The sequence below is a fragment of the Pyxicephalus adspersus genome, chromosome 12, assembly GCF_032062135.1.
Source record: "Pyxicephalus adspersus chromosome 12, UCB_Pads_2.0, whole genome shotgun sequence".
In the NCBI taxonomy this organism is placed as follows: Eukaryota; Metazoa; Chordata; class Amphibia; order Anura; family Pyxicephalidae; genus Pyxicephalus; species Pyxicephalus adspersus.
In genome coordinates, this window is record NC_092869.1 from 9,995,046 (window position 1) to 10,067,134 (window position 72,089).

A 72,089-nucleotide genomic window follows, 5' to 3' on the forward strand; every position below is an offset into this window, starting at 1 on the left:
ATGGTTCATATTTAGTTTGTTTAATCCACAGTTTCCAGAGGTACAATATTTCAAAAAATGTCTGTATGCATTAGTATTTCATTATATCACAGCCAAAGAAAAGCTTGTAGGGGCAGTGTTAGGATTTGGAATTGCTTCATTTAGTAGGGTTTAGGTTCAGCATTGTTATGTGCCCAAAACTTGTCAACTGAGCACCTGAATATAGCGAATGACCAAGTTTTTCTTCTCTGATGGCACAGGCATATTCCAAGCTGGCAATGCCAGGATTCATTGGGTTCATATTTGTGCTAGAGGGGTCATGGGACATCACACATGGATTGGTCCAGACCTTAACCCCCATTGATAATCTTTAGAATAATGATTTAAACCCTTAATATTATTTTACATTCAGTGGGTTCCACACAACTACACTTTCTTTTATTATAATTTGTTATATTTTATCAGTAGGTTACTGATGATTTTAGCATTACAAAATATAATGGTGGTAATAATAACAGTAACACAGTCTTGCTGTTCTTTCATTATGATAACTGTACTCCATAAGGACAACTGCTGAAATATTTTTTTTTTTTAACCCATGTTTTAGTGTCCCTTTGGATTTATGAGCAATACAGTGTATGGTAATGCACATATGAACATATAGTAAAGTGAATTACAATATGCATGTAAAGGAAGGTCAGGGGTTATATATAAGTCCCTTATGTGCTGAAGGGAGAGAGCAGAGAAAGTAAAATAAGAAGAGAGAGAAGAAAGCAAGATAAGAAAGAGAGGAAAATGGAAAGAGGAGAGGGAGAAGTGTCTGGGCAACAGGTAATAAAACATTGATCAACACCAATATAGAAAACTTTGAACTACATTTGAAAAAGCAAAAATAGAACTTTTTACATGACATTAAAAAACTTTATCTAGTTCGGTTAAAGTAGCCATGGATATTAGCTGAAACAGATGAGACTCATGTCTTTGATCACCCAACAATTGCCAGGTTGGTGCTTCAATAAGTATCAATGCCATAGGCTCAGCATGGCTGCCGGCCCATTGGTATTTTTAGAAGAAGAGGCTAGCAATTTAATTTTCCCATAGTCATAACAATTTAGTTTATTATTAGTAAATGTCAATACACATGTCATTTGGTCTGCCTACAGCTACAGCCCAAAATGTGCCAGTGATCCTACATAGTAATGAGCAACACATATTGGAGTAAATATTGAAAACTTAATGACTTTGTAAAAGAGTCTAGTGTCCCTGAAGATAACAGAATATTTGGAACTTTATGAAGAATGAAACTTTTTAAACAAAATCAAAGTTTTCTTTTAATTACCTAAATATCTATTTTGGACTATTATAGTTTAGTACAGATGTCCTTTAAATGATCACCCACCCTGTCCCTCCTCAGTTTAAGAGACAGTTGCCCTTTACTGCACTCATTTCTTTGGAGAAAGTATTCATTCATTTCTATGGGGCCACCTATTATGCATCCTAGTGGTGAATGGCATTTCCATATGGATAAAGTTTCATTTGCACGTGCATAAATAGGATGCCAGGCGACATCTTTTTGTGTGGCAAAGATATTTGGGAGGTGAGGAGAAATACAAATCTTCAGGGGGTATATAGGGGGCATATTTTACGTGATTCATGTTTTTTTAGTAAAGTTACTCTTTAAATTTAAAGGAATGTAATGAAGAATATGTCATGGATTTCAACATTCCGATACAACCTGAATTTTACAAATTGTAGAACAAACCACATATTATTCTCCATAGTATTTAGAGATCTCAATGTTATTTTATTACATCACCATGCTGCCGAGGAATAGGTTAAGTGTTAGATATCAAACAAGGCACACACATAAATGTCACCTGAAGATACTGAAGCCCATTTTGAAAAGCACAAGGAGCAGGCTTTTGTGGGGCTTGTTTTTGCATATTGTCACATAAAATGTGTTATCTTGCTAGCTTCAAAACCTTTTTTTCCTCTTTACATTACCATCTGTTGCAGGAATCTAAACTTTGAAAACAAATTTAATTGATAGAGCAAAGCACTGTGGGAAAGTTTTGGCTCTGTGCCGACATCTAGAATGGCAGCAGAGAAGTTATGGCTCAAGCGATAAACCCAAATATTTTCTGAGCCAGCCATTTTGAAACGGTTTATTTGTGCAAGAAAATAAGCATAACAGATCCATTGCAGGAGCACAGACGTTAAAAGAAGCCTGAGGATAGAAATAATGGAATTATGCCGGTGTTATTTTAGGGGGGCAAGTTTTGATTCTTAAATACTGATTCTCTATTTACTTATTATAAGAAAACATTAAACAAGTGCAAGATGGTATTTCAAAAAGCAATATGGTGATGACTCCCAACTGTTAGCAAAGGACAAAGGTGCACATGGGCAGGGTAATATACAAAAATTAGATAGGGGGAATCCAGCACACTTAGATACATTATCAAAAAATGTGGAAACCATATTAAGACACCCAATGCTGTACTTTTTGAGTTTAAATCTATGGGCCCGATTTATCAAAGTTTTTCAAGATTGGAGAAAACAGACTATCATGGGAGAATCTGGATGATCCAGCAGGCCTGGAATTGATTTCTTAAAAAAATAATTTTCTGTTAAAAAATGCTGTTATTTGGCAAAGACTAGACTGAATAGCTTCCGGGTATGCAGGATAGTCTCCAATGGTGGCACATGTGACAAGGTGACAATGCTGGAGAATTATCGGAAAATATTGGCAGACCATTGCCATCCTATGTCAGAAATTTTCATAGCAGGATCATCGGACATTTCAACAAAAATATAAATTTATATATTTCTAGAATCATTTTTAAACTCTTTTAATCTGTAGTTTTTGTTGAAATGTCTGGTGATCCTGCTATGAAAACTTCTGACATAGGATGGCAATGGTCTGCCAATATTTTCCGATTATTCTCCCGCATTGTCACCTTGTCACATGTGCCACCATTGGAGACTATAATTGGCAACGTTGACACATTTTATTTGGGCACAGTCCTCCGTTGTCACAATCAAAAGTGCCCTGGTCAATGATGTGGCGGTAACACTTATGCAAGTAAAAGTAGACAGCAATAAAGGCTAGAGAAGATCAGCAGCTTTGAAACATAAAAAGAAAATAAAAGAACAATCATCTTTTATAATAAAGGTGTCTTAAACTCATTGTCACCTAGTTAGGTTTTAGAACCAGACCTTACAAATGTGTAGTAATAAAAACCCATCAAATCCCAACACCTATTTAGTTAGACCATCACCCATTATTGGTTTCCATCAACTGTAGCAAAGGATGTGTATAGGAAAAAGTAATATTGCACTACAATGGCATTTCCACCTTTCATTTCCAATTAAACAGATAATTCCATGCATATGGATGTTACTGAAATGTGTTAAAACAACCTCAAGGGCACAATGGTTTAGACACAATGAAGAGTTCAACCCTCAGAGGAATGTCTATCTGTAGAAATCCCCACACACTTGTTTTCAGTAGCCCCAAGCAGTGAATGAATTGGTAAGATGGACAGAGGGAGAGGCTCGGTGAACAGCTTTTAATCTCAGAATGTAATCTTCCTCAAGGTGTTGATTCTCAAGTGCTTTTCCTATCATATACTTCATCTGAGTGCTTTTTTCACACCTGGGGTGGAAAGGAATCATCTTACCCTGTGACTTTACTTGAGGTTTGTTTGTGCTAGAAGATAAGGCATTAACTCTTTGACAGCAAAGGAAGAGTTATTTGCTGATAGTAATCAATTAAAGCATTTCTAAGCAATACAGGTAAGTTTCAAGTGATGCATAGGATTATCCCACACCTCCTGACTGCTTCAACCTGCTTGTAAATTCATTGTTGTGATAGACAAGTTTAGCTAAGCTGCACTCAGTGTCAGACATCAATAGAAATGTAAATGTAGTACACAAGTACACCTACAAAGCCATAACAAATAAATTATATAAAGCTTTATTTTGTACTTCGTGTCTATGTTCCTAACAGTTTTTTGAGACTTGAAAAACTAAAATGTGCCCACAGGGTTCTAAGGTCCACAGAAGAAGACTTAAAGCTGCATACACACCTGCAATTATTGTCGTTGGAAAGGATCTTTCACGATCCTTTCCAATGACAAAAGACTGAAAGATGCATGAACGAGTGCTGTACATACAGAACCGTTCTGCTCATTGGAGAGGGAAGGGGGAGAACGACGATGCGGCACCCTGCTGCATGCTCTCCCCCTTCCCTTGCATTAGGATCGTTCGTCCAGGACGATCATTCAGAAGGTGGACGTTGAGCGCTGTACACGCGCCAGATTCTCGCTTGATATCGGCCCTGAGCCGATTATTTGGCGAGAATCATTGGACGTGTGTACGTAGCTTTAGACTGAGTTAAAATAAGTATTAAAAGCCACCTTGTGGCATGTAAAAAAGACAAATCTTTTTTCATCTAGATAGAGGGGTGAGGGTTTAGAACCCCTGTCTGGTTAGTATTGACATAGTGTGCCCTCCAGGACAGCCTTTCTCAACTTTTTTTTTATCATGGATGATTCCTTGGGAAGAATGCCCCTTACATTGCTGGCCAGTGTTGTCCTTACAAAAAGCCAAAATATTGGTGTCACTTAAACTGACCTGAGAGGCACAATTGGCTCAATTTTTAAATAACCCCTAGCAACCTCTTGAGGAACACTAGTTAAGAAACACTGATCTAGGAGGATTCTGTGTCTTTACTTGTTCTAGTACCCCAATAAAAAGCTTATGGGTTTAAATAATAACTTTAGTCATGACTTATCTTATTAGCAAATAATATCAGATCCCCAAATAATGGAACTGATAGAAACTTGAAAGTGATTCCTTAGAAACGTGCTGCTCATACCTAATGCTGGAGTAATCACATGATGTATATTTTTGGTGAAATTTTTGTATCTGTATATTTGACCACTTTACAAGATCCATTCTTCTTTTTTTACTCTAAAGCCTACTGGGTCCTGGGCAATAAAAAATAAAAAAAATTTATGAAACTATATTTCCCAATAGCCAAAAATAATGAAAATCCAATTTCTGTGCACTGATTGGTTTTTCAAACCCAGGTATGGCCTGATTTGTAGCAATGGCATCAATATTGTTCGGCAACTAGCTTTAGAAATACAAGAAATGTGACGAAGGTTATCTATAAACACTGGAGGATTGACAAAAGTGCAGACACAATCTGACCACCATAAAATAGAACTTGTCTCCTAAAACAGCAAATGATTTACAAGCTAAAAGGTTGTCATTGATAAACATAAAAATATTACAAATATTAACATATGTTTGATGTTGATATGTATACAGGTTGACATTCAAAAAATCCGTCCATCAATAATCTGGTTCCTTCAGATTTTCGGCATAGATTTCGGAGCGCATTTTCAAATTTACAATGTTTTCTGGAGGTGCCGTTTATGTTTTGATGGCGCTGTACTCCAGAATCAGCTGTTGGGTCTTGCTTGCATGTGCTTTCCTGGTCTTTCCTTTAATTTATTTGCTGCTGTATAGTCCCATTATGGATTCAGCTACCATATAAAGGACTGTACAGGTAGTCATTCAATATATACAGCATATATTACCGTAATAAATCTGGCACTCCTCAGGTCCGGAGGTTGCCGGATTTTCGAATGCCAACCTGTATATACGTATTATATATATGCTCTGTCTTGTGGTTACCATATACTACTTTTGCATGTGTTGGTTAAAAACTCTAGTCTACTGGATTACAAAATAATTTATTTTTTTGATGCAACATTACCTTCTAAAAAAGAAGCAAACTAGATCTGGCCCTTCCCCTTAATAGAAAGTGACGCTATTGCAGAAGTCTAAAGACTGCACTGCATTCTGGGGCTGGTGCCATGATCATTCTCTCATCCTCCATGCTTTCATCATAGACATAAAGCCTTGGATCACAGTAATCACTCCAGCATCAATATGGCAATCAGAAGCATGTGATGCTGACTTTGGGCAAGAAGAACTCCCAGAAGAAGGTGAGTGACTTGGCTTAAACTGATTAAGGTCTCTGGGTCATATGTTGGTGAAAGAGCACGGCTGATTACAAAGAGGCAATCAGGTTCATCAAGTAAATATATATTGTTTAGATTTTTTCGCACTGGCCAACTGGGGATTATGCTGCTGGGAACTTTAGTTCATCTTTAGCCTAAATTCTGTATTTGCTCTCCTAGCTGGGCAAAAGCTTTTCTTACATTTTCTATGATTTACAGATTTCCCTCAATATTGATTTCTTCTGCCTGTGTGGAAAGGACAATAACTAAAATAGAGGAAGGTGATAAATATATATAGCTACCATTCCATCAAAGAAGGATTTCCACTTGGGCCCTGCTCTGAAAGGGTATTTTGTAATGTCTGGACCCTACCAATCAAAAATTTTTGGTCTAGGGCCCTGCCATTTCCAGAGTTAGGATGCACGTTGTTGATGTTCCGTAAAATCTCCCTTGTTTGCCTACAGGTTACATTCAATGAAAAAGGGTGACGGCAAGGAAAAAGCATAAGGTTACATCTTCTGTGCTAAAGAGTTTTTGGGGAAAGCAGGGAAGGAGCTGCTCCTAAACAATAAGGCCATTACAATGGCATTAAGCTAAGAACACAAGAAGTATTCTATACTCATGAAATAAACGTACCCATTGTTTGGAATAATCAAGGGCTCACAAGAAGCAAAACGTGAAAAATAAATATGTACCTAGAAAAATCGATAGTGGGCATTTGGAGATGCTAGCCAGCAACCCCACCGTAGGATGGGAAGTACTACACACACAAAACTTCATGATATATCGATGCATATTCATATTTGAAAAAAAATATTTTTCACTCTTCCTAATTCACAATTACACAGTTTCTGAAAAGCTGTTCTGTTATTGTAGTACATATAAATCAGCATTTCACAATCTTTTTAACATGTGGGAAACCATGAAATAACTTTCAGGGATTGGGGAACCCCTGCTAATATTAATATATCCACAGCTCACAGTAGATTGGTGTGATGAGTGGGAATTATTATTATCTATTAATATTATATCCTACATTGCTGGCCAGTAATAAGAGCATCACCCTTACAGATGTTACAGATCCAAACTGATCATGGCCCAAACTGATCAAGGAACCCCTAGCAATCTCTTGGGGAACCCTAAAGTCCCACGGAACCCTGATTGGGAAACACTGCTATAGATCAAAAGGTTAGGCTGTCTGCAGTATAGCACAGCCAACACACAGAAAATGCAATACAATAGTGGAAATATAGTTAAACAAGCATGTAAAAAGCATGTCAATTTGGTTAACAAAACAACCAAATGAAGAAATGTTTAACCACCACTATGAGATTCTTGATGAATGTTGATATGTTTTATAAATAATATGTAAGTGCATAGAAATTGTATTTCCACCCCAATAAGTTAAAAAAAAAAATCTGCTGTTTGATGTTTAAGAATGTCTGTATGCTTAATTTCTCTTCCAGCCCTGATTGAGTTGCATTGTCCTTCAGCTCAAGTTTCTGTCCACCATGTATAAACTTGATGAAGTGATTACTGGCAAGGGCGTCTTCTGAGTGGCGAGTGTGCATTGTTTGTTATTTTTTACACTTTGTCACATAAGAGTTTTAGAGGCTCAAGCAATACACATTGCTTATGTACACACAAAGCATTCCCGCTACTACTGCTTTCCTAATCTTTATGTCAAAGATCATTTAGCATCTTAAATTACATCTTCCAAGCACTTAGAAAGGCTTTAAGTGACCACTTCACCATCATAAACATTTTAACCGCTGTCAATCAGAGCTCTCGGCTTGCACTTTTCTCTTGTTTATTTTTCTTTTTAATTATGTACAGAAACAGACAAATAGCCACTTCACCAAAATGTGTCTGGGGGGATTCCCAAAGTGCCATGTGCATCATTGGAAAGAGAAAAAAGATTGAAATAAACAACAAAACAACATTTCTCCTGCTAGCAAGCCCTAAGTCATCTACACTCTTCTACGGTCCTACAATACTAAGAATGTTTGCAATTCTTAATCACGTGTTATCAGCCGATTGGCGAAAATAATTTAAACATACAGTGCACAATAATATAGTACTTGACAGGGTCCAATTAGAAATGAAAGTGCATGTTCAGCCAATACAACACTGTTGTATGGAGCAGGGAAAGGTTAAGACCCTATCAGGTCATTTTTTTTTTGTTATCTGCACCCCACTAGAGAATTTTCTTGTTCTTTAAATACAATACAACAGAAACAATTGGAAATCTAAATAAACTAAACAAAATTTTCATCCCAGGGATTTGCAAAGCAGTAATTCTAACTTTACTGGCCACGTGCTTTGTTTATTCCATGTTATACGCTACTAAAGTTTCACTGGAACATGTAGAGGGATGGTATACCAATGATGTCATAACTCCTTATTTATATTCCTCCAAATATTGTCTTCCAAACTTTTACAGTGAAGTAATGAATGGGATGGCCTCTATCATCCATGGTATGTCCTAGTGCAGGGGTCGGCAAAAATTTTGCACTACTAGGCCATTTCAGGAGGTCAAGAAGGCACATTAGGCCAGAAGAAACAAGGTGTCCAAGGAAAGGTTTTTTCCAACCCAGGGAGCGGCCTCAGTCTTCCGCTCATCCGTGGTGTAGTCACTGTCTGTGTGCGCGTGCTTGGCATCGAAATGCCCCTTGAGATTTGACTGCTTGAAAGTGCTTTTGGTGTTGTTGCACACTAAACACAGGGCTTTGTTGTCATGTTGGACGAAGAGTAATTTGTCAGTCCATTCGGGGTTGAAGACATGGCGTTCAAGATCAACCTTCAGGAGACTGGTAGCTGCGTGTTGTTTCCGCTCTTTAGGCATAGTAATTGGGGTTATTGTGCGTGAACTCGATGATATCAATGATATTGCGGAAACTTGCGATAACACGACAATTCAGTTAGGCCAGATCCAACAAAAATTAATAACCAGGTAGGCGTTAGGTGGGACTGGAATACTGGCTAGGCCATATCCGGCCTAACTATCTTATCAATCATGGATCTGCCAAGCCCCATAATGCTTCAGAAAAAAGAAAATAACGACAAAAGACAGGGGTTCATTTGGCAAAGAAAAATATTTTTTAATGTATTCGTTTAACCAACATCAAAAGGTACAAATCACATCAAAAATCAATTTTCAAAATCAAAAATCAAAATCACAGAAACACCAAACAGGTGATTTAAAACATATTTAGCCTAAGGCATCCCTAAGCCTCTATAGGTGGAGAAGTGCCTTACTTACTAGACAATCAGTTGTCTGACTAAGAGTTGCAACAGGTATAAGAAAAGGCTCAGTAGTCTCTATCCCGACGCGTTAGGGTAAGCGGTTTAACTCGAGGACTATGTCTCTATGAACCTGGCACCTTTTTGAAGGAGAAATCCTGTTTGGGCCTCTGCATACATTTTTGTTATACTTTGTCATCACTACAGCATCTTCTTACTTACTTTGCTCTGACTCTCTATATATATCCCCTAAAGAAGTCTTCTGACGAAACGTGTCAGGATAGAGACTGACATTCACCAAACATTCTCTAGTGTTCGTTCAATGGCAATGATTGATTTAGTGTTTTATACATAAGTATCGTGGAAACATTAAAATGAAACCAAAACTAATAAAAAAAGAAAAACACTAAACAAAAAATAAACGCATAAAAAGGGTGTAATGCAAAAAGTGCTTATTGAAATACATAAAATGTAGAAGAGTTCCAGATTCAATAATTTTCCACCAAATAAATTTAGACATAATGGGGATGATTTATTAAAACTCTCTAAGGCACTTTCATCAGTGAAGCTGGGTGATCCAGCAAACTTGGAATGGATTTCTTCAAAGTAATTTGCTATTTGCTAGAATAATTTTTTTAAATCCTGGACCAGATTCATTCCAGGTTCGCTGGATCAACAAGTTTGACTGATAAAGGTGTAAATCTTCTCCAGCCTTGGAGAGCTTTCATAAACTCATGTGCTCATTGTTCCCTCTGATCCTAGAAAAAGACTGAGGAACTGTTTTCTCCTGGCTGCAGCAGACTGATGACAGCATCTCAGCTTAGCTATAGTTACTGGACTAGAGTTTAGGGACTGCATTTTTATGGTGAGGTTTGTTCATACATGGCTTCCAGTGACCGTAAAGTCACTCGCACCACAAGTTGCAGGTTCGAAAGCAGTACTGAACTACCCAATGCCACCCCCATTCATTATCTATTGTGCTGCCATGAGTAGATACTACATGTAGCTTCTCTCCAGAGGCAGCAATTCAGTGGCGTGAAGAAGGAGTAACTACAACCTCACCACCACTCTAAACATAACTTACCAATGCAGCATTTTGGAAACATCGTACTATTGCTGCATATTGTGATAAGTCAGGAATTTATTCATACATATTTAAAAATTTACTGGAAGATGCACTTAAAATAAAACCCCATACAATTAAGAATACTGGATTTTTAGGTGTTGACAAACCATACACTGTCATATGACTTGAATTATGTTTAATTATTTTTGGTAATTTTTTTTTACACTATTTACTTTTTGCGGTAGATGTCGTAGTTATTTTTGTTTACTGAGCAGTTACACTTTACTTTGTTTTGGTTTCTATAATTTATGACAAGAGTAAAAACAGTCCAGCTACAGACTGCACTATTTGCATTTTAGACTTCGATTCAGGTTTCAGGGATCTTGGAAACTGGGCAGTATAAAATAACACGCTGTCAACTGAAAGTGTAATATCTGCCTGCACATAGCAGAAATAATGAGAACAGAAAGAGAATGGAAGGAGACAGGAGTGTCCTAGTCAAAATAAAGAAGACCATTTACTTGAGAAATACAAAATACTTTAGTTCCACTATAATACATGCAGGACAAATACTTTATATCTGATGCTGATCCTAAAGGTTAAGGTGTTCCTACACCGAAATAGGGATATGGCTTTAGGTATAATCAAATTATCCAATTTATGGTGACTGGGATACACTATTATCTTGTGCACACGGAGTTCTACAATAGATCCATATGAAGTTGTACAATAGATTCAAAAACTACATTGATTACATTTTAATACATACATATAATACTGGTTTGGTTGGTATTTGTTACATATTGCCACTTGGCCAATGCTGAGAAATGAAGCTCCCTTCCTTTGTCAAAGCCAAAATGGATCAGGTCCATTTTTTATTGTATGGTTGACTTGAGACCAAAAGAAATTTATGTTTCCACAAAAACAAGTTTTTAATACAATTAGCATTTCTAGTATACTGTAATGTTGAGCAGTATAAGCATGATTACAAGAGATCTCCTAGCAGACATTTGATTGGATAAGCTAAAAAAAATTAGTTTTTAGTTCAATATTGTGAAGCCTTTAGAAGCCACAGAATGTAAACCACAAGAAGATCTTTCAATAGTTGCAATGTTTGTACAACCAAAAGCCCACACATTATTATTTGATGGTGGTCATTATTTACCTTTGTAAGTGTCTCAACAAGTATTTATTTGGTTGAGATGAGAATATATTTACGGCCAAAAACCTTGGCTCCTGCAGGATATCAAGCATGATCGGCAGGTGCCCGTATTTATGGGAAAGAAAAGCCCGGGTCTGGTTGTGGCATGGCAGGGAAATAGAAAGCATAAACAGTGAATTCCTCAGCTTGCCTGGAGACTGGAGGTCATTAACAGGCCACTAGAGCAGGTTGGAGTTACAGTCAATTGAGACGCGGAAATATCCTAAATGGCTCTAATGCAGCAACTAAGTGCTTCTTAAATTCCAGAACTTTTACTAGAGCAAAGTGAATCTGCAATGGTATCTGTGTATGCTATGTGCTTTAATATGGGTGGAGGGAGATAGGGAGGGGGTGTACTGACAACAAACACTGCTTGAGTAGTTTGCATTATAAGGCTAACAGCATGAAACTAATTTGTCATATTATGAAAGGGAAATGTAGGCAGAAATGTTGTATAAAAACAACAGAGGGGATATACCAACGGGGCACTTGTCTATATGTACAAGCAAATATGCAGCAACTTCCTACCATTTTATTATACATTTACTATGTACTATATTTGATGCATTCAAATAACCTTCAAATGTTAGCCACCAAGCTGTCTATGATCTATATTACTCTTAGTCATTGACCTGGAAAATGCAAGCAGGGAAGTCAAACTATCTGCATAGTTTGCTCAAGTCAAAGACTCAGAAACTCTTTAAACCATTGGATTAGCATGGCAGACAGATGGAGGATGGCAATGATAGCTTTAGTGACGATTGGATTCTGTTAAAGTGTAACAGAAAAAGAAATCGCAGTCAAGAAGACGGTTTTATTCAGAAAAGACATACCATGTTCAGATTTTTTACTTGCCTGTTTACAAACATCTTAAGAACACATTGAGACGGGTATGGACAGCTTTGGGTAAATTATTGGCATGCCTTATTGCTGGGATCAATGAACGAACGTGTTCTCCCAATTGATAGGTGCGGATAAATGGGATTTTACCAGCATATAAAAAACTCTTTTATTCCCCCTTCCATTCCCTATTTCCCCCTTATCTTCGCTAGATATTCCTATACACGCCCCTCCTCCCTATTGACAATGTTTTATATTTGACAGTTGATATTTGGGTTTTGTATCTTTTTACAGAAGATGGGGAGGTTACCCCTTTTGTATGTTCCCTTTATCCTGGGCTTTGTTATTGTATTGTTTTGTATGTTCTTATGATGTTAAAAAACTAATAAAACTGATTGAAAGAAAAAACTCTTTTATTGGTACATCATATTAAAAAGTAAAGTAGGAGACATTGATTTTTGCAGTGTCCCAGATTGGGAACCACTGTGTCCCTATATTACAATATACAGACACACATCCACTTTTTCATAAAAAGTATCAACATAAATACATAGTTGAAACAATATAGCAAATCCCACAAGAAGTACCAATGTATCATCAACACGTTTCGTGGTATAAAAGCAGTTCTTCAGGATGAAGCTTAATGAGACTAATAAATATATTGATACAGCATAAAATCAAATTCTAGTATCACATTCCAAGCAGGTTCACACAGGAAAGGAGCACAGAAGAGCTTTGAGTGCCAATAAACGGAGCAGTAACCAAATGGTGAGACCAGAAGCCAGGAAGAGTTCAAGTCTGCCTAGGATAGATGTAACAATCCTCCATTGTTACATCATAGAAGCAGCCCGACGTGTTCTCCCAACAAATGCACACTGCCCACCTCCATTTTCGACTGATGATGATCATCGGGTGTTCTCTCTCCCACTACGATCAGGCACTTTTTTTCTTCCAACTGACCACATTAACTTATTGATCACAGAAAAGCATTTTAGTTCCCAACCATCATCCACACTAGGCATTTTCTCCCAATCCACCAGTCTCTTTAATTCTCCTGATTATCAAAACTGGGCATTTTTTTCTTTTTTTTCTTTGAACCGCAGGTCATCTCCTACAGACCACAAGTACTTTTTTTTACTCAAAACTGATTGGCCAACAAAGTAAGGGGCTCCATAATACATTATCCTTACTGCTGCATGCGGTACACTACTTTATGCATTGTTGATATGCTTTTGCTGAATGCTACCCTCTATGTTTCGTGTAGCCTGACCCCTCCACACTATATATTATGTTTAGTATTACATAACCTCGAAGTGTAGAATTTTTTAGCAATTGGTCTTTACTATGTAGTGTGGGATTATTGGAGGTTGTGGTAGGCTCACTGTGTGTATGTTTTTCTTGGATTTTTTAGGTTCTTGGATTATTTTGTGGAAGTGGACAGCAGGCACTTTTTAAGCATACTATTTATTCAGCCATAGCCATTTTGGCTTGCCAAGCCACATCTTCTTCCCACTTAGATATCCCTCTTTCCAAAGTTCCAAAGTCGGGAGGTATGAAACAGGTATGTTTGGGAGTTGGGAGGTGTGGGCATTGAAAAATTACCTAACAGCAGGTCTGCAATGGCTCAGTCATCTCTAGCATTAAAGCAATGTTCCTTTACCTTGCACTGTGGTAAAAATAAAGGAACGTGGCCTACAGGTTTGTGGCTCCACCTGATGCTATAAGTCTGTTCAGTAACACTTTTCCACCTTTAGAGGATGAAAGAGACTTTAAACAACAGGAAAAATTGATTCTGGCTTTGCAGGTTAGAGCCGTGGACTGAATTAGGCTATTCCAAGAGCTACACCTAAACAACAGCCACTGCCCATTATACTTGTGGATTCAGCCAACCTTTGCCAAATGGCAAGAAAACAAATCTAAGCCTACTTTAAATGTCAGCCTTTTGTACTCATGGTTTATATTTCAAAGTACACATAATCAGGATTTTCCAAAGAAGGCAAAGCAAAACCGGCTATCTAGGATTTGATGTCAACGGAAAGGAACCTAGTTGCTGCCCAGATAAAGAAAAAGGCTAAATAAAAACTCAGTGGCTACAAATCTGTCACTCAGCACCAAGTGAACTTTTAGAAACTTCCATACTCTAGTAAATGCAGTTTGGTGATAGCTACCGGCTCACACGGGACAGTTTACTAGAAAGAAGATACCCCACTCTGCATCATGTGTCTGTACAAGAATAGTGGAGAACGTCTGCAGGCAGAGGATTCACTGGACTGTTTGACAACATTACACAAAGCCTTCTTTGATCCTTCATTACCTGGAACATCATCTCTGTGTGTCTTGTTTTGGCATGGGCTGCTAGATTATAGCATACAAAGACTAGGTGTGTGTGCTGTCCTCGCCTTCCCATAGAAAAAAGTATTTCATGCAAAGCCCTATTAACCTTTATATTCTGCTTTGCAGAGATTCAAGAAGAATTTTTGGAGAAATGTCAAATATGAGACTAATTTTATGTTATATATTGAAGCTACATTTTATTCAGTGCATGGAGACCTAAAAATGGACTCATAATTATAATAATGATCAATATAAATAAAATAAAAAAAAATTTTAATAGCGACCTCTAACTATAATATACCGGTCAACTAAAAATATCTGTTCCTTTCATGCTATTTGGTTGCTTTAGCCTAAAGGATCTGACTGAACTAAAGACTATCATTTGTTTTTCAGGCTGTACCTAGTCCATGACAGGTTTGTTCATTGTCAATTTCCACATTAGGAAAATAAAATACATATATAGTGGATTGGAGAAGGTTTAGAAGTAGGCGTTTACAAGGAAATGGTTATGAGCCAAAGTCTCCTTAATAGAGGTCACTGGCAAGAATATGAAAATTTAAATCTTTCTTATTTTCTCCAAAACAAAAAAAAATGCTTTATTATTGCTATTGCAAGTCTAAAATATTAAAAATGCTCAGGTTTTCTTATGGTTTTAAATGTTTGAAATGTGAACGTAAAGATCTAAACAAGATCATGATCTTTGGCTTGTATGTATGACAGGTACACTTTTAGGTACAGCATTAATACACCATAAAATACGTAAATGGTTTTCTCACTGTGTAGATCTTGTAACCATTACTGCTTTTTCACATTAGCTTTTTTTTTTTTTACTATACATGAAATTCCCCCCAAATTCTCACCACTTAGGGCTGCATTTAGTCATGTTACAGAATTTGGGATGTGTGATAAGGGTGAGATGTGAAAATTACACAAAAGGTATGGAATGTTAAGGGTGTGATTATGCCAAAGTGCCATAAAATACAGCAGTATTTTTGGATAATTCACACAAATTAAAGGTATCATTTAATGTCAGTACAAAATCTTGCGTAGTAGTTACGTTATCCTTGAAGCTTCTTGGTCTATAAGCAGAGATCTAGGAAGCCGGCTCAGAGCACTTTAATATAATGAACCTAGATTGGTTCTTGTGACACTAACTACCCACTATGGACTTACTATAAAGCAAAAGTAGCCAAGAGAATGTACTAGATGAAAGATACACAAGATAGCTACAGGTCAAGCACAAGGATGGTTCTCCAAGTGTACCTTGTGCTTGGTCACATGGTATTCATTCGTGGTTCCGTCTGCTTTATGGTTTATTAAAAGGTAGGCTGATTGAAGATGATGGACAGTGTTCACTAGAGGAAGCATTTTTCACAGGAGCTCTTAGGTCAATTGCAAAGCCAAAAACTCCAAACGACTCAGCTCTATAGACCAGGGTGAACCTGGGTAATCCAGCAAATTTATAAAATCATTTCCTATTATTTGTCAATTTTTTTCAAACCTTGAATAAATCCATTCAAGGTTTGCTGTATCACCCATGTTCACCAAGATAGTCTATTTTCTTCAGTCTTGAAAAGCTTGGATTAATCAGGTCCCATCCATGTCTCTGAATAACAAAAGATTTACAAAAGTTTTTTCAACCGTAATTTTTGTACTGTTCTTTAATATATAATAATATTAAGGAGCCACCTACCAGAAGCTTTTCTCCAAATATAGGCACTATTGTCAATGGGCAATATAATATTGGCAATTTGTTAATGACATTTCTGCACACATTATTGGGTCACTAAATTTGAGTTGCAACCCGACCCAGGCTTGGTGTTTTAAAGAGAATCTGTATTGGTTGGGTTTTTCTTGAAACAGAATTCTCAAAGTGGTGGATGTCCATGTTTATGGTGTTACCAGCCTATACGTCTGGTGTGTGTAATATATTGGGACATTTTTCTTAAAGGAAATTACAATTTTTTATAATCTGACTTGTTTGATGTGTGAAAAGATGCAAACTGGACATGTTAAAAATATATATTTTATTTCCCATACCAAGTGTCTTAATATAAACTGCACATTTTTACCCTTAGCCATAAGAGATAAAAAATACATAACTGCCCCTTGGCCTGATCAGACGGGAAAAAGTTTAACCAGAGTTATCAATGCTTCCATTACTCACTGCCAAACATACCAAGAATCTACAGCCAAAGTACTTTTTTTTAACAAGTATCATCTTCAACCCCATTACTCTCTTTAAAGACCATAAGGTCACGCAAAGGAGTCACCTAATACTCATTTTTTTCTGCCCGAAAAGGGAGACTAGTAGACAAATTTCTGACCTAATGTCTAAATTACAACAGCCCAAACATAAATGGAAAGTCAAGCCCTCCAGCAATTTAAAATCCTAACTAGATTCGATCTAAATGGAGTTCTCATAAATAAATTGAAAAGTAATTGCTGTGGACTAAATACACTTTTATGCACAAAGGAATAAGGCTTAACAATGGCCAATAAATGTAGAACTTAAATTGAACAAAACTAAACTCTACACCCCTGACAGTACAATTCTGGATGACTTAAAGGAAATACCATTTATTTGTTGCTTCTGTATACTTCAAATAAGAAACATTTATTTCACATTTGTTGACAACCTTTCGTGAAATTTTTACTTCTCAACTTCAAGTAGGCGATTCAGTAACCAACATAAACGCTATTATTTCGAAAAACAAATGATCCATCTTTTATTTTTAAAAATCCATCACTGAGTTCAGTAAAGTAACTAGGGTGAGATAATGACATCAGTCTGCTGCAGGAGGAATTATTTCCTTAAAGTGCAACTCAAATGAGAATCTAAAATATAGTTGTTTGGATTATTCAGAGCCGCGAAAACAGCGCTAATGTGTTTTAAACACCAAAAAGCACTATTGTCAAAGCTCTTTAGCCTCCTACTGCGGATGCTCCCATATTACACTGCATTCTGGGCACTGTAGTAATTACCTACAATATGATCTCCTTCCTTTTTTGTTTCTTTTTAAGTCCCAAAGTCCTGCAATAGCTCTCCATATATTTTGACGTCATCAGAACAATGGTGAGAAGAAAGACCTAAAATGTCCCTATACATCCAAAGATAAACAAAGCAGATAATGGCATTGAGGACTACATGGAAAGGTGATACTTACCCATAATGTTACACATACAGTAAACATTACTTAGCATGCATGAACAAAGTTTTAACAAATGTATCTGATACTAGAACCACCTTTATATATTTTAGGAGACGTGGAAGTAGTTCTTCTTGGGGTTCTTGAACTGTCATCCAATACCAATACACTCTTTTCTAAGTTTCACCCCTAATAAAACCAAACTCCCATTACCCTCTTAAGCTGTTTCTTCCTAAAATGTAGACAATATATAACAGATTCAGGATAACCTCCCCTTGCTTTCTTTTCATATTACTAGCATCCAGCCATTTGTTTCCATGATCTTTGAAGGGCTAAACTACATGGGTGATTTAAATCTTTCACTACTTTTTAACAGCTTCTGGTGGTCCCGTCATTATTCTACACGGGAGATTTTTAGTACTATTGTGCTGTTATAATTATTAATGATTAATTGCTGGCAAAATAACTTCTGTGGAAATCGAACACATGATTGGCACAATGTAGGGCCATGTGATTAATACTACATTCTAGCTGTGCAGATTACGCCATAGGGATTCATTTGTTCTCTTTGTTACTTCAACCATAAACCTCTCCCCCTTCATGGAGAACAAAAGCCTATTGTTTTTAATAAATTGACTGTGCCTTAAGAAACCATACACCTACACTAATTTTAGTATTGTATAGTGCCATCTCTTTAAGCGTCTTCTATACCATCATATATGATCAAGTAAAAAGTTGACCTTCTCCCATCCAATCACTGGGACTGCCTACAAGGAGATAGCACATATACACAAAAAATATGTATTTACATGTTAGGGGCCTTTCACAATCCCAATGTGAAAACCACACGGTTGGCAAGGTCAACTGCTATCGTGCTCCCGGGAGTGGCACTCAGATTTGCATGTGCCTATGGCTGCGGTGCAAATCTTCTAATAATTGCACAGTCAAAATCAATTTGTTCCATTGGGGAACCATGCATATCAAAATGGTTCCCAACCTCACTCCTTCACTTGGCAGAGGTTCAAACCACGATTAAGCCTGTGCCAAAATGCTGTGGCTCACTGGAGGTCTGAATTGGCAGTGAGGAGGGGACACATGGCAATATGATCTGTGTGATATTGGAAATATTGAGGACATTGGCTCTTTACCTTGTAATTATTTTTTATATAACGTTTAATTATATTTGCTACCTACCTATAAACCACATATGTAGGGCCCCCCTTATCTACCATCATGTTTCACAGGACTAAAGTTGAATATCAATTGTATCTTCTGTGTGTAATGAATTTATTTCTATCAACAAAGTCTCTATAGAGAACAGAATCCCCAAAAGAACAGTTAACATTAAAGATTGCCCAAAGAACCAAAGCAATGAAGAGATCCTCACAGTACCCTCTAACTGTAACAGGGTTAATGTGAGGGCAGCTGGAACCCTGCTGCAAATTCCAAAACAGAGGAACTTCACAAGCCCAAACCTTAAATATTACACCAAAGCAATCACACTGTCACTGGCAGCCTCTTATTACAAGAGCTCGGAGCTCGGTAATAGCAGGTAACAGCGTTGGAGCTCTTTCCACGGAGAATGTGAGAGGGGAGGGAAGAGGGGGAACAGAGGAAGACCAGGCATCATTTTTTCCCTCTCCTAAGAAATCCATTATATCACATTAAAAACATTTTATCTTGTTAGCAATTTTCCATGGTGCTTTACAGGGTGACCGCTTGGCATCAGAATCTAGGTAATAAGATATAAAAGTCTCCTTTTTAGATGGCTTTGAATATAATTTTAAGGCACTGTGAAACCAATACAGGAGTTTTAGACAGCGTTAGGGAACTTTATTTTTTTTTTTTCTGAGAAAGACATTTCATAAAAGTAACAGCAGAACGTACAGTGGCCTCAAGGAAAAAAATTGTATTTGTTGACAGGAGAAACAGCAGTATAGAAATAGCACAGGATTCCTCGTTTCGCTTGCGTTCTTCAGACATTTTTTTATCCACATGGATTCGTCTGCAAAAATTTCATATACCGAGGTTGATGCAGGGTAAAGACTGCACCTTTGGCCCTCTAGGTTTAGTTAGACTGTATTATTGGGCCTACAGGAAAAGGGTATTTGCCAAAACCTTAATAATTGTCTTGGGGAGCAGAATGGCTTCAGGAGAAATTCTGTTATTGAACACAGCAAACATGGAGCTTGTACTAGAATTTGGGGAACTTCTTACTCTTTCTCTGCTTGTGGCAAAGTTAATAGCTTCCTCCTGAACAAAAGCCATCAATGGAAATTGTGATGAACTTAACTTCTTTAAAATTTCTCCAAAAAGTCCACAATTTTCAAAGCTTGCTGTAAACCCAAAGTAAAGCTGCGTACACACTTGCAATTTTTGTTGTTGGAAAGGATCTTTCACGATCCTTTCCAACGACAAGGGACTGCACGATGCATGAACGATGCTGTACATACAGCACCGTTCATGCTCTATGGAGAGGGGAGGGGGAGAGCGACGGAGCGGCACCCTGCTGCGCGCTCTCCCCCTTCCCTTTCATTAGGATCGGTCGTCGTCCATCGTCCGTGGATCCGGCAGGTCGGTCGTTCGGACGATGGACGACACCGGCTGTACACACGGCAGATTTTCGCCCGATATTTGGCCGATGCCGATTATCGGGCGATAAAAATCTGCCGTGTATACGTAGCTTAAGACTACGGTAAGACTAATAAGCAAGCTATTGGAAATCCAGGCACTGTCTTGGGGTATGTATCAATGCTCCCCATATCAGTTCAAACACACACTGACAATTTGAAATTCTGTTATTGAACACAGCAAACATGGAGATTGTACTAGAATTTGGCAAACTTCTTACTCTTTCTCTGCTTGTGGCAAAGGCAATAGCTTCCTCTTGCTCAAAAGCCATCATTGGAAATTGCGATGAACCTAACTTCTCCAAAATTTCTCCAAAAAGTCCACAATTTTCAAAGCTTGCTGTAAACCCAAAGTAAGACTACGGTAGGACTAATAAGCAAACTATTGGAAATCCAGGCACTGTCTTGGGGTATGTATCAATGCTCCCCATATCAGTTCAAACACACACTGACAATTTGAAACGAGAAATTCCGGCTTCAAAAGCCTCTTATGTAGTACCAATAATGCTAGACTTGGGTGCAGATGAGTTGAGTCCGGACCTCCTTCTAGTTGTAACAGGACACAATGATGTTTCCCAGGCAGTGACACCAGTACTGGGGTTATTATTACTGCCAACGACACCAGTCTTGGGGTTTATCATTGCAGGTACTGACACCCACATTAGAATTTAATGGTTTCACTGACACCAGTCTTCAAGGGTTACTATTCCAGTCATCACCTAATGGTTCTCCTTTAAGGTAGGCTCAGACAAAATGTAAGTACTCCATGTATATACTGTGTGTGGTCATTCAAGCAGCCTCCATGACATATATTTTATTAGTGGATTTAGGTAAATTCAAAAACCTTTAATAAACTCCTAGTTTGGCTCTGCATTTCTATATAGATTATAAATAATGTACATTTTTTTACCAAGCTCCCTCATAGTAAGTCATGCCAATTTTTTACTGTTTTACTGTATGCAACACTTAATGGGGGGACCAACAGTCTCAAGTTCTCTTGTCGGCCCCTGGTTCCCTGACTTTTGCCCTTGTATGGTGTGTATACATTGGAACTGCTGGCGGGTTTTTTTTTTTTTTTTGTATGGATGGAGACTGTATAGAGCCAGCAATATGAAGGGATTCTAATCTTCATATAAGCTTTAATATTATTTATCAAGATCTGGCATTTAATCAGAGCATAGAGAAGGGAGTCTATGGTTCCATTAGTTGGCCTACAGAAATTCTTAAAACTGACCATCCTACATGGATATTGTGAAAAGTACATGCAGGCAGAATTCCATAAAGATGTAAAGCAAAATCTTAGGTTTCTATAATTGGCAAAATACATTTTGGGGCTACACAGACACTTTTATGAAGATGACCAAACATAAGGATATGAAATGATGAAACATATAAACACATACGTTTTTTCATATAAAGTAGTACACATAAGTAGTTTCATATAAACACAGAAGTAACCAATCACAACCTAGGTCCAATGATCTAGTTATCACAGGTGTGAGAAAATACCTACTCCTTGTTACCAAAGCAAAACCTGGTAAGAAAGTAACCTGAAAGTCCTGAAACAGAAAATCAGAAAATGTTTATGTCAGGGTAGCGCCACCAGTAATATGGATGCCTTATGCTGTTGTTCCTCCAAAAGCATAGCAATGGTGTGCAGCCGGACATTGTAATGTCAAGCAGCAAGGAGCAAAATAGTACTAATCATAGAAGGAGAGAGCAACTGGAAACCCAGGGCCAATGGAAAACAGAGCGCAAAAAATGGCAAAAAGAGGTGGAGGAGTCAAAGAGGGGGAAAATCAAGCATAGCTGAGCAATGGGAAAGCATTTGTAAAGTAAGGGACTGTATAAAGGAGATAAAAATGTAAAGAAAATAAAGTAAGAAAACAAAAAAAAAACAGTGAAATTGATAAGAAACAAAAAATGCATGACAGTCAGACCAGACAAAAGAAAGAAAAGAAATAGGAACCATGATGAAGATAAACAATGAGGAGAGAAAGAACAAAGAGGAAACAATGAAAAGAGTGGATAAGACTGAAAATGTGGAAAAAGCATAGAAATAGTAATAAACATAGGTTAGGTTAAAAATAGTCCTAAACATAGGTTAGTCTAGTGTTTCCCTGACATAGGTTAGGAATGACTAAAAATAGAAAAAATGCAGTAGCATGAAGGGTAACAGCAGGAAATGTCTCTAAATAAGCACAAGAAGTAAAAATAGTAAAATAAAAGGGAAAGGAAAGAAAAAAATAGGGTGGAAACTGAAAGGGGAAATAGGTAGCAAATACCTGGTGAATGATGATGTACAAAAGACGTCACACAAATGATGAAAAAAAATACAAGGACTCCAGGTGATATACGAATCCTAACTTGTATTTATTTTATGCATCCCTTTATAAAGTCCTTATTCATCTCACTAGCTGTCCATCAAAGAGGCTCACAATCTAATGTCCCTATCATTGTTATATGTCAATAATACCATTAGGTCCAATTTTTTTGGGAGGTGAAAGAAAAGTGGAATGCCCACAGGCAACCCATGCAAACACAGGAAGAACATACAAACACAATGCAATTAGTGTGCTGGCCGAGAATTGAACCCGAGACCATAGTGCTGCAAAAGCCAAAGAGATACATCCATATAAAAATTTTGTTCAAAAATCTAAAAACAAATCACAGCATCAATAAACATCATGAGGGACAATCTAGGTCACATAAATGCAGGATAAAAAGACTAATGGGTGTGAAGGAAACATGATAAAGAAAAAGTGGGATGACAGCGTTCACCATAAAGATCCAGTAAAGCTATGTACACACGTCCAATGCTTCTCGTCCAATAATCGGTTTAGAGCCGATATCGGATGAAAATCTGGCGTGTGTACAGCGCCCGTTGTCCATCATCCGAACGATCATCCTGGTGGATCCACGGACGATGAACGACGAACGATCGTAATAGAAGTAAAGGGGAGATCGCGCAGCAAGTTGCCCCTCCCTCGTTCTCCCCCTCCCCTCTCCATAGAGCAGAACGGTGCTGTATGCGCTGCACTCCTTCATGCACCGTGCAGTCCTTAGTCATTGGAAAGGATTGTGAAAGATCCTTTCCAATGACAATTATTGCATGTGTGTACCCAGCTTAAGCCTTTGGTCGTTACAAAGGGTCTATCACTCAGTGGAGCTTGGCAATGTGGTCAATCACCATACCATGTAAGTTGTTCATCTAATGATGACACTCTATGAAATGGATAATCACAGGTTTGTTACGGTTAATGGGTTTACTGGCAGTGAGATTTCCATTGCTATATACTTTGGGGGTGCACCTACTTTAGCCCACAAAAAAAAAACATTTTTTTCATAGAAGGTTCTTTACCTCCCAAGCAGAATGTTTCATACTAAACTTGCTTCCAGTGCTAGGGTGGGAACACTGTTCGTCTATAGATACAGTGCAATGAGTGAGCAAAGTCTGAAGGATCATATAAGAAAACTTGGGAAGCCACAACAAATACAGAATGGTAAATTGCAATACTGGATATTTAGTCTTTATTGTTGGGCTTAGAGTTAATGTTTTCCACCCTTTTATTATTGAATATTTGCAAACCTACACTAGAATTGCCTCCAAGTTGAACACACATTCAGAACAAGCAATACAATTTGAACTGCAGATTCCAATGCATGTTGACATGATACTTAGAACAGTAGCAAGTATTTTATGAACCGAAATGCCTTTCCTAATAGTTCAATTAACACGCGTGGCTACATATTAGAATGTGACCTCCTCGGGCTATAGAGGACAGAAGGATGATTAGTTATCTCCCTCAAAGGGAAAACAACACAAACACAGCCAATTGAGCTCAAAATACTTGTATTCACTTGTCATTACAAATTTCCTTTAAACAAACCACTGGAAACAACATTAAAATGAGATTTCTCATGGGTTAGAAATATGATATTATATTCATAGTATCCAGTAATGCTCTGGCCAACGTGGAGACCATGCACACTCACTATTGTAAGAGTGAACATTATCTCCAAATAGAATGTTTAGGGCTCATTTTTCAAGATACTTTCCTGCCACTTTTGAACTTGAGAGACAATATAGAATAGATGTCGCCTCTGGGCTTAAATTTGACAGGGGGAAGGTGAAGCCTCTTGAAGATACTTAAAAGGCTAGTGGTTGCCTGCCATTGCTGCATCAGGTTTCAAGCACCAAGATATATTCACAGACAGACCATCCTAAGGCATGTTTCATTCAAAATACTTGGGTGGGTTTGGAGCTGCCCGTAGCCCTGTGATTTGTCATCTAAACCAAGCCTGAGTAGTTAGTAGGTTGAGAAGCTAAAGAATCCTTAGTAGCTAACACAAAAAGACGCCTTGCCACTCTAGTAAAGCTATCAATGCATGGCCGTGTTGACTGGCTGGAGGGACAGGTTCCCTCTACAGCTACTTGTTTTGCAAGGGCCCTGAGGGGATGGGTTGAAGATCACAAGGGGTATCACTCATCAGACTTGCCGGGTCTCGAGTGACACAGTACTGGCAGTGCAATTAATCTGATATGACAAGTGACAATCTGTTATGTTTTGTGTCGAATGCAAACATACAAATGTTTGCAATGAGCTTAGGGGCTGAATATGACAGCTCACATCATTTTTATTACCTTTTCCAATGCCACGCACTTCATTAACTACATAGGAACAGGAGGGGGTTGAAGAACAGATATCTGTAACCAACTCACGTACATAAAATCACGCAAAAGAGAAAAAAAAAGTTAAAAAATATATAAATATAATTTTTTATTCAGTAAGATGATCTGAGAAGTGGCACGGGCAGATGTGAATCACAGAACTGTGGATAGGTAATATTTATTTGCCTTATTTTTATTGCATGAGGCCATGACTATTCACATCAGTTTGTTTATCTAAAGTCTTTTTCTCATAAAAACAAAATTAGGGTACGGTACTTGGGCACAAGTTATGAACCTGTATTTAGACATCCTGATATCCTTATCAGAATACCAATAGCAGAGAATGATGGTAACTTTATTTTTCTTTTACAAACTCCTCCCTTTGTTTTGTGATTTTATTAGTAAAATTCCTGCTAGAATAAAAATTCCCAGCACTTCTGGTGATATAAATATAAATAACCTGCTCCATAGCCCCAACTGTCCCAGGACTAACTGCCCCAGGACTATCCCGGTTCCACAACCAAAAGCACCAGCAAATTCATGATGAGTCTGTGTGGGGCTACTTTGGTGTTCCTACAACCCTTTAACATATTAGAGATGGGAATCCAATGCTAAAGAAATGCTAACAATGTTTCACAGGGTCTAATACTGGGCCCCATATCTTGAAACAGAAGGTTCTTCTTGTTCAGCCTATTGCATTACACCTAATTATTTTTTTGATACAGGAATTTTGTTTTATAGTGGCAAAAGTTCTAAGGAGGCTTCTTAGAACCTTGAAATCAGATATATGTCTATTTGATATAGCTGCATGTAACACTTCCACGAAGGTGGTCAGTTTGTACAGAGGTCCCTTCTAGTATTATGGCCTAAGAAATTCACAAAAGGTCATGTCAAAATTCTCTTCAAGGTCTCACCCTTAAGCTTCTCCCCACTGGAGCCAAGTCCTTAACCACTAGGATTTAGCACATCCCCTGAACAGTCCAGTCTGCAAACCACCCCCTCTCTAGTCTGACCAGCCCCAGGGGTCAACCTGCCCTTACTCCCGTAGCTTCATTAATCTATGGCAAGGTTTGTTCTTATCACAATTATTTCCTGTTTAACAAAATGAGGCAAAACCCATTGGGTCTGATTTATTAAAGCTCTCCAAGACTGGAAAAGATAAAAGGTGATACTGAGTGATCCATTAAACCTGGACAACCTAAGATCAACCATGATAGTCCATATTATCTAGGGATGGAGAGTTTTAACAAATCAGACCCATTGACTTTTTGTTAACCAATGTGAAGAAATGCATTTATTAGTTTCCATACATTTGGTTTGGCATTCCTTCATATCTCCTTAACACCCATAGCTTGAAGGTCATTGTATGTATTGGATCTACCGAACCAAAGACACTATACTCCATAAACAACCAATCAAGTATTACCAGATTCAACCAAGGAGTTAGCATTTCTCACTCTTACCATCCAAATTTTTATTGGTGTTAATGACAAAACACGAAACGTGCATCAGTGCACCATAAAAATGCACGCCAATGGATATTGATAAAGGCAGTAAAAAATAGACACAGAAAGGTGTACATTCATCCTTATTGCCAACTCGTGGAACTTTCTATTTTACCTTTCTGAAAAGACCCGCAATTTAATGCTTGCTATTTTTTGTGGTTGGCCAGTGTTGTCTGTAGCGATCTTCTGCTACCCATGGTGATCAGCCTTAGCAGCAATAGTCATGCTGTCTATTTGTCACCCTTCGCTGCACATAATGGCATGCATTTTTACCATTCACCGCTCATTTAAAATTACCTTAAAGATGCCTAAATTTACGTCACACTGTTGTCATTAACTGTGCTAAAATTACTGTATTGGATAGAGCTGCACAGGAATGTCAGCCAAACGCTTCATTTGCATTACATCTACAGAGCACTAATTTGTAGTTTGTGCTTAAGTAAATAAGAAACTACAACCTGAAAAGCTTCAGTATTTGGACACATTCCAAGGGTGAAAGGGGTCATTACCCCATCACAAAGTCATTTTATAAGGGTGTGTTTGGGATGCATTCTTAAATTTCCTTTGCTCAAGGCCTGAGAAAAGACAGACAATAGACCACAAAGCTGGATGAAATATCACGTTGTACACTGTCTTTGTTCCTGTGGAAATGTTCTTTAGCATTAGCTTCCTAAATTCCAACAGTAATGCTGTATTCCTTCATGGGTATAACCTTGTGGTTTTCTGAAATTTAGATCTTTGTGATTCATTTTTTGTTAATGACAAAACGATCCTATTTTTTAACATGAAAGCCAGTTCTTTTAGAGGTTTTTATATACATTAGTTTAGGTTCTTATACCATTGTATACAGTTCCAGAAATATGTTTGCTGTAAGTGTTTTCTTACCAAATTTGCACCTTAGAAACATCACCGAATATTGAATTGACACAACCCAAGGCCCTGTGAACAAACATGCCCTAAATCATTATCTGGGCACAAAACACGTTAATTTGTTTCTGCCTTACATGTTTTCTAATTTGTTTAAAGTGTATCTAACCTGAAAATAAGATTTTTTTTTATATATCAGCTTCTAAGAAAAAATGGCTGCATTTTTTTAACCTTCCCCCTTTTATTTGTATTGGTAATACTTCAAAAACACACTTCCTGTCTCTGGTTGTCTACACTTATTTATTTTATTAAATCTATGGAGGAAGCTAAAGTTGACACCAAGGCTGACCTTTTATCTCTTTAGAGAAAGGGAGGCAGGGATTAGTAGTTTAGTAGTTATGGGAAATAACAATGATATGGAGCCACCACATCAGGTAGTATTGCAGTATTTTGCCATCTGCTATGACCTTGTAAATCTGGCCAAAAAATAAAATACAAAAAGTATTCTGAACATGGTTTGGGTATTGATCGCTCCCAGAATTCTCTTTCCTGGTTTATACAGTAAAACTGGATCATTGCTATTCACAGAAGTTTGTATAGCCAATGGAAACATTTCAAGCATCTCCTGCATGATAACAGGAAGGTATAGTGTGTGGGAAAGGTGTAGCAAATATGATGCCACCTACATTCTATCATTATTCATATGTCAATATCAAGTTGGTCAGATCAAAGTCTTATATCTATACTGGCAACCATTGCAAAAAGCACATTTATACAAGAACAGGAAATCATCTTAGAAAGGATTCCTGTAAAAAAAAAACTTTTTTGAAATTGTTTGTGCAGTTTTGAAATATACATTTGTAAGCCTTAATTGCTGAAACATGGTTCATTCAACTTTCATAATTTCCACTGTAATGGAGTTACATTCCTAAAAATGATTACATAAAGACAAAAGAAAATTGACATCAGTTAGACATTACATATACTTATATGCAAGCCCCAGGAGGCTAGTGAAACAGGTCAGAAACCCTATGAGATGTCATAAATCTGCGGAATTCGATCTCTATTTGTTTAAAAATTCATACTGGGTAATTTTGCCGGGTTTACAGATTGTGAAATCTTGTACCATGGTAATGTAAAAAAAACACATGTGAAAGATGTTTCTGCTAGGCATGAACAAATTCTTACATATCCTAAGACCATTTGGTTGGGTGGGGGCACACTGGACTAATGTTCCTAGATGTATGGTAAAAACAAATGACTTTTACAGAGCTCTGGCTTTATATTCAGAACAAATGCAAATTTCTAGGACTTGTTTTATAAAAGGTCAGATATCAGATTGTATCTCCAGCTCCAGTATCTAGTATCTCTAGTAATCCAAACTTCAACTTTGTACCAAATTTTAGGTAGAGTCAAATACAGTAGTGGCTCAATTGTTGATGTATGTTCACTTTTTGATCCTATGTAAACAGCCCTTGGTTAACATATGAATTCATTAAAATCTATCTCCTGTGTAAAGGTTGTAATGATCTATTTATTGGCTCAAACCAATATGGTCCTCTAGTCTCACTGCAGATTAAAACAAGATTCCAATAATGACTGGTAGCCAGAGACCATCTGATCTATGCAACGTTCTTTTTAATATATTTTATTTAGAAAAATCAGTTATTTTGCTAAAAAGTTGGTTTTCCACCTTTACCAAGGCCAGCCAAAGGTTTGGGTACTTTATGCTAACTAAAGAAAGTCTATAGCAGCATTTTTCCTGTATTTTCCTGTATTTTCATGTATTTTCATGGTATATTGGGCCAGAGACAACCAGAAGAAAGGCAGTAGTGGTATCCACTTTAGATTTGTTTAACCCACTAGGATTTACTAAAATGCAGAAAACCACAAAAAAGTAGATAACCATACTGATACTGTCCCTGGTGGGATTAAAATCATTGACTACAGGTAGTCCCCGTGTTAAGGACATCCGACATACGGACGCCTCCTAGATACAAATGAGGTTTCCCTGCTTTTTCCTGTGTAGGATGGAGGCTTGAAGGGGGCGGTTTGCATGACTTGCAGAAGAAATCTTTTGCTAAATACAGATGAGGTTGTGGGTGATCCTAAGAGTGAAGCTGATCTGTAACATTTTGTAACTCGTTAATGAACAAGACAAACTCTGCAGTTGTTTCTTTTTGCATATCAAAGTACAGCTTGCTCCAGAAGTTAATGAATGTCTAGGCTCCATAAAGTTTTTTTTCTGCTTTGTTTGTGATTAACTCACAGTGAAGATTTTATACAGTAACTGACACCATGCTGCCTAATATTATTGAGACAAACATCTGTCCTAATTGCATTTATAAAAATAATGTACCTGTTCCGACTTACATACAAATTCAACTTAGGTACAAACCTACAGTGCTCATCTTGTATGTAACCCGGGGACTACCTGTAAAGCCAGGCAAGTAGCATTCAGAAGATAGATTTAAAATAGATTTCCCTACAAAAAAAAAGAATTTTCGCTAATAAATGTTGTGCCCAATCCTACCAGCAACATCTACCCATACCAAATAAAAAAATCACCTAAACATCAATCAGTTAAATAATGCTATCATTCTTTTTCAGTTCCTGTAAGTCTTTCCTACCATGGAAAGCTTGAAATAATAACATAACAAATCATTAGCTGCCTAATATACTTATTTAAGGGTATGTTTGCTTTCATTAATGGAAATGCAACAGATACATTTTCCCTGGTAATTTAATTAGATGCTTATGTTATTCTTTAACCCACATACATCTGCACTAAATGCTGTGCTCTCGGATTGACTACACACGTGGGAGCACTTTCATTAAGTTTAAATGCCTCCCTTTTTTTTTTTTGTTAAAGTACATGAAATCTTGAAGAAGTAAATATGAATGTGAGAGTCATAACTGGAAAAATCTCTTACGAAATAAAGCTTTATTCATATTGTGTTTATTGAGTTTAATGAAGCTCCACATTAATGACCCTTAGGAATCCTACTTGTAGGATGACCAATATATGCATTGCTATCAAAAACTTTATAGTATTTGGTTTCACAAAATAATGAAAAATTTGCAAATATTTTTCGATATGTTAAGAAATATTTGAGGTGGGGTTTGAATTTCCAACCTCTGTGATCCAAGGGATGTATAGGTACAGTGTTCTTTTTTCTTTTTTTTTCTAATCAGAACTAACTATACAACTGGTTTTAATAGGGACTTTGACAGGGGTGTAGTAATAAAAAAAGAAGAGGGGCACGGTAACAGTGAAGGCTATTAGTGATGAGCGCACAGGGGGAGCTTATACGGGGTCCCGAAGAAAGTTAGGGCGCTGCGTGCCCATCCAACTTTTGAGTGTGGTACTGAAATAAAACACATTGTTTTGCAGCACTGAAGTTCTGAAATTTAGCATACCATGAACATCTTTTGCATGTTCATTTCCATTGTTTGTTGTTTACCCCACAATCCAAAAAACATTCTGGTAGGTTAAAGAAAATCTCACCAAACCGTTTCCCCTCACCCCTTCCTTATCTCCCTTTTCCCTCTCCAATTTTTTTCTTCTCTTCCAGGCCTCCTTCCTGGCCTCCACACCCTTTGCTCCTTTTTCTTTTCTAAACCCCCATTTCCCTTCATTCTTTTATTCTGTTCCCTTCTCTAAAGGAAAATGTTGCTTAAAACTTTTTCAGAAAAAATCAAATTACACAGGATTTCATAACTGCACATGTTAGGATGTTATAATAATTGTATAATAATATAGCTGGAAAGTTGTTCATTTACCTATCATTTGTCCTTATATCATTTACATGCATTTAAGAAGTAATATTTGTAGTTAATTGAGTAGACTTTAATTGAAATGACCAAAATAGTGTGTTCCTAAGTTCCTAAGCCAAAGTACCTAAATAGAGTCTGTTTTTTACATGATATAGTTAGCTACTTATACAGTCAGCTGTATTATCAATATACATTTACATATACACATACTTATCAGCATGTGATCCCATTTCTGATTTAGGTAGTGGCCAATCAGAAGCTGGGAACGGATATGCTAAATCTGCCAGGAAACTCCACAGATGGGTGGTCTAAAAAACAAAAAAAGGGAGAAAAAAAAACTAATTTATAAAGCTTTCCAAGAGTAGATAAACTATTTTGGGAGAACCTGGGTTATCCAGTAAACTTTTGTGGCTCCTGGTTGCCCCTATGTGTTCCAGGGAGCAGTTTTACAGTCAACAACAGTGTTGGTGATCCAAGAACCCTGGACAAGAGACATGGATGGGACCTGATTTATCAAAACCCTCCAAGACTGAAGAAGATAGACGAAGATAGGGTAAATATGGGTGATCTATCAACCCTGGAATGGATTTGGTCCACGATTAAAAACATTTGCCAAATAATAGGAAATTATTTTAGGAAATCCATTCTAGGTTTGCTGGATCACCAAGGTTCTCCCATGAAAGCCTATCTTCTCCAGTCTTGGAGGGCTTAATTAAATCAGGCCCATATTGTTTAGAGACTTCTACTTGATCAGTTAAAAATACTAACTAGTCTTCTTAATGTTGCCGTTCTTTATGGTTAACGCTGAAATAGTTTTTTCCCCTTTTTCCATGTTCACGGCATTAGCACTGCTTTTGCAGGCTTTTTTAAGCATTTGCCATTATTTTCATGAACATGCCTTGACAAGGAAACATAGAAAAACAAACATCTGACCATTCTGGGTCTTTCCTTTGCAACTTGTTTTTAATAAATGGGGCCCAACAATACATACTTGGGCCCTACTGTTTCAAACCAAATTAAATAATAGAGATCTATTAAGAAAAACATTTTGAGGTTCCAAAACATTTGAATCTAACACTAAAGCTCATGTTGTAAAAAAAAAAAATACCCTAATAAAGATTTGTAATATTTTTTTTTCCACCCAGCTGTATTTGCCATATCCACCACAAAACAATACCCAAATTAACTGACCCTTATTTTCCATGATGCTTGTTACAAAACAATTGTCAGATCTGCTTGCTAAATCCTTGGGGTATATTGTATTTTAGATGACAAATGACCGGGTTCCTATTTGCAGTCAGTCACCTGAGAAGCATCATCCTGAGGAGTGTATCACTTGTTGTGCCTATTGTTTACATATGTATTTCAATTGATTTTTTTTGTTTGTTTTTATTACAATCAAAATTGCTTGCTGTTGACAAAAACTGTTCTATAGGTGACGCTGTGCTTCATAAATCTTGCCTATTTTTTACCAAACAATTTGCTGTGTGTTTTTTTTTTCTGCAGTCTTTTTCATTTCTCGTGTTTCTGAGAATTTTCTCCCCTAGCCAGATGTTATCTGCTTTTGTTTCTCTGCTGCTAGCATAAACATTATAATCACATACAGACAACAGCACAGCTACAATATTTAGAAAACATTTTTCACACCTCCTTATTAAGAGAGATTATGACTCATAGCTCTGCTATTGTCTCAGCCAGCCTCCCTGCTGCAGACGAACCCCACACCGACTTATGAAAACACTAAAAGCTCTCAGCCCTGAAACGCGTAAACTATTCTTTATTAGTATCTCCGTTCTTTATGTTCTAACATCTCCCAGGATGCTTCATGTTTTTTTAGCATGGGAGAGTAGCATGCAGTGTTTTGATCTATCCTGCTGGCAGGTGCAGCAACAAAACTACAACCGCTTACCCTCAATAATTAAAAATAAAAAGCAAAAATAAAGTGCATGTCCTATATATCTTTAATCCTATTTTAAAGGAGCTTAAAAGTGTAAATGGAAAAAATTGTGAGCAGACAGGTCATCAACCTGTTTAGAACTTTTTTAGGTACAATTAGCTCTCATCACTCCGGCTGTTCCAGGTTCAGGATCTTTTGCCAACTTAATTTGCCAAAATGGGTGACATAACTTCTGTTCATGGGTGTTAATTCACTTTCCCCAGCCAGGGGTATGCCAGGATACCTGCTATCGTAATGACTTTCTCACTCATATCCGCGTCACATGCAAGGCTCCAAGACTTTTCTAGAACTGCCACAACTCTCTGGAATGGTCTTCCTTATTCCTCATCCATTTTTTGTATTTTTGGCTCCACTTTCAAAGAAAAAATTAATCACAATGGTTCCAAACCCAGTTCCAAAATTTAAAAAAATCTTCCCTTGCATGGGGACTAGGTCTACCTATTTAGGTCTAGGGTAGCAATTTTATTTTCCATATTTCTTTGATCCCGCAGGTTCCCTTTCTAGGTGATCACTCTTCCTGCAGCCTCTTTCAGGAAACACTGGTGACATTGGTGACTTCTACAATGCAGGACCAATAAGCCCTACATCAACAACCTGCCAAGCCACTGGTGGAACAAAGGAAAAAAGTATAAGGTAAGTAAACAAGCTGTGACCCATGTAAGTGCAGTTTTTTTTTACATCATCCTGAGTTGTCCTTGTTTTTTGTGTTTCATCATGGCTAATAACGTCATGCTGGCAACGGACGTTAGCAGGGGGTCAAATATGCAAATATATCTGAAAATGGTTATATTTTATAATATTCTGTCACATTACCAAGCTTTTCTTTAATTTAGGGTGCATATGTGACTATGCCTATGGAGGTGGAAGAGAAAAGTACACTCATATCTTCTTCATTGGCTTTTTTTGATGGAAGGGACAATAAATCAGCTGACTGGGGGAGTCTTTTATCTTCAACTGCTCATAGACAATAGGATCTTAATCTCATGTCTAATGTTTCCTAAGCATTTCCGTAAGAACATTATGACACATCCTCTTGCCCCCAGCATTGGGTCATTACTGTGCATTGTTCAACAAACTGACCATCTCTACACATATCCCAACCAGCCCGGTCTACTCCATGATGATTGGCAAGAGCTGAAGAATTTGAAGTCTAGGACACTGGTGGCCATGTTCCCAGGACTCATTTGCCTGCCCATAGCTGTTGATTTGCACACTCCAGCTTTAAAAAAACTACAGTCATTTCATTGCTAAAAAAAACAATGGAAATTTTGAGTATATCTTTAGCTGATTAAAGCTAGGTACACATGTCCAGTTGTTCTCAGGGCCACTATCAGACGAGAATCTAGGTACACACGTGCAACGAGAATCAGGCGTACAGTGCTCACCGTCCATTGTCCGAACGACTATCCTGGCAGATCCATGGATGATGGATGACGAACGATCGTAATGGAAGTAAAGGTGGAGAGAGCACAGGGGGTTGCCACTCCGTCGTTTTCCCCTCTCCATAGAGCAGAATGGTGATGTATGCACAGCACTAGTTCATGCATCATGGAGTCGTTAGTCGTTGGAAAGGATCGTAAAAGATCCTTTCCAACAACAATGCTTGCACATGTGTACATAGCCTAATAGTTCTTCCACAAAATGCTCTTCTATTAACAGGGAAAATTTTGAACAAAATAGGGGCTCTTGGCAAACATGAAGAGGGTGCCCTAAATGCACAGTATTCCAGCTCCATGAACCCCTGCAATATGGACAATTGGGGCTCCGGGTAAGGTGAGGAACCTGAGCAATGGCCCTGTTTGCACTAAAACTAGTCCTGCCTACCAACACACTTAACAGGCAATGTCTATGAGGCTTGATATCTTCTTTACCAGAACGCTAAGCATACTGACAGCTACTATACGTAATTTTCTGCTGAAACCAGTGTCTCCTAATAAAAGCCATTTCCTGAGAGAGGTATCTGGCTTTACAACCTTTCCATGGAAATAAGAAAAACAAAAGATATGATTTGATTGGTTTTGTCGAGAGATGGTGAAAAATCAGGAGCGATCAGCATACAAGCTGCTTTTTCCTATCATCTCATTTTTTTTCTTCAATCAAAACAATGAAGCTGAGTATTTTACATGCTCTTGGGAGATTTACATACAATTTATATCAGCAATAGCAGAAGAGGGAGGACGGCGGCATAGAAAAAAATAAATTACAGAGTTACGAGGATGCAAACCACCTCCTTGGTAAATCTTCCTGTGCGTCTGCTGACAGCTGATGACTGGATTAAACAAAAAGACCAGCAACTTAGGGCTATTAGCTCCAAGCAATCATGCCCCATTATTTCAATTATGTGGTAAATGCATACAATCACGTTATGTATCTCGCGTCCCTTTTGGAGAAATCCTTTGGTTTCTGGGGTTCCTGCCTGCACAATTGTTTAAATATTTACACTGCTTTCTTTTTTCATGTTTTTCCCGCCAGCTTTCACCTTCATTTCTGCATGTAACTAAATGGCATGTAAAAGAAAACATTTTTGGAAACTGGGGGCTCCATTTGGGTCCTTTATAAAATATTAGGCTTTAAAACCAAATTGCAAAACCAAAAGCTTCGTCTTTAAAGGATGGAGTCAGAAACATTTAAACCCTGTAGAGATGTTGTGATTTTTGTTTTCCTGTGACACCGGCACAAAAAATAGTCTGTGAGGTTATTACTAGTGGTGGTTGGATAGTTCTAATTACTGTAAATTCTAACTTAGATTGGACTTCTAATCTCACTTTGGATTTGGATTTATAATTTAGGCAATCCATGTTCTGATCCGCTTTCATACATATTATTGGCAGGTATGGTGAGGCTCAGCCAATCCGGCTGCTGGACAGTGGCATCTGTCATCTTTCAGCAGGCAGATTGGCTGATCTAGGCTAAACTTGTCATTGATAGGTCTGGTATAGCTCATTAAAAAATACCGAATGTCCACATTTGCTCATATTTCTCAACCAAGCTTATGAGATTTGATACGGCTTTAGAATTTTTCCATCCCACTCACTAAGACAAGAAGGGAGAAACAGCAATAAAACTTTTATCATGAGTTCTACTCCTTTATTCTTTTCAAAATGTGTTTTGGTCTTGGTTTGTTCCCCTGTTGGGAATATATCCCATTGCTTAATGCAGAAACTGAGCCAAAAGGGTATTGGGGATATTTCCTATCCCTACCTGTTAATACAGGGGACTGAAAATTGCTTATTAATGACTGTTTCAATTTGGTGCCAAGTCTGCCATGGGATAGAATTTCCTTTGGAAAGCAATGGCTATAGTTTGGCTCATGTCATAGAACAAACAGGGAAGCAAAAAAGCAGAGACAGGTTGTGTACAGAAGAGTCGATGTGAGGAGTAACGTTAGGTTAAAAAAAAACAACACGTTTCAGGATATCAATGATCTCCCTTCATCAGGGCTACAAGAGATTACATACAAGTTTTTTTTACTAGAAGAGTTGGCACAAAGCATTTTTGTATGTGTATAAGTATGTGTGCCTATTTTCATACTTTTTTGTGCTTTTTCTTTGTCCTTTACTCTTTAACGGTTGATTGACATGTTATTCTTTTAGCTTCTCGAGATACCTATGTCATATTCCAGAAAGCAGCATTTTACCCATCATCCAATGTCCTGGTGCCAGATCCCAAGATCCAATGCTATGTCATCTGAGGCTGAAGAGAACCAAAAAGATACAGTCAGCTCCCAATGACATCAGAAAAATACCTGTCCCGCCACACAAGATTTTTCTGGGGGGTTTAAAAAGGTCAACAAAAACGTTAAATCAACAAAGGTACTACAATAAAAAATATGGAGGTGCAAGATCAATTTTAAGGTATACCATGTCAAGTGTATACACACATTGGTTCTGAATCCTGCAGCCATACAATAATATATCTACCAAAACTTCTTGGTGGCATGGCCACTAAAACCAAATCAATTGTGTCAGGTTCTCCATAGGATATTACCAAAAATTTAAAAAGCAAAGAATAGTATCTATGACTTGTGGGTGTGTTTTGTAGGGTTTAAAAAGTAAACAGAACAACATTTTTGTCATAAAAGACTATGGAAACAAGGAACTGCATAAACCTATTACTGCCTAAAACTAAAATATCAGCTTTGTGTGGAGTTAACCTTTAAAGCCATATGGGTAAACTGTATCTATAGGCCAAACTTTTTTTTAAGTTTTGGGCAGAGTATGAAACACTTAGAACCCCTGTCAGATTTTTATTGCTTTCTACGTCCCTGCACAAGACAAGGTAATCGGTAGCTATTCAGTTTTAGCTTGTAGAGCAGGCAGGTGCAGAAGCTGAATGGCAGGATAAATATAAGTTTCACTCAGCAGGTGGGATGGGCGTTCAATCAATTTATAGCTAAACTTCAGGCAGATATCAAAATAACATCAATGAATGCTGTTATGTATTTATTAAAAATAATTAAATTCTTTTTAATTGCAGCTGGTATAAATACTTGAATTTGACTTGATTTCAGTCTTTTGTAATTCTCTGAACAGAAGCACTCAAATTGGGGGAGGAAGGGGCAAATGCCCTGGCTTCAAATGTGGTGATAACTGCAGACAGAAGTAAAGAGCAGAGAGATGAGCTCATCAGTCTGCTTCTTCAGGTGACATATATAGTTTGCCCAACTGCTGCAGAAAAAGTCAAAACAGCATTATGATTGGGTAAACTTCAGATGCACAGATATACAAATCATTTGGCATGTATAACAGTTTATACAGATGTGTTTCAACCGTGCATTTAGATGAAGCTCAGTTTTAAATGTAAAATTTCCATGTCTGGCAAAGCCCATTGTTTCATGGGCAACTGTCAAACAAGGCGACCAGGAGCAGTAACTGGCATCAATTGGTGTTTGCAAACCCCTGTGCAAACATTTGCAATTGGCTGAAAAAGCCTAGCGGAGCATCGTTTTTTTTTATTGTTATTGCAGCCGTTTAAACAAATAGGTAAAAAAGCTTGCATAAGTGGTGCCCATTCAACTTTATGGACATGGGTAGCAAGCCACCAATGGATGCTGCATTTTATTATTACACAGTATTTATATAGCGCCATCATATTATGCAGCACTGTACAAAGTCCATAGTGGTGTCACTAACTGTCCCTCAAAGAAGCTCACAATCTAATGTCCCTACTATAGTCATTACTACATTAGATTACATCATTAATGTAGTCTAAGGTCAATTTTAGGGGGAAGCCAATTAAACTAACTGGATGTTTTTGGGATGTGGAAGGAAAAGGAGTACACCCACGCAGGAAAACCTGCAAACTCCATGCAGATAGTGTCCTGGCTGGGGTTCAAACCTAGGACCTAGTGCTGCTAAGGTAAGAGAGCTAACCGTGCTGCATTTAACATGACAAAACCTCCTACTGCCTGGCGTAAAAAGGATGAAAATTGAACCTATTCGGTCAAATGTTAACATAAAACTGCTTAAAATCTATTGCAAATACCATAGTTTGAAAATACCCAAAGTGTACTTTGGGTATTTTTATATCAGTTCTCCAATGATGGGAAAGTGTATTATATATACACATATAACAAGTGTGTTTGAAGATGAAAACAGATGCATGTTGTACCCTAAAACAGAAAAAAAAAAAAATCCAAGATCAAACCCTGGACACTTTTCAAGAATGGTCCACGCCTCAATCACAGAAGCTACATATGGAGGGACCTAAAGAAGGTGAGAAATTCATGGTGTATTTTTACACTTTCCAGTATCATTAACACTTCTGTGTCCAAAATTACATTTTGACACATTTTGGACAGATGTCTCATTCTGTGCCTTTATTTTAAATGAACAATGAGTTTAATGAGCAACAAACTCAGTTGGGGGTTGTGTTATGGTTATTTAAAAAAAAGAAGCACCGTTTTGTGATTCATTATTCCTAAACATTACAGGATCACAAGTTCAGCCATAAAAATAGAAATATGGGGGTCACCTCGATTTAATATGAAAGTACAATTTAAAAAGAAGAAAATATTTTTGATAAAACAAAAATATATGACAATGGATCAAAGTGTAGCTTTGACGTAGTGAACATCATTGGAGGCATATCTAATATTTCCCATGGATACAGAATGACATATACTTGTGTCACATAATGGCAACACAAAATATAGTTTGACAAATCAGGCCATTTAGAAATCGGGGCTTGGCTGAAACTACAACCAACATGCCTCTTAAATATTTGATAGAGGACAATAGATCTAAGTCATGTCTGCACATGGTGAGTGCAGTAAGAAATACCCTAAAGGACACATTTTATTACACAAAAAACTGTAGAGCAAAACTTTTCCAAAGTTTGAAACTGTTCTTTTTTAGAGATTAAAGTAAATAAAGTTTTATTCTACATTAAATCCTAATTTTAAAATATTGCGGTTTGTTTTCTTTTTTTTTTTTACTGTAAGATTTTTTTTTTTTTACTGTAAGATAAAATTCTAAACATTGCATTTTTCTTTTGTAAATGACTAAATCCCCTTCCCCATGTAATAGAAAAGCAGACATGCTTAAATCCAACAATCATGGCATAGATGCAGTGGAGAGATAATGTAGCCACCCAGGAATAAGAAGTATTATTTGTAAAACTACCAAGTGAAAATTAAGAGGAAAAGTCTTGAGAAATCCAGCTACTTTATATAAGTTTTGTTTTTTTTTTTTTGTTTTTTAATACACAGAAATACTTTAATTACTCCTTTAAGGGTCATGACATGTCACGAGTAAAAATAAAATTCTGCCCTAGTCCTATGACGTCACCTTCTTCCTGCCTGCTAAATAGAAGTAGGAGATTCAGCGGCTTTTCAGCAGGGTCAGAGAGGGGATGATATCTTTAGAGAGGTAGGTAAAAGACTTTTCAGGGTAATTTTGATGCCCCAGTTGGATTGCTCAGGTGACATAGTCTTTAGTTTTCTGCAAAATGTCTTGCAAGCTGAATAGGAACAATGCTGCTAATCTATTACCATATGTAGAATATTCCAAACCCAATGGACCATGCTTTCAGCTGACTTAGGGCGGTGGTATATTATAAGTTCTGTTCTGTTCAGGGCATTCACCTAAAATGTTTAACACCTTCCAGGCCTGAGTCAGCTCTGTACACCTGGAGTATTAAAGACAAGACATAAATACATAATAATATTATTTTGGCCTCTTGGAAGGGCCCCAACGCCAGAGAATGAGTCCTGTTCTGTAGGGGCACACTTGTCTTGTCAGAAAACTGTGATTGATGAGTCAGTGACTAGAAGAAAATTGCCTCCCATGAATTATTCAGCAAGTCTTCTCTTTGTCGTTCCACAGCCTGATAGGACGCGTGGCAAACTAAGCACAATTCACTTGCAGATCAGGAACAAGCAAGTATTAAAAATAGCTTTGTGACAACATTGCCTCTCCGGATCATGTTTGGACTTTTTGCTGCCTGCATTGAAAATGTAAGGGGGGATAAAAACTCTACTCAACCCGGGGGTGTTTAGAAGGCAGATGTTGCAATGATAAAGTAATGTCATCATCTGAGCTGTGAAACAATATCCCAGGCTGTGTTTGATATTGGAAAGGATGCAGCCATGGCATAGTACAGCAGGGCATGTCACATCTTTCTGAGGATACGTATAGTTTTTGTGTTGTGTGTGTTAAAGAAGGATTGATCAAAGTGCTGATTGGCATTTGTATAAGTTCAGAACATACCCCTAATTTTCCCCATAGTTAAAATAAAACACCAATACGCCTATTTTTAAAAGGATCATTCATTGCTGGCTTTTTTAAATAAGAAGATAATAATTTTGACACTTTTACTTATATGTAAAACTTTTTTAAGGTCTCCATTAAATCTAAACAAATTTAAATAATAATTCAAATAATACATTTTATTATGCATTTAAGTTTAAATGTAATATATATACACTTATACATGCATATAAGTCTCTCTTCCACTTTCATGACCAAAATTCTTTATTAAAGGGCTATTTTTAAATAAAAGTTATATAAAATGCTCTTTCAGCCACCCAAACAGTCCAGCGACAAGTCTTCTTACCTTCTCTTATCTCCTTTGCCACTATCGGTACTGGCGGCAAATGTGCAACTCAGCATTATATTTTTAAGATAGCAACCAGACAGGGCTATATATAAATGTTTTCAAATTTTACCCTAAATGTAAACATTTTTCACATTGGATTTAATAAAAATTTGTTTAAATCATAGGAAAAAGTTCACACGTTTTCTAATTTTAAATCCATTGTATAGAACATGTACATTTTGAACATTGGGAAAATCTTGGGTGAAAACATTTTTAAACAGACCCCTTATAGTGTTATGAAAATCCTGTGCCAAGTATTAAATATTTCATATGTAAAACAAATAATTATATATAATATTTGGGTGACCATACAGTTTAAAATGTGAAATTACATTTGCCCCAACCCATAATATTGTTTATTTTCAGTGCAGTCAACCAGAGAATTGCATTGGCTGCATTGGATTGGGTAAAAAATCAAGGTGAACACCATGCTGCCAGTTTGCGAGTTGGTAGTCACCCTACTAAAAGTTCTGCTACACTGGTGTTCCTCTATTGCGCCACTGGTTACTGCCGGGTCGCGGACATTGGGCAAACCAAGGAGGGCAAAACACGGTACCAAATCACAAAGCAGAAGGATAGTCAAGGAAATGCCAGGGTCGAGGCAGGCAGCAGACAAGAGAGGTCAGGTCACATGCCAGGGGTCAATTGCCAGGGATACAGGAGACAGATGGCAGTGACACAGGGGCTTTTTGGCACAGGGAACACAGGAAACACTGGAAGCAAGAGAGGAGGCACAGGTGATGCAGGGATATCCACAGACAGACAGGAACACTGGAACAGCACAGGGTAGTTGGCTGGAAACCAACAGACTGGACGACACAGAGGGGTTAACACAGGAGCTGGACAGAGGAAACACTGAATTAAGCACCAGGTGAACAGAAACTATCTCAACAGAACTAGGGGCTCGGCACAATGGAGACATGTTGCATGAACACTGAGTGCAATGTGTGAGCTAGCTAAATAGCCAGGGATGTTAGAGGCTTTTTTTCTGATTGGCCAGCGTATTGAGCAAAACTGATAAAGCTTGGGATCAGAGGCATGCCCAACGTAAGAGCTGCCCTCATGAGCAGGGGAGAGAAGCCTGTGCTTTAGCGAGGAACAGGTAAGTGTGACAGAAAGCTTTCAGAGTTTACTCTACCTTACTGACTATACTGTTACTATTACTTCTACTACTACTATTACTACTATTACTTCTGAGCCCTGATGAAGCAATAGTTGTTCTGTCCCCGAAACGCATTGTAGGTAAAGACATATATAATAAATTAACTCTCTCTCTCTAATATATATATATATATATATATATATATATATATATATATAAGATAGTTAATAAAAATAAGACAACATTATATAGGTATTTGTTAAGTACAATGCGGTCAAATAAAATAGTGGTTAATACTAATGGTAGCGCTTCAGAGGTGTGCAGATGCAGATTGAACATCAATGGGTACCTAATATATTTCCAACAACAGTGGTCTAGACAACAACTAACAAAACATAGTTTTCTGTAAGGGAATGCATAAACAGAGCCAGATAACCAAAACATCATTGACATTGCTGAACAGACCTCTGCAATCATTTTCATGCATTTAATAAAACTTGCAAACCCAAGTTGCAGGGACATTATAAAACATTGTGAAATTGTGATATATAATGGCTCTGCTGTAAACTGTGTCATCCAAAAATACACACCTAATTAATGTTGTCTCTAAAGCTACGGTCTGTTTACAGGAAAACTAAACTTTCACATAAAAAACTAATATCACATATGATTGCAATCCAAACCATTTTGTAATTTAATGTTATTAAATATCACCTTTTAATTTTCAGCCACTTATTTTTTTTACTGGCAAAAGATTTAAAGGTTGCTTGCTTAAAACCATGGCAACTGGGAGCATTCTGTACATGTGTATAGAACACCCTCAGAAATCTAATTTTCTACCAATGTGACTGGCTTCCTGTTTTTTTTGAAGTTCACTAAAATACCAGAAATATGATTAATATATAATTCTATTACAGAAGGGTTTTGACACAATGCTGCTAGAGCCATCTGAGTCTTGAAGCAAACCTGTGACTAAATCTAGGATTATAATCTCTGATGCATATCGACCATAAAATGTCCAGAGTTTGAGACCCTCATCTTGGGCACTGTCATAATAGGGGAGCAAGAGACTTGATACCGTGTTTCCCCGATGATAAGGCATCCCCATCAAATAGGGCAGCCCCGATTTTTGCTTAAATAATTAAAATAAGGCACTCACTTGCAAATAAGACCTCCTCTGATACCCGATACTGTGTGTGTCTCCTTGATGCTGGCTGCAGTGCAGAGCGAAACTGAAACTAACAAGCCGGCACACGTGCCCCCGCACTAGGAAGCAAGCTGCTGATCCCTGCCCTAACGGAGTCTGTTACCCGGCCGTACCGTAGAAGCAAAAAAAAGGTAAGTCAGTGAACAGAAGGGGACAATCAATGGCACAGAGTGATCAGAAAGGGACAATCAATGGCACTTGAGTGATCAGAAGGGAAATACGGTATGAATGGCACATGAGTGATCAGAAGGGGAATACGGTATGAATGGCACATGAGTGATCAGAAGGGGAATACGGTATGAATGGCACATGAGTGATCAGAAGGGGAATATGAATGGCACATGAGTGATCAGAAGGGGACAATCAATGGCACATGAGTGATTTTCAACAATAAATGTGTACTGTAGTCTTCTTCATGGAAAAATAAGACATCACCCTGAAAATAAGACCTAGGGCATATTTTGGCATTTCAAAAAATATAAGACAGTGCCTTATTATAGGGGAAACAGGGTAAATTATATGCAAACTTGGAAAAAGTTGGTATTGGCATAAATAATTCAGTAGTATAATGGGTGGCTCTGGTGGACAGGGCGTGACATATACGAGTATTCAGTTTAAACTGTAATAGAAACTATATTTTACATTGTTTTATTCAAAGTGGACCTGGACTGCATAAACTGCAGCCAAAAAGCGAGCAGATGACAAAGGACTGGTCACCAGTATTGCCTGTGGTCTTCTTTAGCGAATTTTTTCCTAATTACAGATCTACTACTGTTTGGCTATGAGGAGGTGGCCTTCTTCATAGATGAAAAAGGCTTTGCTTACTCATGTGCAATCTGCCTACCCGATACCAAAGATCCGATGACAGGTGGGAGAGTTATTAAATAGAAGCAGGAGAAGTGGAGGAAGATTACAGAGTTTATATATAAAGTTACATATTTAGTTTGGCTGAAAAAAAAACTTCAACCACTAAAATGATCAACACAACCACAAATAAAGAAGGAAGATCATTCCGGTGTAGGTCCTCAAATACAACTTTCTTTCCAGCAACTCTACCTGTTTTTTATTTATTTAAGGGAAAATAATAATACTATAGGAAGCAAAATAAGTAAACATACCTTCCTATAATAGTGTCAATTGGTTTCTCATTTATCCTTCTTTAGTGCCAGTACCCTGAAGTTGTTGACTCTTGAGAAGTGGATACTGCTATAGTTTGGAATATAAGAACCCCTCTCATCACATTTTACTGTTGGGAGTTATACAGCAAGAAGGATTCCAGTCAATGACAATCATTAGCTATTGGGACTGATTCAATACACAGTAACAGGGTTCAATGATTATTACAATAATCATGCAGTATGGGACCCTCTGGGTGCTGGGAGCTGCAACAAAAATAGAGGAAGGATAATTTAATGGTGGCTTAATTGTAGTTAAATCAAGTATATTATCATAAGTAAATTCTAAATTTCATTGAATAATAAAATATATGTGCCATATGCCAGCTAATATAGCCAATATACACACAGAAGAACCGAAAAGAGACTTTTTAGGCACTAGTTAGTAGAAAAAACTTATCCTTTATTCTTAAACATTAAAAATGATTAAAAAACATCTAAAAGACAAAGTATCACACAATTGGTTAAAAACATCATAATCAAATGTGCATAGTCGCATATGAATAAGATTTGATGCGTTTCACTGACTTTTTGCCCCTTCCTCAGGAATTAACAGTGATACCTACAAATATAGTGAATATTATTAATATTCAGAAAAATTATACATATATACAATGTTTATTTTTACTCACTTTTGTATTTGTAGATACGCAAACAACATTACATGTTGAAACCTCCTCCAAACAATAATGTGCCGGTCAAACACATGGAGAGGACAGTCAGGTAGGGTAGACCGCAAACTTAGAGCAGCCAGGAATTTTTTAAACTCTATAAATATTACATACTCAATTTACATATTTAACCTATGATGAAAATGTTTGTGAAACAAAATGATTTGAGAGACTATGCACATTTGAATAGGATGTTTTTAACCAATTGTGGGATACTTTGTATTTTAGATGTTTGTAAAAAATGAGATGTTTAAGTATAAAAGTTGTTCTAATAATTAGTGCCTAAAAAGTACCTTTTTGGTCCTTCTGTTTGTATGATGGTGGCTTGAAACATGCTAAGGTCAACAGATCAAAAAAAAAAGTCACTAAAATATTGATGAACAATAGCAGGATTTGTATAGACTACCAGAAAATGTGCCATTTAATAAAATATATCCAATGAGTCCGGTCCCCTGCCATTCATTGCCACAACCTTGGAGCGTGCTCTTAAGCAGGCTAAAAGCAAGTCAAGCAAACCTATAAACAAGTCATGTAGTAAAAGCAAAAAACAACAGGGTAGTAATTGTGTGTACAGCGCCTTCAGTTTAAAACATAAATAGCCGTGTTAATATGGAAAAGAAAATATTTGAAATCAAAGAACAACAATATCTGTCAACACAGAAGAAAAAGGAAAAGCCAGGAAGATTACTTTCCTTTTCTATGTGCACCTTTACAGTATATAACCAAGAAGCTAGATATTAAATAGGTCTATAAAACAGAGCACTAAATCTCTAAAACTACAGCCTTCCCCTGTCTCGCTGCTGATCCAAACACTTATCATTAAGTGCCTGCAATGTTAGGGCAGCACTGCTCATTTCAACAGAGATGGAGCTAAAAGCAGAAAATGATAGAGGATGCTATAAAACCAGGTAAAATTTCCATTCCCTTCAGACTTCAAATACATCCCTTGCATTTAACCCCTCCGCCATGAGAGGGATGTGTAATAGTGTGGATGCAAAACTGGGGGCAAATACGGTGACTCTCTCATTCATATATTTTACCTATATGAGCAAACAGAGAATTGGGAATAGCCAGACACTGTAACATCTTGTATATTTTTTAAATAATTTTGAAAAAGAAAAAGGAATTTATATCTACAGACACACAAGGGACGAAGGGAGTGGGATGGTAACCTGGATATATTTGTTAAAACGTCTCAAAAGTTTTAAAGGATAATTTTTGAAGACTTTTTAATGCTACCAAAAAAATGTTAAAAAAATGAAAAGGGAAATATACTCTATGGTCCATTCTTATCTATGTGATATACAGGTAGTCCCCGTGTTAAGGACATCTGACATACGGACGACTCCTGGATATGAACAGGGCTTCTCTGCTCGCTCCTGTGCAGGACAGAGGCTTAATGGGGTGAAGTGGAGTGGTTCACTGCCTGCCCACCATGCTTCCACCCCGCAGTTACTTCTCCTGACTGGATAGAGGCTGGATGGGGCAGAGGGGAGCATTTTATTGCCTGCCCACCACACAGCCTTGCAGTGGAGGTGACTGTGTGGTGGGCAAGTGGTGAACTGCCCCACTCCGCCCCCATTCATTTTCAATAGGAAGCCTGTTTGTACTACTGTACGTACATAGCAGGAAGTTGTCTCTCGTCAGACGTGCTGACGAGCTGTGTCCTCCTGCTGGTATAGAGTGTACAGTACAGTGCTGTGTACAAGAGCTTATCTTCACCCTCTTCTGCTTCTTTATCCCCTTCATCAGCTCCATCAAGTTCTACCAACATTGTTTAGGGCTGTACTGTATTTAAAAATGTTTATGCGTTTACTGTACATGCGCAGAAGGGTAAAAATAAGTATCATGTTGAGACAAACATCTGTCCTATTTGCATTTATTAAAATAATGTACCTGTTCCAACTTACATACAAATTCGACCTAAGAACAAACCTACAGTTCTATCTTGTATGTAACCTGGGGACTACCTGTATTCATTCTCAATAGTACCCAATGCCTTCTCCAGCATGCATCTCGACACTAAGAGGTAGGGATGAGCAAGCCAATCAGGGAGCACCAAAGGTTTTGAATAGGGAGACTTGTCCCCGTTTAATCTCCAGTGATGGAGATCGAAACAGGATTCCCAGGGCAGCAAGAAAGATTGCAGTCCTGAGAATCCACTGCGATCCCGGGGGACTAGAGATTAATTAACCTCTAGTGCTGGGGATCGTCTCAATGAATGTGGCTGTGGGACAGTGTGGGATCCGAGGCACTAGAGGTTAATTAACCTCTAGCGCCCGGGGATTCCAAACAGGAGGATTCCCAGGGAATCCTGTGAATCTTCCTTTTTATCTCCTGTTTATAATTTCCTCAATCTTCCGATGGTTTTGCGAAATCGGTTTTCCGAAAGTTTACGGAACCATCGGTTGTTTGAGGAAATTTTCGCAAGAATGCTGGAGGTTCGTCCCTACTAAGAGGTAACATACTATAGTGCACTGCAACTATAGGCAACCTAAAATAATGCAGGTCCAGTTTTTGGACTGCTGTGCTGTGATAGACAGCCCTTCTGTAATATAGAGAATGGCACCATTTTATTGTAAATATGGAACATTATGGAAGGAACCAAAAGACGTGAACATTCCCTAAACTGACTCCAGATAACAACCAGATTGAGGGAACAAATTTTAATATCAATAGGCACCTTTTCGTTGCCTGGATTGTTTCCTGCTGTGTACCCGTACAATGAATTTTTGAAAAATGCTTTTGTAGAATCAAAATGAATTTCAGAATTTTATGTCCATTGGATCCTCAGTCCAAATCTAAACAGCAACATAACAAAATTTGGGCTTGAAACCCAAGAATGCCATCTTTTGTAGAAATGGCGATTATGGAGACATAAAAGAAAACGACTGAAATAATTTTCAGGAGTTAAGCAACCCCAGTCAAAGTGAAATAATTGCCCTTTACACCGATAGTCAATGTGTAAAATGCCATGGTAATGTGGTGGTCTGAATGCCACCTTCACAGACTAATAAGTGCATTGATGTCATGCCACTGGCTTTGCCATTAGTCATTGGACCTTGCTCTTGGCAGGCATCTTTAAATGGGAAGTTAATCAGCCTCAGTTCAAGGAACCTCTATTAAATTCTAGAAGATATCAAGTTGTGAATGGCTGTGCTAAGCCAATGTCTAAAGCTACAAAATGGCCCACAAGGCACTTTTTTAAGATGTACCAGATTGGACCTCCTTTTACTACTGCTGTAAATCTTCACTTTTAAGAGTGGAATTTGGTTTATATAGACATGATAGCATTATTCATAAGCTGAAGATTTGTTAGCTGCACAACCATGATGTCATCCTCCCATTTCACCACATCCCAAAAGTACTCAATTGGATTGGTTGCTTGCCACTGTATACATATGTACTCAACAACAACAAGACTGGGCATACAATATTTTGGTATTTCCCTCTTGATAGGTATTGTTATCTCTCCAGGAAGATTCAGGGTCCTTATTACTGAATACAAATCTGGTCAATACTTACCATGGAGTGAGATGACTAGTGATTATAAGACAAACATTTCTGGGACATCAAGGTTGGGTTTTCAGTATGGTATCGTAAAACCTTCCAGGATTTATGGAAAGATAATTGTCATGTAATCATCTTTGTTAATCAACTCTTTGAGTACCCCAATCTGATGAAGCAGATTTTGTTCTGCGAAACGCGTCATCTGTAGGGGTACTATCACCATCTGTAGTGGTACTTTTGAACGTTTTGGAGTGGTACTTTTTGGAGTTTTTTATAGGTAAAAAATATATATGTTTTAATATTTTTAGCTGTTTGTTGTGTATATCAAATATGTGAAAGCTTTAAACTGTTTTTGTAACAACAAATATTGGCCTTGTTGCTGTGAGTGAAGATGTTTTTATGGTGAATTATTCAAATAAAAAACTTCATTCTAATATATTATTGAAGAAGATATTTTGGGCGTAAAATTAATTTAGTGCCTTCTAGATTGTAATATGAGATTTTGAGGGGTATATGCATCATTAAACTATACCATCATTAGGCACAATTACTTTTTGATGAAAAAATATAGGCAACATTTTTCAAAACATCTCTTGTCCAGTTTTGGTAAGCCCATGCAAATTGTAGCCTCAGTTGCCTATTCTTAGCTGAGAGGAGTGGCACCCGGTGTTGTCTCCTGCTGCTGTAGTCCATCTGCTTCAAGGTTCCACATGTTGTGCGTTCAAAGATGTTCTTCTGCATACGTAGGGTGGTTTCTTGAGTTACTTTTGCTATCCTACCAGCTTAAACCAGTCTGGCCATTCTTTTCTGAACTCTGCTATCAACACAGCATTTTCACATTGGGAACAGACACTCTGTTTTTTTTTTTCCTTTTTTGTACCATTCTCTGTAAACTCTAGAGATGGTTTTATATGACAATCCAAGCAGATCAGCAATTTCTGAAAAATTCAGACCCGCCTACCTGGCACCAACAACTATGCCACATTCAAAGTAACTAAAGTTTATTCCCCTTTCTGACATTTGGTTTAAACTTCAGCAGGTCATCTTGCCAATGTGTACATACCTGCGGTAAATGTTGTGCTGCTGTGATTGGTTGATTAGATATTTGCATTAACAAGCAGCTGAACAGGTGTACCCAATAAACTGACTGGTGACTATATAATATTTGCTCACTGCTCATTGCTTGAATATAGTTATAATGAGCAAAATCTGTCAGTTTTATTTATTTATCCAAGCTTGGAAAATGTTTATATTTTACACTATGTGCTACTTTCATTACTGTTGCTCTGCTTTATTTAATGCATCTTGTTACAATTCTTTTTTCCATAGAAGCGGTTTTAACAGGTTTCTGTTCACACTTTCATCCATCTAATATGATTTATTTACTTAATATCATAACTTCATCTCAGAAATGTTTTGCATAGGTTTTATTTTATATCTAATGTGTTTGCTATCAAAATTTTTCTTTTTGTGTATAACTCAACATATATCTTTTATTCATTTAAGGAACATAGCAGATTACTTGCATTTGTGAAAGGTTTAAATAATCTTTTTGTAGCTATCAACTCTGGTTGAAAAACATTCAGTTTGTTAAAGCGTCATATTTCCTGAACCAATTGCCATTATTTTTCCTTTATTATTTTATTTTACTTTATTACATTATTTTACTTCCCAGACCCTGGGAGCAGCCTTTTCCTGCCTCCATCCAAAAAAACTGCAATGATGGCTGCATGGCACTAAGCAGGGCAACTTTCCAAATGATGCCAACAGTGGACCATATCTGTGTAATTTGTGGTAAAAATGGACACTTGTGTTTTCAAATGGAAACCTGTGAGCCTTCATTTCAGGTTGATGACTGTGATATAGAAACAGAGCATGTGCAACCGGTAGACGTCTATGTGTCCTTAGGCAATCATTTAAATATATATAAGAGTATCTTATTATTATTGTTATCTGCAGATCTCTTTGGCATTGTCATTAAAATTAATGGGCACAAGGGGACCCGTAGGACCATGTCCCAATTGAATACAATATCCTGGGCTGGTTTTTAAGCAGAACTTAACTCCCCTCTCCTCCTTCTACCACTGGCACCAATAACTTCACTTGGTCTTCCTTGGGTTTCGGGTCTTGGACCATCTCTATTGGCTAGGCCAATACATGACAGTTGATGTATTCCCTTGGCCTGGGTATTCAGGGAGCTCCGCATGTCCAGCTCAATGTACATTTAGCAGAATATTGCAAACAGGTAGGTAAGTTTGTTTTATTGCAAATTATTTAATTTAATTATTATTTAATTAAATTTATTTACCTCTCTGCTAAAAAGAACCTGCCTGCTAGCAATTTTTTTGTTTTTAAAGTAAAGTTCCACTATCATAACTTGTTTCCCAAATATACCTTAAAGCTGATCTATCACCACATATTTTACTTTATACAAGAGGGTAAATTACCCTTTCATATATACAAAAAAAATGTCCCCTACTTTGGCAGTGAAAACTGAATGGGAAGCCCGCAGCCTCCCGGGATACCTACATCACATAATATCCCAGGAATGTGCAGAACGGGCTTTTCCCGCAATGTCAGAAAAAGTGCCAATCGCACACATGCGCAGTCACAAATTTCCATTTTCTGAAAAATAGCAGTTCTGGTTTTATAACATTGCTAATCATAGAAAAAGCGTAATAGCTGACTGATCTCATGACGTCTTTGTGCCGCCATTCCCTGACCACCATTCTGACCCTAAAAATTAAGTAACTTGTCTGTTTAACGTACATTACAGCCACTGAAAGCACATGATAGGAAGACGATGCAGAAAAATAATTGAGAGAGACAGACAGATCCTTGTCAAGATAGAGTGTCTGAACAATAAACTTTTATAGATCACAAGGTATTATTTTAATAAATGTCATAGATTTGAAAACTTACCTTTTTTAAATAATATTTACATGTCAAAGAGATTTGATGATGAATTTTACACCAACTTTCATTTCACCAAAAAAGTAATGTAAAGAAAGTAAGTAAAGAAGTAAAGAAATGTTTCTGCAAACTCAAATAGTTTTCTGCAAAGTGCCAACAAATTCTCATTGCCATTGAACATAAAGAAAGTTAATTACCTGCAAATAAATAGGAGCTGTCAGCTTTGTGGTTTAGTTTATGTATGCGTTTGTATTAAATAAGCAAAATTAAAGAACAAATATACTAACTGGGTATAGGAATTTGCATGAAAAAGGCTGCATTTTATTTGCATAAAAGGGCTGTGAGTGTGGTGTCCCTCTCTGAACCCCCTTGTCAGAAGACATCTCCATACCCTCTTCCCTCATGCCATCTGTTTGGGATCTGTCCTTGGACAGGCATTCAGTGTCCTGTTAATTAGCTGTATGGGAGGGGCCGCAATGGGACCCTATTGTGAGCAGCTATGAGAAAAAGGTTCCTCACTTCCATACACAAGGAAAAAATACTCAGCAATTATAGATAGCGTGATAGAGCTCTGACCTCTCGTCAGTAATTAAGACAGATCCTAAGAGGGCAGAAGTTCAGTGATCTAGTTACTCTGAACTACTTGCAGGCTAATAGGAGTGGGGGAAGTTATTTTCTAAATAAAATAAAATTGCAAAAATCAAATATTTGTTGAATATTAATTAGAAGAAACTTGGTGTCAGCTGACAGTAGACTTTTAAAATCACATTAAATTATGAAGAACGGGTGAGAAATGTGAGATAAATCCGAATTATCAAATGTAATTATTCAGCAAAAGATCATAATTATATTACTATAATTTTTTTTATAATCTTCATAATGATCAACTTTTAATAATTTATAGTAATAGTTTATAATATTTTAATTATCAATTTTAGGGTTGTTTTAAAAAACAAGGAATCTGTTGTTCACCAAACATTCTCCAGCAGAGAATTTTCTAGGTCTTTGGGTTTTCTAGAAACCCACATAATTCTAGAAAATGTTTGATGAATGTCAGATTTGCTGCTTTATAAAGAGACATGTTTATATTATGCATAATAAATCCTTAGGGCCATAGGCTTGAAATCTTCTGATGCAGGCTTATTGTTATTATTATAATTATTTAACAGAATTTATATCGCCAACATATTACGCAGTGCTGTACATATTAGGAGTTGCAAAAAACAGACAGATACAGACAAGAGGAAGAGGAGACCTTGCACCGAAGAGCTTACAATCTTATTAAAATATTGCAACCAGACAGGTCCTTTATTGTAGGCATTGTCCCTTCTGCAATAAAATAAGCATACTTGCCTGATCACAATCCTTTAGGTATACTCACTTGTCTTGTGGGTGCTGACATCTTTCTCCCTTCCTCTTCTGGCTGTCATGTCAGCTTGATTGGTCAGGCCAAGATAATGTTTATTCAATCCTGGCAGCCCTGAGGAATGCTGGTACACCTGGCATACCTTGGCATCTATCCTGGCAAACCCTGGCATCTGAGCTGCACATTTTGCAATTGTGTGCTGTAAACTCTCAGGTAAGAAGGTTCCCTTCTGCAATAAAAATCCAGCCTACTCACAAATTTGTAATGCAGGATTTTAGGTCTCAAATTTAAGGTTTGCATAATTGTTCTGAAAAACTGTTAAAAATAAGTAGTGATCACCTTCCCCATCGAACATCCTTCCAATAAAGAGGAATTGTTCTCCATTTGTCTACTTCAAAACAAACCCTTCTGGGACGGTCTATTCATTTGCTTTGCCCATTGGTGCCTCTCCTTCTAAAGCTAACATCATTACAGTGTTCTGTACCGATGAAGACGTCAGTTGAAACCACCGAGTGCATCGGGAAACAGAAGATTCAAAAATTGACCCCAAAGCCTCTTGTGAAATGTCAATCGGAGAGACGATCAGTGCACAGGTGGCAGGAGAGCGGGTATTCTCTTTTTTGTAGGAAGTCTATCTGTTCAAACTTTCAATATAGCGTAATGTATCATCTATTAGTTGTATCAACACGTCAGCTTCCAACAAGTTTGGGCCAGGAGCATAACTCCCAACTGTCCTACATTTGGAGGGATTGTTCCTTTTTTCAGATCCAAGTCCCTCTGTCCCCCTTCACTGGCCTTTTCTTTTTAGGAGGATACAACTGAAAAAGGTGACTGAAGGTTAGGTTGCATTAAACCTTTTATCCAGCCTCTAAATTAATCATTTAGAATCTCAAAAACTGATTAGGAAATTAAGCTGTGAAAAAAAAGAATTTATCAGTTTGACAAATCTTTGTTGCACAATCATTTTTAATGCAAAATCGGGAAGTTCAAATGTTATGTCATCTGCTTACATACTTCTATTTTTTGGTAACATTTTTTATATTCTAGTTAAATAAAAATGTTTATTTAGGCACAGCTTATTTTGTACTTTTGGGTTGAATCATCCAAAGTCTTTTTTATCTTACATATTTTTAAATGAATGTTCTTTAGGAAAGACAACAACAGGAATGAGAGTCCATGATGGGCAAGGAACTCCGAGGGGGAAGGGGGGGTTATTGCAGTCCCCAAATTATATAAAAGCCAGGGGTCTGTTCAGGGCATCCATGCCTGACAATAATTCTACGAGCTTAAAAACACTCACTTTTAGTTGAGTGTAAAGATTTTGTGTTTTTTTTTTTCTTATCCAGAATTCAAACTATAGAGCATAAAACAAACAAAGCTTCATGGTGAGAAAAGCAAAGGCCGGCAGTTGTGTCCCCATTGTATCTCCATTGTGCAGCCCTGGAGACTGCCGGCCCATCTCCCTTGTTCATTCTCAGAGCTCTTTGCTTGGGCTCAGGTTCAGCGGTGCTGCTGTGAGAAGCAGGAGGATGGATTGCATTGGCAGATGTGTTTTTTATGACAGGTAACCTGATCACACAGCCCCATCTGTCTCATTCTCTTCACTTCACACATCACGAGGAAGGGAAATATCAGAAATTTAGCAGTGATCTTACTCTTTCTACAAGAAAAAAAAAAATAATGATTGGCCTGAGGAGGTTGTTAAACTAAGCAGAATACAGCGAGAGACAGTCATTTACATAGATTCCCAGATCATTAGGATTTTAAACTCTTTCTTTAATGAGAACATCTCAACACCAATCTTGGCAAGGACTCCTAAAAACATCCTGAACTCCTGAATCATCAGCAGAAGTTAAAACATAGGCAGCCTACCTGACAGAGCCGTCAAAATACAAAAATACTGCTGACAGGACTTTACTAACATCACAGCTCTTCTTTGGTGCACAAAATATCCAAATCAGCTGCATGGAAGGGAGCAGAGCAGTAAACAAAACAAAAAATGCCCTATACAGCTACAGGAAACATTGTACATTTTTCAAAGTTACGCAGTTCACATAGTTGGGTTTTAGAAAAAAATGAAAATGCATTTGCATAGACAGGCATTGTACTTTATTTTATGTAAAGTATTTGTACAGCCAAAACATAATTGAGTAGGGAAAGTTTAAAAACCCGTACCTGGTTATTGTTTTTTATTTGTGTATAACTGTGAAAGTTTTCCTGCCCAGAGACACGACAGTAGGTTGGAGTTGGCTATCGATAGCGAATTCCAGCAAGACGCTTCCCTGCACATCTCTCTCTTCCCTCATCCACGGACTTAGCATTTCATACATGCCAGGAAACATCTGTATTTTATATCACATTCTAACCCAAGGCATCATCCACAACTTAACCCATATCAGCAGCAACATTTATCCTTATCATCGTGTCATACCTATCTGTGACAACATCTCCACCTACCTTAGACAATATATTACGCTTGTTATATACCCCTGAAGAAGCCCCCATGGTGAAACGTGTTGGATAACAAGACGTTTTTCATGTACACCTTCATTCTAGCCTAGAATGCAACTGTTCAGCCTAGCCAACCACCACCCCATGATTCTACAATGAGGATGGTCTTTTGTGATGTAACACACTTATGTACTGATGTATGACACCAGACTGTTAAACTGCTGAAACAATACACAACTTAAAACAGGCACCCAAAGCCCTCTCTTTTCTCCTTCTAACCTGTTTCTCATACATACACAAAGAGGAGCGGCTCACATATATTTAAATCACCATTTAAGGAGAATGGAAAGGAATCTGCCCCCATACCCCTGAATTTCATATAAAAACGTGTATGCAATGTTCATTGTGGCTATCTGTAAGGGTGACATTACTCCCCAATGGCCAACAATGCACTGGGCATTCTTTCTACTGACACTCAAATACTGTGACCTATGGATATAATAACTATCACAGGGATTCCCTGAAGACATGAAAGTTATTTGAAGGGTTCCCGCATGTTGAAAAAGGTCAAGAGAGGATGGTCTAATCCTTATCCAAAGGATTTTTTTAAAAATCCTAAATAGACACTTTAACTTCCCTGGCGGTTATCCCAAGTGTGGCTCGGTGTTAAATTTCATTACAAAATGCAGTAACCCTGAGCCACACTCGGGAGGGGAATTAAGGACTTACCTGGTCCCCACGAGCCCACACCGTCCTCTGGCTACGCCAGCCCTGCATCTGTGTCCCCTTGGCGATGCCCGGCCTTGCATCCCCAACGTGTAAACATTGGGGATGCGAGGCCAGGGGACGCACATGTTGGGGGGCATGGGACGTGTGTGCGTGCATTGGGCGTACGCTGGGAGAACCAGTGGGAAATTTAAAATAAGAAGTCTTTTTAAATGTCAAATGTACCGCCTTGACATTTATAAATGCTAAAATTATCATACCGCCAGGAAGGTTAATCATAGTTATCATAGATTGGGTTTTAAGAGGTTGGGGTTTTAAGAGGTTGGAGGCTCCGATAAGTATGCTGCGATAACAGTCTACGTACAGAACAAAATAAAGGTGCGTACACACTTCCAATTTTTATCGTTCCAATCGAACGACGAACGATCGATTGGGCAAAAAATCGTTCGTAAAAAAGTAACCAACGACGCCGACGAACGAGGAAAGTCGCTGGAAACGAACGACCGGACCGACGGATCGGATTGGACGACGATCGTTGACCATCGTTCGTGTGTACGGTCGTTCGTTGATCGTCCATATTCAGAGCATGCGAGATGAACGAACGTCCGTCACTTTCCTGTCGTGCACATAGTTCCTCTATCGCTCAAACGATCGTATCTATTGTGTGTACAATATCTACGAACGATCGTGTCGTTAACTCTATGTGCAGGATCGGTGCTATACGATCGTTCATATATATCGTGCATGAACGTTCGTCGTTCGTTTTCCAACGATAATAATTGGAAGTGTGTATGTAGCTTAAAGACTTACAAAGCCCCGATGCAAAGACCCAACTGAACAGATGCAGATGGTAGCAGGTCAACACTGCACACGGTCGTATTAGCTGAATAGAAGATGGATAGCCAGGCCAAAGACAAGCAATCAGCCCACCAGCCTCTGATGGCCCCCAAATGCATTGGCACAAAATGTGGTGAACCAAAGGCACCAACAGGCCTGTTTAATGATGCATGCATACTAAACAATAATTTCCTGATTTTCATCAGAAATGCGCAAAATAATATGCCAAAAAAGAAAATAAATCCTGCATAAATAAATAATAAACCTTATTTGTAAGGTTGGATATCCCTATCCTAGACCCTAACATCACTTAAATAGTCATTAGAAATGTGGTCAGGGTACAATTTATGTAAACGAAAAAAATGAACAGAAAAGGCATCAAAACTTTTTGCACAACAAGCATTAATCCCTCTCTTCTATGCAGAAAATAGGAAAGGTGCTGTTGACCGAAAAAGTGTAAAATATTTAAATTGACGTCATTTTATAAAAAAGGCATACATTAAATAACATCATTGTCACTGTGGCACTCTATCTCAAAGTGCAATGTAGATTAAAATAACATCAAATTTACCTTGAGCTATTGAGCGATGTAAACAGCAGGTTTTTACAAAGCAGCTAGGATTAGCCAGGTAAAGACATAAAAAAAAGCCCAGAGCTGGGCTTACAAGCTGCAAATGTACATATAAAATTATCATATACAAAATATTAAAAAAACACAATTGGTTTATCCTAAATTAATTATATTTCATTAAACAAAAGCAATGGAGAAATATCGTAAACACTTTACATACCTTTTTAGGATTCTAAACTATAGAAAAGCTGTAAATAAATAAATATAAAGCATAATGGAGCTGAAAGTTCAATACAGCGAGTTGGGAGGTTGATTGGAAGGTTCCTGCAATGTGACAACTCCAGCACTAGCTTATCTGTGGGGTCACAATAATGATCAGTCAGTGTCATCCTCCTTGATTGATCTCATATCCCACATAATGGTCAGCTGGGCTCTCTGAAGGTACCATAGACAGGGCATGATTGCTTGATCCAGCTGTTTTTAGATAGGGAGCCTCCCATTTCATGTCAAAGGGTACCCTAATGCTGGCTTTATATGTTCCAATTTTAAGCCAGTTTTCACCACTGTACAGCTACTAATTGCTAATTAATTGCTAATACAATTAAAAGTGATGGCTTAAACTAAAGCTACATATACACGTCCAATGGTTCTCGCTCGATAATCGGCTCAGGGGCGATATCGGACAAGAATCTGGCACGTGTACAGCGCCCATCGTCTATTGTCTGACCAACCATCCTGGCGGATCCACGGACCATGGGCGATGGGCGATGGGCGATGAACAATCCTAATGCAAGGGAAGGAGGAGAGTGCGGGTCAGGGTGCTGCTTCGTCGTTCTCCCCCTCCCCTTTCCATAAAGCAGAACGTATGTACACCACTCGTTCATGCATCATTCTGTTCTTTTCTTTCACGATCCTTTCCAACCTCTATAATTGCACGTGTGTATGCAGCTTAAGGACTCTACCTCCACAAGTTCAATAGCTCACCATCATATGGCCGATTGTAAAGTCCATGCTGGACAATAAATTTGTACATTTTATAAAAGAATTAAATGAAATAGAAAAAAAAAAACATTTAAAATGTAATGGAACACAATTAATTTATGGTTGATCAAAGCCATCATTTCATGTTTTTGGCCATCTTTAGCCTTTTCAGTGCAGAAGATATCAAGGAATGGGTCAGATTTACATACAAACAATGTCTTTAAAATATAGATAAGAAATGATAAGGCAGATTTGTATATTGTGAATTGTGATTGAGATTAGATTAAACCTGGCCATAAAGTAAATATGAGAAATTGAGGATTTCCAAGTGATAAAATTACCTGTGACATTTGCCTGTCCCATCTGTCCTGGTAGAATAAAGGAATTTAACAAGAGAAGGGAAGGTGGTAGCTCACATTTGGGAAACAAATATCTTTTTTGGCAAGCACAACCAACATCATATATGTAAAGTCACCCATCCATGAGCCATGGTGGGATGACAGATGTCCTGTGAATACATTTACCATAGAAGTAGATTGTGATTTCCACTAGTCACCAAATAACAGATTTCCAGAAATTAGATAAATAATTTTAGTTGTGTATATATATCAATAGCAATATATTAGAATGTCATATCATATTAGCTATATTTATTACGTATCGTGGTAGCCATGGATAACTGCAGAAAGTTTGAGGTTTAAGTAACATTCTTCATTGGCTAACTTGAGTTATAAAAAATGGAATTTTTGGTGATGCCTAGGTTCCTTCAATCGACTTTAAATTTTGCCAACCGGTAATAAAAAGATTAATCATTTAATTTTAAACCGCTATTGTTTAAAAATTTTATGGAATTCCAGATGGGTATGCAGGAATTTAATATAAACATTGTCCAGCAAGAGGAAGCCGGTGAATTTGGTCCAACCGGCCCCACCATCCAAAAAAACCCCAAAAGGGATTCAAAATGGCCTCAAACTATTCAAAAATGGAAAAAAAAAAAACCTAAATGTTTATTGCAGTGTAGGACAACTCACTACTGTGTGTTATAGTGCACTTCATCAGGAAGAAATGTCCTTTTTCAAGTTTTTGTTAGGTCAAGTAATGCAATGCACTAGAATAGATAGGTGTGATCTCATAAAACACATTAACTTACATACCTAAAATAAACATACTGTATTGAATATTGAGTCCTTAAGTTGTTTATATTGCTTTTAACTACTGAGGTCTATTATTCATCTCTATCATACACAGTAGGACAGAAGCTTATGTAATCTACGCTTGGTTTGGTCAATTCAAGACCAATTAATCATAGAAGGTATTTCGTTAAATATTATAATAACAACTCCACCCTTATTTAGTCCTATCATTGCTTTTCTATTATAGCAATTGAATGGTATATGATTATTCCAAAACAGTCAAATATATTGGTGCTATAAAAGTATTGTTTAATATATAATAATATTAATAAATAGGAACTAGAGTTTGACCACATTTCTCAGATCAATCCATAATGTCAAAAATCTGGCCAGACATGCCAGCCTCTCATACTCTGAATTACAAGTCAGTTTGATAACACTTATATGTATAAAGCCACGTACACATGTCCAATGGTTCTCGCCCGATAATCAACTCAGGACCGATATCAGGCAAGAATCGGGCGTATGTACGGCGCTCGTCGTTCATCGTCCGAGCGACTGTCCTGGCGGATCCACGGATGATTAACAATCCCAATGCAAGGGAAGGGGGGAGCGTGCAGTGGGGTGCCGCTCCATCGTACTGTATGTACAGCACTCGTTCATGCATCGTGCAGTCCTTATCGTTGGAAAGGATCATAAAAGATCCTTTCCAATGACAATAATTGCACGTGTGTATGAGGCTTAACTAAGGACAAAACTAATATTTTAGATTTGGAAAGAACAACTAAAAGTTAGAACCCCTGGAAGGTTGTCATCTGTGTTAGATAGATTCATTTTTTATAATCCTAATTACCTGTATCCCCAGAAATTGAAATCTGGGTAGATCCATAATTTTAGGTTTGCCACCAGAACAATACAAAGACTGAATCTTCCACTGGACACTGGTTCTAATAATAACTGCTTCATAGGGGATATGGTTCACATTAAAATGATACCCTATACTCCATTGAGTTTACATGACGTGACACTGGGCACAGATGGTAAAACCCTCCAATACTCTATAGAAAAAGTTTTGGTTTTAGATATACTTTTGGCAACTATGGATATTTTTGACCCTGTAATGCAAGCTGCATAATTTTTCTGAAAGATAAAATAAAAACCATGTCAGGAGCTGTTCACTGAATGATCCCATATCAAGATATGTAATTGTACCTATGATGTACAGAGGAGAAATTCGCCATTGTCACCCAAGCGTCTACTGGTAAATGTGAATACATTCTAATGAACAACACAGCTATAGAAATGTTATGGATTGCCGAGGCTTCAATCAATGACTGTATCCAGCTGTGATTATTGGTGGACTGATGGGCATCCCAGCTCTGATTCACAAACTTGAACATCCAGTGGGAAATGAAGGAACATCAGTGTCGGGGACCTTTCATCTGTACTCCCATTGTGAAGAAAAATGCAATATAATGTATTCAATTGCAATGGCACTATTCTGCAATAACATTTTGACCCCCATGTATTGAGGCCATCCAGTGATTGAAGTTGAGCTTGAAGAAGATTGAGTGCCAGGTGAATTATGGATAAGATTTGTAGCACAATCAGCTGTGATACTGTCCAATTTTTTTCCCCTTGTAAACATTATCTTACAATAAGTTTGTTATACCCTCAGCTACTATATGCACTTTAAATCAAATAGTTCAAATAATTCTAGAAGGAATGATCGGTTGTTACATTTTAATTAGCAAGACTTGTTAATTTTTTTTTTCTTATGCTCATGGGTCTTTTAATTTAAAATAAATGATGCAAGTGTAAAATCACTGGAAATTGGCATAATTTTCCCATACATTAATTTAATGCTTCTGGTTTTAATTAATTTAAGATTCCATAGCTGGCAATATATTAAATTAGCAGGGGCAAGTGAATGCCTAGAATTCCTACCTATAGGAAATCTCAACTCCAAACAGGGTTCCTATACCTTGAGGTATAATCCACAAGTCCATGCACACCATGGCCATGTTTTAGGGTCCACTCGTAACTTTTGGGGCTTATAGGGCTCTGTCTGCTTAATGCAGCAGAAAGCTCTGTGATAGAAGGAAAGTGGCTCTCCTCCAGGCTTTTGTTTTTTCCTCCAATTAATTATTATTGAACTCCACCACATTTAGACTCCAAATTTTAAAATTTGAAACAAACGCATTCTCAGTAGTCCTTTTATATAAAACAAATATCAGCAAACTGGTGTCTTACAACAGGGTTACATCATGGACATTCAGTGCAAACAATAGCATAGACCACATTTATTCAAGAAAAAGTTCTAGAAGCCAAAAACCACTTTAGAAATCTTCAATATTGGTTATTGGTTGCATATCCCGATCTAAGTTTTGCCTTTCATGACCTCTTTAGGGGGATTAAAAACTCCAATTACAGTGGGAGATATACATTATGAACCCTATTTGTCTTTTTACCTAAAATACTACTTTCACATTTTATTGTTCTTCAGTGCTGCTGATTTCCTCCAGTCTTTTTCAGCCTATTCCTATCTACACATATGTGCTTTCATTTTCCAGATAGTAATAAAGACATCACTAGCCCCTTGCAATAAAAAAGGCGCCTGGTCATAATTTTTTTATTTCTGCTTGGTTTAGTTCTGCTTGAATGCCCTATATGATATTTTAGTAATTGACTTTTGCCTCTGCCCACACGGAAGGCATGCAGTGTACTCATGTGCGTTAGCCCTGGGGTTATTATTAATAATAAACAGGTTTTTTATAGCGCCAACATATTACGCAGTGCTGTACATAGGGGTTGCAGATGACATACAGACAGTGACACAGGAAGAGGAGAGGACCCTGCCCCGAAAAGCTTACAATCTAGGAGGAGGGGAAAGTAACACACAATAGGAAGGGAATGGGTAAACAATTGCTGGGATAGTTAAGGGTTAACACACGGGAACAACCCCACAGTAACACACTGCAAGCTTTCTGTGTGGGCAGATGCTTAAATGATTTGTTAAGTGTTTACCTATTATATTAGCTATATCAGATGTATAAAAAAAGTACATTTTCCCAATACCGATCACAACATTTTGGGAAAAACCAAATCCTAAAATTAGAGGCTTTTGGCATTTAAAGCAAAATCTGCACTAGGCGAACCCTGCACTTTTTTTTTTTTGTGAAATCGGGTTACTAATAGTTAGATAGTAAAAGATAGTTCCATACTACTAAGCACATCATTCTTCCTGTTTCAGAGCCCTGGCTCAGCCAATCAAAAATTATTTATCTTCAAATTGCTCTTTAATAAAAGTTTTTTGAATTAGTGAGAATATCATACCATACTTCCTGAACTTTGCAGATAGGTAGGACACTTTAATTTTAACATGTGTAGGTAAATGACACAAGGTCATTTTGCAGACCATTGAGCCTATTTTTAGGACATATGTGAGAAATTGAGACTATCAAATGATTGATGTTTTTTAATATGCACTATTGTCTTGTGTCTATGTTTTTCTTTTATTTTTTTGCCTATAAAATTAAAGATGTTGATTGTTTTGCTTATTTGTTTAGAAGTATAAGGGACAGTCTTTCCAAATTATAGACAGTTGGAAGGTATGAAAGGCGAGAGTTCCTCCAAAAAGAGGGACAAAAAAAAAAAAAGGAACAGTCCCTCCAAACCATAAACAGTTGGAAGGTAGGAATGAGTAGAGTCCCTCCAAAAAAAGGACAGTTGGTATGTATGTAAGACGCTTCCTTCCAAATCAGGGACAGTTTATTAAAATGCTTTAGCAATTTATTACCAGCGCTGACTCAATTTATTCCAAAGCGTAGCGGTGACCTTCTTATTGCCAAGTGTGCCACCTACTGGCATGCGTCCCCTAGTGCAAAGCATTGGGTGTAATGGAATTAAAGTTTTCTGCTGAATTGCCATTGCACAAGGGTTTAATAAAAAAAAAATGTGTGATAAAAAGAGGAAGTAAAGCAATTGTAAGCTTTTTAAAAGTCATTTTCTATAGCAATTAAAAGGGCATGACTTTACCTTGCTTTGTTGAGAAAAAAAGCACAGGAAAAATATTCTTGATTCACAAATCCTCCATGCACATGCAAGGTTCTAGGTGATAGGGGGATTTCTCACACCAGTTCTATATAACCAATATACGCTAAGATTAGTAATTAAAGAATAATTACATTTTATAGTCTCAATTTCCAAAGCTTTACACAGAGATAAGAATTCTAATTTTTAGACATGTGACTGTAATTTTTAAATCCCATTGGACTCAGCTCACTTTTTTTAAAAATAAAACTTCTTAGCCTGGTGTATTAGCTTTGTGAATAGAGCCTTGTGTATGGAATAGTCTAGGTCTCTGCTACCCCTATCAATCATTACGATTGATATATAAACTATACATTTGTTTTGTATGCGCAGGACAACCCTGATTTAATACAAATCGCATGCATTGTTTAAGTTAGTACTTATATAGTATTAGTCATTCTAAATGCTGAATCCCATTGATGCATTATAGCGCATTCATTAACCCTAGCATCCCCTGCAAGAGCTACCCCAATGCATGCACCATAACACATCAGTGTGGTTTGGTGAAAAGGAAACTGTTAAACCAGAATATAAAAGTGTAAAGTCAGCCTAAAACATGCATTGAAGTTATAAAAGAAGAATCTGATTGGCTGTTTGTTTACACTCTTTGTTCAACATGATACATTTACATATACAGTGTATTTTGCAGACGTCTTTTTCCTATGCAGATTTTTACACATTCAGCATAAAAAGGTTTAATTTACCAACATGTTCTTCTAATCATAGATATAATACTAGTACTACTCATCTACCTATTTCATGCTACATTGATAGAAATAATGACATCAAATTACAGGGTTTCTGAGCCACATCATATAGGAATGACTATGACAGTCATGTTTACCATAATACAATCAGAATGTCTGCAATATGGGGTTTGCTATACTCCAGCTAACTTGGGACATTTAAAGCAAGTCCACATTGCCCAGAAATGACACCGGCTTATCATACTTTTTTGTATACATTTACGAAATTGCTTTACCCTCAGTCAGTAATAAATCACAAAGTGTTAAAGTTGGCTTAACAGATCTCTAACGCTTTACAAGTGCCAGCATTCCCTGCACAAGGTGCTGACAGTAGGCGTTTTCATGCTGCTCACAGCAGGGATATTTAATAAGTTCATTTGAGATTCTGATGCTTGGAAGAGACAAGTTTGCAAAGTTTTATTTAATACCTAAATAAAAATTTGTGTTCCTTTGTAGAAGTTATATGGATTTTTTTTTTATTTAGTGCACCCCTCTCCTTTCCTACTCTAATATTTGCTTTATTCTAAGTTACTAGACCAGTTTTTTTACAGGTCATAGGGAAACCCTGCTAAAATTAATTAATTGATGGTCAGTAGGCAGAATGACTCTTACATTAGTGGTCAGTGAGAAATATACACTAATAAAGTTTTGTTTAGCATGCCACCCCTATACAACTCAAAGATATGCCAAGTGGAAGGATATGGGTACCATGAGATGGGAGGACAATCAGCCACAGCCTAAGGAATCCCCATGAACCTTTGGATAAATCCTGGTTGGGAATGGTACCAACCTTTTATTGGTATACCAGACCTTTTATTAATATTATTAATAATAATAATAATAATAATAAACAGTATTTATATAGCGCCAACATATTACGCAGCGCTGTACATTAAATAGCACCTATACCAGATATCTATTTTTGTGTTTGGTGGTACCGTTTATGCTTAATAGTGGTGTTTGGAAAGTTTCGATTGGAGTTGATTCTGACTTAGATCTGATCTGTTCTGGGGCTGGAAGCCACAGTTTGATCAATTCAAGTTCCAATCCATAATTATTTTATCTCTCATTGTCAATGACTCATCCTGTCCATCAATCTTTCTGTTGGACTATGATAGCTGTCAACATTTAGGGTCAGGATTGGCTGAGCCCTACTATACCTGTCCGGTGTACAATTGATGTTCTTTACTTGCCAAACACTGTGATAAGAAGATTTCCTAAAAATAATTTGCTATTAACTGGTAAATGTTTTCAATCCTATACCAGATCTATTCCAGGTTTGCCGGATTACCAAGGTTCTCCCATGGTAGTTTATCTTCTCCAGTCTTGGAGAGTTGTAATAAATTAGATCCAAAGTGACATTTCAATTTGCAAATCAATTCTAATCATGTCATATTGTACACACCACTCACTGCCCCCTTCCACCATGGTAATGGCACCCACAGATATGGGTGACCTCGCTGACCAGTTTTAAGGTAATGGCTTAGAAGAGTTATTTTAAATCCAGTTACCACAGAATGTGGCCAAGTGGTGATTTTTTTGCAGTCATTACAGTTTTAGATTTTTTGGGGGGCGCAGATTCACTTTATTAATTAAAAGGATATTGACTCTATATATATTTGCTGTTTTGTTTAGTAAGAATTACATTTATTTACTGTAAATGTGCTAAATATTTGCATTGGTTTTAAATCGTTTGTGATGGGCAGATACTAGAATCATTGGGTTGATCTATGGACAAAGACATTATCATCAACCATGACATACACCCAAATTGTACCAATTATTTTCTTCAGGTTTTATTGATATTTTACTGTTGTTGTTTAAAATATATGAGATAAAAACAAACCTTATAAAGAAAGATGTGATTTTGGTGAAATCAGAGATAATATCGCACACCAAGGATCTGCCACTGATGTGGAAAAGGAAGACAGTCAGGGTGAGGTGTAAACAGCCAATTTATTAACCATGACATCCCTTAAACATGATGGAGCGAATGTTTTAAATGCCTTCCTCTCAGCACCTAGTGGAGGTCAGACCTTTCTCTCTGCAGCCGATGTGATTCTCAGTGGTAGACGGACACAGCTACATTATGACAGCACCTTATCTGATTCCATTTCATCTGCTTGCCTCTATTTATCTAGTAGAATCTGTCAAATATCAGCCCTGTTTAAAGCTAGACATACCAAATATTGAGCAGTTTTCATTTGTTAATGTAATAACTGCTAAATGAGTGTGTAGACCAACTAGAATGAACAAATAACTTTAGAAACTTAGATAAAAATTATAGGTAAGGTTAGTAAGAAATTTTTAGATGACTCCTGGTTGTTTCATTTGGAAAGGAAGGTGTGGAATAATTGATGACAGCAGATAATATATTCTGAACTATAAATGTAAAATGTACCAGCACGACCCCCAATTTTCTGTACCATATCGGGTCACGTGCTTTTTTATGGGACCAGATATAAGAAGGAGTCACAGTCGCGTAACATTGGGACCCCTAAATATTGAGGGCAGGGACTCCTTCCTACACCTGGTCCCAATGTTAGGGGATTATGGGGGAACCCAGGAATCCTAGAGTGACATCACTGATAAAACTGAATGACTTTTCCAGTGCCACCTATAAACACCTATTCTTCTCACAGACCTGATAGTAACTGAAGATATAAGTGCACATAAACATACATTTCACCACGAATGGGATGGGCTGCTAGAACTTACTGTCTGTGTGCCTGTTGGGGAGATTTATTCTCTATAGTTGTGCTAAGTAAAAAGTGATGCAAAAGCCAAAATTAGAGTCATCACTGAAACAGAAGGAAGTTCTAGTGGCCTTTGTCGATGGGGGAAAGTCAACTTACTTTATAGCAGTGGTCCCCAACCTGAGAAAATTTGGGTGGTTCACGACTCACCAGCAGGGTCCAAAAAGGACCAAGCTTGGGGGGGGGGGGGGGCGCACCGGCCAGACCCGGGGACCATGCTCCTGTATGCATCACAGGCACAATCCATCTACTGGGAGAGTGGGCAGGTTCTGGCTTTATGACGTCACTTAGGGGGAAGTTTCTTCTTCTTTGAGTGACACACAGCTTACCGCACATGTGCATCCGGAGTCTGTAAATTTAGTGGTCTGTGATGTCCAAAAGGTTGGGGACCACTGCATTCTCCACCTACTTCTAGCTGCATTCAAGGTACAGAGGTCTAGATGAAATTTCATCAACTGGACAAAGACCTTTTCCCTACTTTAAGCAAAAACTAACAAAACTGTTTTGGTTACACAAAAAGCATATTAGCCCAAAATTTGGTATGTTATCAAGCTGGATCAGGAAACTCCTGCTCAAATACGGGATCTGTCAGATGCAGACTCATTATCTGCTATGCAAGCTGAGCAATCTTTTTGAGGATACAATGGAAAGCAATGCCTCCCTACAGGAAGTATAAATGTCCCACTTACATATTCCTAATGTAAATCTAAAGGTTATGTTATGTCAATCTAAATAAGTCCCTATTTGATGCACAAACCTTAAAGAATAAACAAAAAATGTCCTCTGACGTCCCTGACAGAGCCAAATCCTTTTTCATTTGTATCTCACACATTCCCCCTCCTAGACACTGCAGCTCACAGTGGAAGGTTTTCACCAACAGAGGCAGTGCAGGCAATCCAGAAAGCAGTGAGTGGGACTAGACATGGCCGGGTGGTACTACAAAGTTTTGAATAAACACTGACATTGCCGATACCCTTCACTACAAGTAAAAAAAAAACGTGTGAGTGGCAACTCTGCTCTAAATCCAAAAGCAGTGCAGCATTGTTGCCATTACATCAAAAGAAGCTTCAGGTAGCTTTCCCTGGTGATATCAACAGGGTTTCTGCAGGAGAAAACTGGAATGGCAAATGTACTTATTATTAAGCACTGCAGCATTTATTATCCCCTACATTATATTCTTCTATATTATTACTTTTGCCAATTTTAATTTTTTGGATTTTATTTATTTTAATCATGGTGCATGGGACCCTACCACACCTTACTGTTTTGTCAGGTAGCATCCTGCAGTCCCCTCTCACCAGCATTGCATAGAAATGAACAAACACCTAGTCGTGTTACTTAAAAAAAAGTTTTGTCCTGAAAAAAGTTTTTTTATTAAGCATGTCAATAGGGGGGGGACAAGGAACCATAAAAAGCAATAAAAAAGCAGATTTAAGTCAGCTTTAAATAAAAAAATGAAAGGCTGCTATTGCTGAGCTCTGTTCAGAAAATGCTACAGCCCTGGCTATCATGCTGCCCATCCTTACCTTTCATCAAGTCACTGACCCAGAAGAACTTTTCCTTGACTTTCCTGATCTGCATAGATCTGACACAAAACATATTAAAATCCTCTGGATCAGCATACCAACCAATCAACTAGAACTGTCAAAAAACTGCAATGACAACCCTGTATTTTTTCAAGAAATGATTACTTTAACAAAATACTAATTTACCATATGAAACACTTTAGTAATGGTGTGTACAAAATCTATCAATAAATCTATACAGATAACCTTGGTCTATTGCCTGCTGTCCTAGTTTGTTCCTGTACAGGGCCATTCGTGTCCCCAGTCTCTCATAGGTTGAATTGCCGTTGTCACTCCCCCAGTGATACACCTGTCATTGCATGAGTCTGTTGCAGTATGCATTCAGGCATGTTTGTCTATGTCTGTTTATAGCATCTGTCAGCCGATACACAAGAAACAAAAAGACTCATGAAAACCGATCTGCTCCTTTTTGCTGAATATTTAATGCTGGCTGCACCAAAGAAAAGGCGCACACATCTTTCCTTTTTTTCCCATGCTTGTCTTCTTGCCCTCTTTAATTTTCCCCAGGGAAGGATGGGTTTCAGCCTTGGTTGCTCGAAGAGCCCATTTACTCGGGAAAGATCTTTAATAACCCCCTGTTTTGGCGTTCTTCCTGTCTCTGCAAGATTACATTTATTTCATCCCAGCCACCTTCTAGCAGACTTTTGTGTATATATTTTCAGGGAAATTTGATTGCTTGTATAGATTTTTAAATCAGTTTTTCGGATCAAGTTCAGAAATATGTAAACTGTTTGCCTCTGTAATGAGTCTCTTTCAATGGCATCGAGTGATCTCCAAGCAAGGCCTAAGCAGATTAAAGCAGGCAGTAATTGGAAAGCAAGTAACCTTTCCAAGACCAATTGCAAGAAATTTAAGCCTCCTTCCAAATGTTTATTAAATTGAGGCCATATTCACACTTATTGTGGTCTGAAATCTGAACCAGTATTTTCTGTCCTGGGGTGACTGACTTTATAGAGCGTTAATGTACTCATAATGTACAATATTGTATGGCTGTTTTAGATGGGCAGAAGTGGTGATTACATTTGGATTGAATAAACTGCATTAAAAGACTGTCCGTCCCACAGCAAAGACCAGTGGAACAAGAATTACACTTAAAACATTCAGCTGCTTTTGGCTCACCGCATATAACCCATTGCATGCTGGGCTAATCAACAAACATTCTGATCTGCAAAGACTTATGGATGGATGTGATGGAATGGGTTATTAAACAAAACTTTGAGCAAGTACATACAAGGCTATGGTGTTATCTAACAAAGGATTTGTTTTATAATCTCAACAGTTTTATGATTTACAATAATTTTATATTGTTCAACTGGACGGGATACACACAAAGCTCCTTTTTATTAATGTAATCAAGTTATTTTCCAATATCTTGGCTTCCTGATTATGAAAATATGGTATTTCAGCTTAGCCAATCTGGCTGCGGGACAAAGGCAGCGGACATCATCTGGTGATCTACTTTACCCGTCCATGAGTAGGGCTTAGCCAACCTGGCCACCAAACGATAAGGGTTGTCAGGTGGTTGGGTTGGCTGACCTCTAATATCTAAGGTATAGTAATGTCAGATCAGAACCCGGATTGCTCAAATTCTGAGGTTTTGTTACAGAGGTCATAATATCTCCGATCCAAATTGAACACCAATCAGAACCACCACTAGTAGTATTTTTTTTGCTGGGCGAGTTATACACTATGGAAAGTGGGTAGGTTCAGTCTACATGTCTACAGTGCATGGAGGGGATGGGTAGGCACAGTTTTTGTAATAATCATAGCTGGTGATTACTACTTGGGGAAATGTGTTAAATTTGGGACAAAACAAGGCCAGTATATCTCAGAAGCACACAAGGGTGTGTGACCTCTAGCAGTGCCATGCTAGCCTGGAGGATAAGATTGTAAAGGAGGGTGTCTTGCTTAGGGCAACAAAATTACCCAATTGTTCCTGAAAATTGTATTAGGAAAAAAAAAAGGATACTCCTTTAAAAAATACCGAAAAAAAATGTGTCATATGCTATGGCACCTTTTAATGCAGAATGACAAACGCTCTTTCTTATCTACCACTATATCACATTACAATAGAATAGTGTAATAAGAAATCTTTCCTTATTAAGTCAGATATAAAAAGCCCTCTTCCCGCATTTCTTCAAACAGAATACTTACTCTGCTGCACACAAACCTAATTGATCTACACTGTATTTCATTCCTCTATTTCATTATTATGGATGAAGTGTCACCTTTCTCCTGAAAGTCCCATAACCAGATTCTACAAGTCATTAGCTGTGTATATAAATCAAACATTTTAACAGGCAGCCCTATTACTCTATAATACTTCTTTGCTGCAGCTGGTTATGGCCTCGGAACGGAGGTGACGTTTTGAAATGTCACTCTGCAAGAAGATAGAGAGGGCTGCTACGTGTCTTTTTGTCATTCAACAGTGGGAAAATGTCTTTAGAATATTTTATCTGTTTCAGCATCTAATTCTCCTTATTAGAACTAATATTAATAGAGGTGTGTGTGATATCTTTATTCAGCACAGCATGCCTGAGGCTTAGTCCTTCCTAGCAGTTCCATATCAGATCCTATTAACATCACATGTCACTGCCTAATTGCATTATTACAAGTGAAGAGATTGCAGCTCATCCTTAATTGGACCTGCTAACATATAATCCAGCACCAGTCTTGTATTAAGATTTACCTTGTCACATGACTTTCTTGCCAACAGCCACCTCATTTTTCATGGCAGCAGAGCAACTATCTGGCTTCGTAAACCTAGCAACGCTAAACTCTATATCAATGCGTCTATATCTTGGCATGCAATAATTACTTGAGTGTCTATTCACTGCCTGATTTACCAGCTTTTAAAAAATGTATTAATGTCAGCATAATTTTTTTTTTGCAGATAGCACATGTGACCACA